This window comes from Rutidosis leptorrhynchoides, chromosome 9 (assembly GCF_046630445.1).
Source record: "Rutidosis leptorrhynchoides isolate AG116_Rl617_1_P2 chromosome 9, CSIRO_AGI_Rlap_v1, whole genome shotgun sequence".
Classification (NCBI taxonomy): Eukaryota; Viridiplantae; Streptophyta; class Magnoliopsida; order Asterales; family Asteraceae; genus Rutidosis; species Rutidosis leptorrhynchoides.
In genome coordinates this window covers 366968742-367040830 of record NC_092341.1, presented here as the reverse complement: position 1 = coordinate 367040830, position 72089 = coordinate 366968742, and the positions used below count along the sequence as shown (strand labels likewise).

At 34.5% G+C, this 72089-nt stretch overlaps 2 protein-coding genes and 1 long non-coding RNA gene across 3 annotated transcripts; all 3 read left to right on the top strand.

The window, feature by feature from the left end:
- Window positions 1-40888: 40888 nt before the first annotated feature.
- On the top strand, window positions 40889-41470 carry LOC139869288 (uncharacterized). Its single transcript, XM_071857600.1, has one exon. It carries the CDS (start codon window positions 40889-40891, stop codon window positions 41468-41470), a length of 582 nt encoding a protein of 193 aa, XP_071713701.1.
- Window positions 41471-45914: 4444 nt separating this feature from the next.
- On the top strand, window positions 45915-47172 carry LOC139865678 (uncharacterized). Its single transcript, XR_011765057.1, has 3 exons — window positions 45915-46039; window positions 46259-46421; window positions 46833-47172. It is a non-coding gene; the product is annotated as an uncharacterized lncRNA (long non-coding RNA).
- Window positions 47173-48335: 1163 nt separating this feature from the next.
- LOC139866648 (uncharacterized) lies at window positions 48336-52798 on the top strand. The gene is made up of 5 exons (XM_071854937.1): window positions 48336-48784; window positions 49252-49379; window positions 49461-49573; window positions 50576-50764; window positions 52512-52798. Exons 1-5 carry the CDS (start codon window positions 48414-48416, stop codon window positions 52539-52541), a joined length of 831 nt encoding a protein of 276 aa, XP_071711038.1. The 5' UTR covers window positions 48336-48413; the 3' UTR covers window positions 52542-52798.
- Window positions 52799-72089: the final 19291 nt, after the last annotated feature.

Genomic DNA, 72089 nt, shown 5'->3' with positions numbered 1-72089 from the left:
ATTAATTACCGCAACTCGCGGAGCCTTTCTGACAGGCGACAAAAAGCCCTAATTCAGCATTAATTACGGGTTATTATTAATTATAATTATTATTTAACCCTAATTATTATTATTATTATTATTAGTTTTATTTTTACTTTTACTTTTTATTTAATTTATGTATTTAGTATTAATTAGTTTACTTAAATTGTAAAATTAATAGTTTAATAAAATAAATAATATAAAAATAATATTTTTATAAAAATTGTAATTTTTACAACTTTTTGTATATTTTTATATTTTGTTCCTTTTTAATCGTTGTAGCATAACTTTTGTATTTTTAGCTCATATTTAATTTTAAACTTAGTTTTTGCTATAGTTATTTTTACTCCTAGATTTTTAGGCTTTGCCGTAGAATTCCTTAAGTGCTTTTTCTTTAGACTAAGATTTAGGTGCTTTAGAATTTTGCGACGCCTTTTTAAGTTTTAGTTTCTTTTTAAGTTATTTCCATTTGGGATTTAGTTTTTCCTGTAAGCTTTAATATTTTTAGACTTTTACTATGTACCAATTGTCATTCCAATTAGTAATTTCAATTTGCGATTATAATTTTAAGTTAGTTGTAGTAATAAGGTTAGGTTAGTTAAGTATTTTTAAGTTTTTATAAGTTTCTTTTATTTTTCCGTCACCTTTTATTTTTCAACCATTTTTTCTTTTTCGACCTTTTGCGACGAACTCTTTTTCTCTCTTATTTCTCGCTATTCTAGTTTTAGGACATAGATTTTTATTCTACTTCTTATCTAAATTTCTTAAAATTACGAAAATTTATTTTAAGTGGTTAAATTAATAGACATCAAAATTTTCTGGTTCGTAGTAATAGTTGGATTTGTACGTGGACCGGGTTATTGGAGCCAAACAGTCCTCAATTATATTGAGACCAAACGAATCCTGCCCCTCTGCTGCATCTTTTGGCTATTCGAAACGTGGGCAAAATCAGAAAAGTCTATTGATTGGATAACTTATTATAATTTTTCTTTCCTTTTTAAAACTAATAGGATATTCAGTGAATGCACCGAGCAAGACGTTCACCACCTTTTGTACGTTCACCACCTGTAACTAGATCAAGACATTTAGCAAATATAACCGCCGTTGATTTTTCTTTAGAATCGTCATCCAGTCGACCAAGAACTTCAGTTCAAATTTCCAATAATCCATTTTTTGAACCCTACCTCACAATTGAGAATCCGGAGAATATTCAGGAACGGTTCGTAGATCCTGAACCACTAAACTTTCCTCCGAAGCCACCAATCATTCAAACAGAGATTGTTGAGGAACGAACCATTAAATCAGAATCATCTAGTGATACCGATTCAACAAATTCAATTATGGAGAATCTGGAACCTCTAAGTATGGAAGACCGAATGAGAGCTAAACGCACTGGCCAAGGTCACGCAATTACTCATCCAGACATTAATGCGCCAGATTATGAAATCAAAGGACAAATTCTACACATGGTGACTAATCAATGCCAATTTAGTGGTGCGCCGAAGGAAGATCCAAATGAACATCTACGTACCTTTAATAGGATCTGCACACTATTTAAAATCCGAGAAGTGGAGGATGAACAGATATATCTCATGTTATTTCCCTGGACTTTAAAGGGAGAAGCCAAAGATTGGTTGGAATTGTTACCTGAAGGGGCGATTGATACATGGGATGTTTTAGTTGACAAATTTCTTAAACAATTCTTTCCTGCATCTAAAGCCGTAAGACTTCAAGCAAAAATTGTTACGTTTACACAGAAACCAAATGAAACTCTATATGAGGCGTGGACAAGATATGGAAAGTTGTTAAGAGGATGTCCGCAACATGGTTTAGACACCTGTCAAATAGTACAAATATTCTACCAAGGATGCGACATCACTACAAGGAAAGACATAGATATAGCAGCTGGTGGTTCTATTATGAAGAAAACCGAAACTGATGCTTACAAAATTATTGATAACACTGCTTCCCACTCACATGAGTGGCACCAAGAAAAAGACATCATTAGATCATCTAAAGCAGCTAGAGCCGATTCTAGCCATGACTTAGATTCCATTTCCGCAAAGATAGATGCTGTGGAGAGACGAATGGAAAAGATGACTAAAGATATTCACTCAATACGAATTAGTTGTGAGCAGTGTGGAGGACCACATTTGACAAAAGATTGTCTCAGTATTGAATTAACAATGGAACAAAGAGAGAATATTTCATACATAAACCAAAGGCCTGGAAATAATTATCAGAATAATTATCAACCGCCAAGACCGATTTACAATCAAAACCAGAATTATAACCGAAATATTCCATACAACAACCAACAAGGTCCTAGCAATCAACAAGTATCCAATAATACTTACAATCAGCAAAGACCTAATTTTCAAAACAAACCACCACAACAAACCGATGATAAAAAGCCGAATTTAGAAGATATGATGACGAAGCTAGTTGAAACTCAAACGCAGTTTTTCACATCTCAAAAACAAACCAATGAACAAAATGCTCAAGCATTTAGAAATCAACAAGCTTCTATTCAAAATCTGGAACAAGAAGTAAGTAACCTAGCAAGATTAATAGGTGAAAGAAAACCGGGAAGTCTACCTAGCGATACAAATGCTAACCCCCGGAATGAAACAGCTAAAGCTATTACCACAAGAAGTGGTACAACACTTAAACCACCTGAAATACCTGTAACTTCTGATGAAACTATTCCTACTCCACAAGAACCACTGTGACGCCCCGTACTAAATCATCATGTACGGACCATCAACAACAGGATCATTACAAGGTTAAGTACTATATGCGTTTTCAAAACAGAGTTTACATTCATAAATAAAAGTGACGTCATAACATACGTCAATTGTTTTACAAATCAAAAGTATGCTTCGCTAAGTAGAAGCATTAAGTAAGTGTACGTGACCATAATGGTCGTTACATAACATAAGTTCATAAGTAAAAAGTTTGAATGCAACATAAGTAGTCATGCGATAACAACTCTAGGCAGCGGGTTCTACAGCACGACTAGTAAGATAGCGGAAGCGACTTCAAGCACCTGAGAAAATACATGCTTAAAAAGGTCAACACAAAGGTTGGTGAGCTATAGTTTAAGTATAACAGTAATGTAAGTAGGCCACGAGATTTCAGTGCTACAACGAGCGTTTCAAAAGTATGTAAAAGTATATGCTTAACCGTGGGCACCCGGTAACTAACTTAACGTTTAATGTACCCCCTTAAAGTGCACTTGGCAAGTGCGTATAACCTCGAAGTATTAAACACTCGTTAAATGCTAGCGCTACTAGCCCGAGTGGGGATGTCAAACCCTATGGATCCATATCTAAGATTCGCGTTCACGGTTCAAAAACCAATGATTAAACGTTACCGAGCTAAAGGGAATGTTTCTGCCGTTATATAACCCACACATATATAAAGTTTAAGTACTCGTGCCTAGTATGTAAAACATAAAATCCGCATGTATTCTCAGTTCCCAAAATAAGTTAAAGTAAAAAGGGAATGCTATAACTCACAATGATTAGTAGTAATGGTAAGGTAGTAGTCGGAAAGTGGTGTGCAAGTAACGGTCCAAACGTCCTCAACCTAAGTCAAATAGCACTAAGTCAATAAGTCGTCTCAAAAGGTTTACAAGTACGTAATTAAGGTCATAAGGGTCATCATCAATCATCATTAAACAAAAGGTAACAAGTAAGACTCGTTTATGAAAGTCGTTTAAAACAAAGGCTGACTTCGGTCAGTCACCACGGCCTCTACCCTTACTGAATTAAGGTGAGACCAGTGGTCATGGCTCCGTCTATGAGTCCCTTAAGTGTGGTAAAATTTACAGAAGCAAACTCGTCTTGGTTTGACCGTGGCGACGGTCTAAGTGCGAGTAGGTCAGAAATTTCTGCACAACGTTAAAGGACATGGTAACGATCGGAGGGCCATAAATCCTAAACCGTAACTCGGATTAAGACGAGTCCTATATGAAAAGTTATCTACTCGAAAAGTTCTATCTAAAAATCAAGGTTAGAACAGCCCAGGTCTACTGGTCTGTTCCAGAAGCATCCGGTCAGTAGGTTTTGGACAGAACAGTGGGTTTTGGAGAGTTCCGGTTGTCTCGGTGCTTGATGTTCATCACGGTTCTCATCCTTGATGCGTATAGCTTCAAGTGTACAACTCGTTGATGTGTTAACATCATTTTGACCAAGGTTTGTCCATCATAACTCAAGTGCAAGTGTTGTAAGTGTTTGATGAACCAAGGTTACATGTAAGTTTATGAACAAGTTCATGAACACTAAGAAAGATCACAACCAAGTGTTGGATCCATGATACTTGCACCAAAGTGTAAGCTCTTGTTGGTTTCATGTCCTTGTTCAAATGTGTAGTAAGCAACTAACAATAAGAAATAAAGAAAATGAATGATAAGCCTAAACCAACCATGAAGGTGGTATTCTAGTAACATACAACAAACAAGAACACAAGTAACAATTATAAAGATTATAAACTTTAAATCTTTTGAAACAAAATATGTAGAACATAACTAGATAGATTATGTTCTTGGATGTTCTTGATAAATACAAGATATAAGATGAAGAATTCAAACTAGTAAGTTTGTTCTTGAAAGCTAGAAAGTAAGTAATAAATAACTAGTAATCAACACATGTAAACAAAGATTAAAAACAACAAAGCATGATGATGATTATGGTGCCTCATGGGTTCGGTTTTGTTAAGCAAGGAAGAGGAGAAAAAGTCTTCAAACTTACTTGCAAGAACAAAGAACTTTGAGAGAGAAAAAGAGAAAGATAATTGTAAGTAAAGTGTGTGTGTTTTGAGAGAAGACTTCAAATGAGTTGTAATGAGGAAATGAAGTCAAAAACCACCTTATGGAGACCCCAAGGCCGACGGCCTGCAGCTCCCAAGGGGGTGGGTGTGTTGCTTGTTGGTCACTAGGTGGAAAAGCTTGCAAAAGTTGGGTAAAAGGGTGGTGTTCATGGGGATAATGAGCCAACTATATTCCAATTCTATGTAACCAACTAGTTTAAGTTCAAGTATCATACTTACACTTGTAAGAGTGGGCTAAAGGTCCACTAATAATAGTAGGGTGGGCTTGGAAGCCCAAGTCATGAGTCCATTTCATTAATTAAAGCCCAAGTTCAATAAATCTCTAGTTAAACCAAATAAAGCCCAAGTAATTAATCTATCACCTTAGTTAATTAAAATGATTAATAAAATTAATCATGAATGTAAATAATACCTTAAAATATTATTCGTGCAAGTTCCGGGTGTCACAAAGACGTTTCAGGCATTTAAAGTTCAAGTACGGGCAATCAAAGCAACATGTAAATGTAATAACATACATTCGTCTAATCAAGCGTATTAATAATAATAATTATTAATAAATAACGTTGGAAAAACCAGGGTCGCTACATTACCCACCTGTTAAAGAAAATTTCGTCCCGAAATTTAAGCTGAAGTAGATGGAGGAGTCGGGAAAAGATGAGGATATTTCCGCATCATTTGATCCTCTCGTTCCCAAGTAAACTCAGGTCCTCGTTTGGCATTCCATCGTACTCGTACAATCGGAATCTTGTTGCGTTTCAAGGTTTTGATCTCACGATCCATAATCTCAACCGGTTCCTCCACAAAGTGGAGTTTGTCATCAATAGTAAGTTCTTCCAATGGTATGATGAGTTCGGGTGCAGCAAGACACTTCTTCAAGTTTGACACATGGAAGGTAGGATGAACTGAGCTCAATTGTGCTGGTAGATCCAAACGGTATGCAACTGGTCCAACACGTTCCAAGATCTCGAAAGGACCAATGTATCGTGGGTTCAACTTTCCACATTTTCCAAATCGGATCACACCTTTCCAAGGTGCAACCTTCAACATTACACGATCACCAACATTAAATTCAAAGTCTTTCCGTTTAAGATCGGCATAGCTCTTTTGGCGATCACGGGCAGTCTTAAGTCTAGCTTGGATCTGAGCAATCTTCTCCGTGGTTTCGTGAACTACCTCGGGTCCGGTGATTTGCTTTTCGCCTACTTCGGCCCAACAAATAGGAGATCGGCACTTACGACCATACAATGCTTCAAAAGGTGCAGCATTAATGCTTGAGTGATAACTGTTGTTGTACGAGAATTCGGCGAGTGGCAAATGCCTTTCCCAGGCCTTTCCAAAATCAATGACACATGCACGCAGCATGTCCTCCAAGGTCTGAATCGTTCGTTCACTTTGCCCGTCAGTCTGAGGATGATAAGCAGTACTCATGTCAAGACGAGTTCCCATGGCTTCTTGCAAAGAACGCCAAAATCTGGAAGCAAAACGGGGATCGCGATTGGAGATGATTGATAAAGGTACACCATGACGAGATACAACCTCTTTGATGTACAGCTGAGCAAGTCTTTCCATTGTATCAGTTTCCTTCATCGCTAGGAAGTGTGCAGATTTGGTGAGGCGGTCAACAATAACCCAAATAGTATCGCATCCGCCCACCGTCTTCGGCAGCTTAGTAATGAAATCCATTGTGATCCTTTCCCACTTCCATTGTGGGATTTCCGGCTGTTGAAGTAACCCAGAAGGTCTCTGATGTTCGGCTTTGACCTTCGAGCAAGTCAAACACTTACCAACATAAGTCGCAACGTCCTTCTTAAGATTCGGCCACCAATACTGTTCTTTAAGGTCGTGGTACATCTTACCTGCACCGGGGTGAATCGAATATCTTGATTTGTGTGCTTCATCAAGTATCAGGCTTCGTAGATCTCCATAGTAAGGTACCCAAATTCTTCCGGCATAACATCGGAGTCCAGACTCTCTAACCTCGAATCGAGAGACAAGTATGTTCAAATGCTCGTGAGATATGTTCTCCTCCTTGAGAGCCTCAACTTGGGCTACTCTGATCTGGTTGTTGAGGTTCGAGTGGATGGTGATGTTCAGAGCCCTAACACGGAGAGGTGCCGTCCTCTCCTTTCGGCTTAAAGCGTCAGCTACAACATTGGCCTTGCCAGGGTGATAACGGAGTTCACAATCGTAGTCGTTGAGCGTCTCGATCCATCGACGCTGTCTCATATTCAATTGCTTCTGATCGAAGATGTGCTGGAGACTCTTGTGATCGGTGAAGATAGTGCTCTTAGTTCCATACAAATAATGTCTCCACAATTTGAGTGCAAAGACAACGGCTCCAAGTTCAAGATCATGTGTAGTGTAGTTCCGCTCGTGAATCTTCAATTGGCGGGAGGCATAGGCAATAACCTTTGATCGTTGCATCAATACACAACCAAAACCACTCTTCGATGCATCGCAATAAACAACAAAGTCGTCACTGCCTTCAGGAAGTGATAGGATAGGTGCGGAGGTTAACTTCTTCTTCAAAGTTTGGAATGCTGATTCGTGTGTGGGTTCCCAAATGAACTTCTTGCCCTTGTGAGTCAGTGCGGTCAAAGGACGCGCAATCAGAGAAAATCCTTCGATAAACCTTCGATAATAACCGGCGAGACCTAGAAATTGGCGAATATGCGTTGGAGTAGTGGGGGTCTCCCACTTGCTGATGGCTTCAATCTTGGCGGGATCAACTTTGATACCCTGGTCGCTCACAACATGACCCAAAAACTGTACTTCCTTCAACCAAAATTCGCACTTGGAGAATTTGGCGTAAAGTTGCTCTTGTCTTAAGAGTTCAAGCACTAGCCGAAGGTGTTGCTCATGTTCTTCTTCGCTCTTAGAGTAGATGAGGATATCATCTATGAAGACGATAACAAACTTATCCAAGTAAGGCTTGCAGACACGATTCATGAGATCCATGAACACGGCAGGTGCATTTGTCAAACCGAATGGCATCACGAGGAACTCATAATGACCATAACGGGTCCTGAATGCAGTTTTCATCACGTCACTTTCCTTCACCCTCAGCTGGTGATATCCGGATCGCAAATCGATCTTTGAATAAACGCTCGATCCTTGTAGTTGATCAAAAAGATCATCAATTCGTGGAAGAGGATATCGATTCTTGATAGTCAATTTGTTGAGTTCACGGTAGTCGATACACATACGGAAGGATCCATCCTTCTTCTTTACAAACAACACAGGTGCGCCCCAAGGCGAGAAGCTTGGTTGGATAAACCCTCGATCTAATAGCTCTTGTAGTTGACTCTGTAATTCTTGCATCTCGGAAGGTGCGAGTCTATAAGGTGCGCGAGCTACAGGTGCAGCTCCTGGCACTAAGTCAATCTGAAACTCTACTGCTCTCTGCGGTGGTAATCCAGGCAATTCCTCTGGGAAGACATCAGAAAATTCGTTCACAATTCGAACGTCGTTCACGTTCTTCACCTCAGTTTCTACCGCTTTCACATGTGCTAGGACAGCAAAGCGTCCCTTCTTCATAATCTTTTGTGCTTTCACGCAACTAATGAGGTTCAACTTCGAGGTACATCTCTCTCCATAGATAACCAGTGGTTCGCCATCTCCTTGTGGTATGCGAAGTGCTTTATCTCCACAGATAACATCGGCCTTTATCTTGCTCAACCAATCCATACCGACGATCGCGTCAAAACTTCCCAGTTTGATAGGTATCAAATCAATTTCGAAATCTGCACCAGCTATGTTGATAATAGCTCCACGACTAATATGGTCAACCTTTTCAAGTTTTCCATTGGCGACCTCGACAAGCATACTTTCCTTCAAAGGAACTAACGACCAATCTAACTTATCACAAAAATGTCTACACACATAGCTCCTATCGGCACCAGTATCAAATAGGACAGAAGCTAAAAGATTGTTGATCTTGAATATACCTGTCACCAAGTCGGGGTTGTCGCGAGCGTCCCTTGCATTAACATTGAAGGCTCTAGCACGTGGTGGTCCGCCATCCTTACGCTTGTTAGGACACTTGTTTCTGAAATGGCCCGTCTTTCCGCATTCATAACACTTCTTAGGCCCATTGTTGTTGTGGTTTGGCTTCACATTCAAAGTGGTAACCTTGCAATCCTTGCCAACATGTCCAGATCGTTGGCACTTCTCACAGATAACATTGCAATACCCAGTGTGGTGCTTGTAGCACCTATTGCATTGTGGTAAGGTTCCTTTGTAGTTCGGATTGGTGCGGTTGTTGTTGTTGGGGTTGGTGTTGTTGTTGTGTATGTTGTTGTTTTGCCTGAACCCTTCATGTCGTTTTGCCGGGTTTTGATCATAGTTCCTACCCCTGTTGTTGTTGTGGTTGTTGTCCCATTTCCTCTTTTCACCACTAACAGTTTCAAACTTAGCCTTCTCCGGCTCGTCAAGGATGATTTGATTCAAGAGAGTATGCACCATGCGCATTGCTTCGGGAACACTTGGTGGCTTGGATGAGGTAACATTACCCTTGATGGACTTAGGAAGTCCCGAGAAGTATTTCTCCAAACGCTTAAATTCGGGGGTGACCATTGTAGTGACCCGAACTTTTCCATGTTTATATATATTAATTGAGATTGATATTTACATGATTAAATGTTTCCAACATGTTAAGCAATCAAACTTGTTAAGACTTGATTAATTGAAATATGTTTCATATAGACAATTGACCACCCAAGTTGATCGGTGATTCACGAACGTTAAAACTTGTAAAAACTATATGATGACATATATATGGATATATATATATATAGTTAACATGATACTATGATAAGAAAACATATCATAAAGTATATTAACAATGAACTACATATGTAAAAACAAGACTACTAACTTAATGATTTTTAAACGAGACATATATGTAACGATTATCGTTGTAAAGACATTTAATGTATATATATCATATTAAGAGATATTCATACATGATAATATCATGATAATATAATAATTTAAAATCTCATTTGATATTATAAACATTGGGTTAACAACATTTAACAAGATCGTTAACCTAAAGGTTTCAAAACAACACTTACATGTAACGACTAACGATGACTTAACGACTCAGTTAAAATGTATATACATGTAGTGTTTTAATATGTATTTATACACTTTTGAAAGACTTCAATACACTTATCAAAATACTTCTACTTAACAAAAATGCTTACAATTACATCCTCATTCAGTTTCATTAACAATTCTACTCGTATGCACCCGTATTCGTACTCGTACAATACACAGCTTTTAGATGTATGTACTATTGGTATATACACTCCAATGATCAGCTCTTAGCAGCCCATGTGAGTCACCTAACACATGTGGGAACCATCATTTGGAAACTAGCATGAAATATCTCATAAAATTACAAAAATATGAGTAATCATTCATGACTTATTTACATGAAAACAAAATTACATATCCTTTATATCTAATCCATACACCAACGACCAAAAACACCTACAAACACTTTCATTCTTCAATTTTCTTCATCTAATTGATCTCTCTCAAGTTCTATCTTCAAGTTCTAAGTGTTCTTCATAAATTCCAAAAGTTCTAGTTTCATAAAATCAAGAATACTTTCAAGTTTGCTAGCTCACTTCCAATCTTGTAAGGTGATCATCCAACCTCAAGAAATCTTTGTTTCTTACAGTAGGTTATCATTCTAATACAAGGTAATAATCATATTCAAACTTTGGTTCAATTTCTATAACTATAACAATCTTATTTCAAGTGATGATCTTACTTGAACTTGTTTTCGTGTCATGATTTTGCTTCAAGAACTTTGAGCCATCCAAGGATCCATTGAAGCTAGATCCATTTTTCTCTTTTCCAGTAGGTTCATCCAAGGAACTTAAGGTAGTAATGATGTTCATAACATCATTCGATTCATACATATAAAGCTATCTTATTCGAAGGTTTAAACTTGTAATCACTAGAACATAGTTTAGTTAATTCTAAACTTGTTCGCAAACAAAAGTTAATCCTTCTAACTTGACTTTTAAAATCAACTAAACACATGTTCTATATCTATATGATATGCTAACTTAATGATTTAAAACCTGGAAACACGAAAAACACCGTAAAATCGGATTTACGCCGTCGTAGTAACACCGCGGGCTGTTTTGGGTTAGTTAATTAAAAACTATGATAAACTTTGATTTAAAAGTTGTTATTCTGAGAAAATGATTTTTATTATGAACATGAAACTATATCCAAAAATTATGGTTAAACTCAAAGTGGAAGTATGTTTTCTAAAATGGTCATCTAGACGTCGTTCTTTCGACTGAAATGACTACCTTTACAAAAACGACTTGTAACTTATTTTTCCGACTAGAAACCTATACTTTTTTTGTTTAGATTCATAAAATAGAGTTCAATATGAAACCATAGCAATTTGATTCACTCAAAACGGATCTAAAATGAAGAAGTTATGGGTAAAACAAGATTGGATAATTTTTTCTCATTTTAGCTACGTGAAAATTGGTAACAAATCTATTCCAACCATAACTTAATCAACTTGTATTATATATTATGTAATCTTGAGATACCATAGACACGTATACAATGTTTCGACCTATCATGTCGACACATCTATATATATTTCGGAACAACCATAGACACTCTATATGTGAATGTTGGAGTTAGCTATACAGGGTTGAGGTTGATTCCAAAATATATATAGTTTGAGTTGTGATCAATACTGAGATACGTATACACTGGGTCGTGGATTGATTCAAGATAATATTTATCGATTTATTTCTGTACATCTAACTGTGGACAACTAGTTGTAGGTTACTAACGAGGACAGCTGACTTAATAAACTTAAAACATCAAAATATATTAAAAGTGTTGTAAATATATTTTGAACATACTTTGATATATATGTATATATTGTTATAGGTTCGTGAATCAACCAGTGGCCAAGTCTTACTTCCCGACGAAGTAAAAATCTGTGAAAGTGAGTTATAGTCCCACTTTTAAAATCTAATATTTTTGGGATGAGAATACATGCAGGTTTTATAAATGATTTACAAAATAGACACAAGTACGTGAAACTACATTCTATGGTTGAATTATCGAAATCGAATATGCCCCTTTTTATTAAGTCTGGTAATCTAAGAATTAGGGAACAGACACCCTAATTGACGCGAATCCTAAAGATAGATCTATTGGGCCTAACAAACCCCATCCAAAGTACCGGATGCTTTAGTACTTCGAAATTTATATCATATCCGAAGGGTGTCCCGGAAATGATGGGGATATTCTTATATATGCATCTTGTTATTGTCGGTTACCAGGTGTTCACCATATGAATGATTTTTATCTCTATGTATGGGATGTGTATTGAAATATGAAATCTTGTGGTCTATTGTTTCGATTTGATATATATAGGTTAAACCTATAACTCACCAACATTTTTGTTGACGTTTAAAGCATGTTTATTCTCAGGTGAATATTAAGAGCTTCCGCTGTTGCATACTAAAATAAGGACAAGATTTGGAGTCCATGTTTGTATGATATTGTGTAAAAACTGCATTCAAGAAACTGATTTCGATGTAACATATTTGTATTGTAAACCATTATGTAATGGTCGTGTGTAAACAGGATATTTTAGATTATCATTATTTGATAATCTACGTAAAGCTTTCTAAACCTTTATTTATGAAATAAAGGTTATGGTTTGTTTTAAAAATGAATGCAGTCTTTGAAAAACGTCTCATATAGAGGTCAAAACCTCGCAACGAAATCAATTAATATGGAACGTTTTTAATCAATAAGAACGGGACATTTCAGTTGGTATCCGAGCGTTGGTCTTAGAGAACCAGAAAATTTGCATTAGTGTGTCTTATCGAGTTTGTTAGGATGCATTAGTGAGTCTGGACTTCGACCGTGTTTTCTTTAAAAATGATTGCTTAACATTTTTGTTGGAAACTATATATTTTTAACATATGAATATTATGTGATATATTAATCTCTTAACGTGTTTGATATTATGTGATAGATGTCTACCTCTAGAACAAGTCCCATTGACTCACCTAATAATAATGAAGAGTCAAATGTAAATTGGAATGATTTGTGGACTGATTCACAAGTTCCCGAAGAGGAACCGGAAGAAGAGTCGGAACCGGAAGAAGAATCGGAACCGGAAGAAGAATCGGAACCGGATGAAGAAATAGAACCGGTGGGGGAAATAATAAAACGGTTAAGTAAAAGAAAATCCTCAACCAACCGACCAAAGTTAATTATGGTCAATGGTGTTTCCGCCAAGGAAGCAAAATATTGGGAGGATTACCAATTCTCCGATGAATCGGATTCCGACGAGAATTCCGATGATGTTATAGAAATTACCCCAACTGAATTTAAAAAGGCAAAAGAAAATAATAAGGGAAAGGGCATAAAAATAGAGAAATCTAATTCCAACCCCGATGAACTTTATATGTATCATCAACCCCCGAAGTCCTTAAGTTGTAACAATGACCCGGGAACCTCTAAACCACCAGGTTTTTCTAAACCAATGTGGACAACGACGGCTCATATTAGGGGAACATCATATATCCCTAGAAACTTGGCAAAACGAACCAAAACCGAAGAAGAAGAAACGAGCGAGTCGGAATAAGATAGTTGTATTCGTGTGGTGTAATATATGTAATATAGTGTTCTTATGCTTTATGATATATGTAAAAATTGCTTGTATTAATAAGTATTTTTTTTTTTTTATGAAACTAACTCTTGTCTATTTTACAGTTTAAAAACACAAAATGGATAGACAACCCAATATTTTAAGAGACCTACCCGGAGACATGATTGATGAAATCTTGTCTAGAGTCGGCCAGAATTCTTCGGCACAACTATTTAAGGCGAGATCAGTTTGTAAGACATTCGAAGAACGTTCCAAGAATGTCTTGGTTTATAAGAGACTTTCGTTTGAAAGATGGGGGATATCACATTGGGAAACCCATAAGTTACGATGTGTTTACTTTGACGCATATATTGCGGGGAACCCAAATGCTATTTTACGCAACGGGTTAAGAAATTATTTTGACTCAATATATCCGAATATTGGACTTCGTGATTTAGAAAAAGCGGCTAACATGCAACATAAAGAAGCATGTTATGCTTACGGATTAGTAATGTTCGCTTCTCACCAAAGTGAGAACAAGAACATCGGGCTACAACTATTAAACAAAACGTTTCCACAAGTGACGGAGTCGGTAATTGGGGTAAGAAATGAGGTTTTTAGATTATTACGGGACTGTTGGACATTACGTAACCCTCGTCCCTTTGATGACATTACAACACGCTGTCTTATCAACGGCCATAACGGTTATGTTGCACAAGACCAAGGATGGGAAGTAGTCCTAGTAAAACCAGAATGCATGACTTGTTTCTGGACGTATGAATTACGTGTCTTTATTGCCTTTGCCGAACGACTTGTGTACTAGCTAGAATTGTCTTCACAACTATCTTGTATCAAAGTTATTGTGTGCTATATTTCATGCTTTATGTAAAATAAGCGGTATTGTAAGTTTGTAAAATATTGTATAAAAGTTTGAACGCGAAATATTATTATAATCAGTTTTTCATATAGAATTGTAGTAGTTGAATTGTATATTAGCTACTAAGTATGAACTTAACGGGTAGGTGCTACCCGAATTTAAACTTATAAAACGCTAATATGAAGAAAAAGCTTTTATAAATGAGTTCATATTATGCTACGAAATACTATTAACTACTCTTAATATTCTGTATGATTAACTTGTTCCATTTAACTATTTTGAAGGAAATGGCACCGACTACTCGACACACCGTGAATATGAATGAAGAGGAATTCCGTACTTTTCTAGCTTCAAACATAGCCGCAGTACAGGCTGCGCTACATACCAACAATAACCTTGGATCTAGCAGTACAGGAAATCGTGTAGGATGCACCTACAAAGAATTCACTGCCTGCAAACCTTTGGAATTTGATGGAACCGAAGGACCGATCGGATTGAAACGGTGGACCGAGAAGGTTGAATCGGTGTTTGCCATAAGTAAGTGTACTGAAGAGGACAAAGTGAAGTACGCTACGCATACCTTCACAGGTTCTGCGTTAACATGGTGGAATACCTATCTAGAGCAAGTGGGACAAGATGATGCGTATGCACTACCGTGGTCAGCATTCAAGCACTTGATGAACGAGAAGTACCGTCCCAGAACCGAGGTCAATAAGCTCAAGACAGAACTTAGAGGGTTACGAACCCAAGGATTTGATATTACCACGTACGAAAGACGATTCACAGAATTGTGCCTATTGTGTCCGGGAGCATTCGAAGATGAGGAAGAGAAGATCGACGCGTTTGTGAAAGGATTACCGGAAATAATCCAAGAAGATATAAGTTCACACGAGCCCGCCTCCATACAACAGGCATGTAGAATGGCTCACAAACTAGTGAACCAGATTGAAGAAAGAATTAAAGAACAGACTGCTGAAGAGGCTAATGTGAAGCAAGTCAAAAGAAAGTGGGAGGAAAATGGTGATAAGAATCACCAATACAACAACAACAGCAATTACAACAATAATCGCAACAATTATCCCAACAATCGCAACATCAATCGCAACTACAACAAACGGCCCAACAACAACAACAACAACAACAACAACAACAACAACAGCAACTACAACAATCATCCCAACAACAATAATAACCGCAACAACAACAACAATCAGAAGCAGCTATGCCAAAGGTGTGAAAAGAATCACTCGGGGTTCTGCACCAAATTTTGCAACAAGTGTAAAAGAAATGGTCATAGCGCGGCGAAGTGTGAGGTATACGGACCAGGGGTTAATAGAACGAAAGGAACAAATGGTGTCGGAACGAGTAATGGCGGAGCAAGTTATGCCAATGTAGTTTGTTATAAATGTGGAAAACCAGGCCACATTATTAGAAATTGCCCGAACCAGGAGAACACGAATGGACAAGGCCGTGGAAGAGTTTTCAATATTAATGCGGTAGAGGCACAGGAAGACCCGGAGCTTGTTACGGGTACGTTTCTTATTGACAATAAATCTGCTTACGTTTTATTTGATTCGGGTGCGGATAGAAGCTATATGAGTAGAGATTTTTGTGCTAAATTAAGTTGTCCATTGACGCCTTTGGATAGTAAATTTTTACTCGAATTAGCAAATGGTAAATTAATTTCAGCAGATAATATATGTCGAAATCGAGAAATTAAACTGGTTAGCGAAACATTTAAGATTGATTTGATACCAGTAGAGTTAGGGAGTTTTGATGTGATAATCGGTATGGACTGGTTGAAAGAAGTGAAAGCAGAGATCGTTTGTTACAAAAATGCAATTCGCATTATACGAGAAAAAGGAAAACCCTTAATGGTGTACGGAGAAAAGGGCAACACGAAGCTACATCTTATTAGTAATTTGAAGGCACAAAAACTAATAAGAAAAGGTTGCTATGCTGTTCTAGCACACGTCGAGAAAGTACAAACTGAAGAAAAGAGCATCAATGATGTTCCCATTGCAAAAGAATTTCCCGATGTATTTCCGAAAGAATTACCGGGATTACCCCCACATCGATCCGTTGAATTTCAAATAGATCTTGTACCAGGAGCTGCACCAATAGCTCGTGCTCCTTACAGACTCGCACCCAGCGAGATGAAAGAACTGCAAAGCCAATTACAAGAACTTTTAGAGCGTGGTTTCATTCGACCAAGCACATCACCGTGGGGAGCTCCTGTTTTGTTTGTCAAGAAGAAAGATGGTACATTCAGGTTGTGTATCGACTACCGAGAGTTGAACAAACTTACCATCAAGAACCGCTACCCACTACCGAGAATCGACGACTTATTTGATCAACTACAAGGCTCGTCTGTTTATTCAAAGATTGACTTACGTTCCGGGTATCATCAAATGCGGGTGAAAGAAGATGATATTCCAAAGACTGCTTTCAGAACACGTTACGGTCATTACGAGTTTATGGTCATGCCATTTGGTTTAACTAATGCACCAGCTGTGTTCATGGACCTTATGAACCGAGTGTGTGGACCATACCTTGACAAGTTTGTCATTGTTTTCATTGATGACATACTTATTTACTCAAAGAATGACCAAGAACACGGTGAACATTTGAGAAAGGTGTTAGAAGTATTGAGGAAGGAAGAATTGTACGCTAAGTTTTCAAAGTGTGCATTTTGGTTGGAAGAAGTTCAATTCCTCGGTCACATAGTGAACAAAGAAGGTATTAAGGTGGATCCGGCAAAGATAGAAACTGTTGAAAAGTGGGAAACCCCGAAAACTCCGAAACACATACGCCAGTTTTTAGGACTAGCTGGTTACTACAGAAGGTTCATTCAAGACTTTTCCAGAATAGCAAAACCCTTGACTGCATTAACGCATAAAGGGAAGAAATTTGAATGGAATGATGAACAAGAGAAAGCGTTTCAGTTATTGAAGAAAAAGCTAACTACGGCACCTATATTGTCATTGCCTGAAGGGAATGATGATTTTGTGATTTATTGTGATGCATCAAAGCAAGGTCTCGGTTGTGTATTAATGCAACGAACGAAGGTGATTGCTTATGCGTCTAGACAATTGAAGATTCACGAACAAAATTATACGACGCATGATTTGGAATTAGGCGCGGTTGTTTTTGCATTAAAGACTTGGAGGCACTACTTATATGGGGTCAAAAGTATTATATATACCGACCACAAAAGTCTTCAACACATATTTAATCAGAAACAACTGAATATGAGGCAGCGTAGGTGGATTGAATAATTGAATGATTACGACTTTGAGATTCGTTACCACCCGGGGAAGGCAAATGTGGTAGCCGATGCCTTGAGCAGGAAGGACAGAGAACCCATTCGAGTAAAATCTATGAATATAATGATTCATAATAACATTACTACTCAAATAAAGGAGGCGCAACAAGGAGTTTTAAAAGAGGGAAATTTAAAGGATGAAATACCCAAAGGATCGGAGAAGCATCTTAATATTCGGGAAGACGGAACCCGGTATAGGGCTGAAAGGATTTGGGTACCAAAATTTGGAGATATGAGAGAAATGGTACTTAGAGAAGTTCATAAAACCAGATACTCAATACATCCTGGAACGGGGAAGATGTACAAGGATCTCAAGAAACATTTTTGGTGGCCGGGTATGAAAGCCGATGTTGCTAAATACGTAGGAGAATGTTTGACGTGTTCTAAGGTCAAAGCTGAGCATCAGAAACCATCAGGTCTACTTCAACAACCCGAAATCCCGGAATGGAAATGGGAAAACATTACCATGGATTTCATCACTAAATTGCCAAGGACTGCAAGTGGTTTTGATACTATTTGGGTAATAGTTGATCGTCTCACCAAATCAGCACACTTCCTACCAATAAGAGAAGATGACAAGATGGAGAAGTTAGCACGACTGTATTTGAAGGAAGTCATCTCCAGACATGGAATACCAATCTCTATTATCTCTGATAGGGATGGCAGATTTATTTCAAGATTCTGGCAGACATTACAGCAAGCATTAGGAACTCGTCTAGACATGAGTACTGCCTATCATCCACAAACTGATGGACAGAGCGAAAGGACGATACAAACGCTTGAAGACATGCTACGAGCATGTGTTATTGATTTCGGAAACAGTTGGGATCGACATCTACCATTAGCAGAATTTTCCTACAACAACAGCTACCATTCAAGCATTGAGATGGCGCCGTTTGAAGCACTTTATGGTAGAAAGTGCAGGTCTCCAATTTGTTGGAGTGAAGTGGGGGATAGACAGATTACGGGTCCGGAGATTATACAAGAAACTACCGAGAAGATCATCCAAATTCAACAACGGTTGAAAACCGCCCAAAGTCGACAAAAGAGCTACGCTGACATTAAAAGAAAAGATATAGAATTTGAAATTGGAGAGATGGTCATGCTTAAAGTTGCACCTTGGAAAGGCGTTGTTCGATTTGGTAAACGAGGGAAATTAAATCCAAGGTATATTGGACCATGCATGATTATTGATCGTGTCGGACCAGTAACTTACCGACTAGAGTTACCTCAACAACTCGCGGCTGTACATAACACTTTCCACGTCTCGAATTTAAAGAAATGTTTTGCTAAAGAAGATCTCACTATTCCGTTAGATGAAATCCAAATCAACGAAAAACTTCAATTCATCGAAGAACCCGTCGAAATAATGGATCGTGAGGTTAAAAGACTTAAGCAAAACAAGATTCCAATTGTTAAGGTTCGATGGAATGCTCGTAGAGGACCCGAGTTCACCTGGGAGCGTGAAGATCAGATGAAGAAGAAATACCCGCATCTATTTCCAGAAGATTCGTCAACACCTTCAACAGCTTAAAATTTCGGGACGAAATTTATTTAACGGGTAGGTACTGTAGTGACCCGAACTTTTCCATGTTTATATATATTAATTGAGATTGATATTTACATGATTAAATGTTTCCAACATGTTAAGCAATCAAACTTGTTAAGACTTGATTAATTGAAATATGTTTCATATAGACAATTGACCACCCAAGTTGATCGGTGATTCACGAACGTTAAAACTTGTAAAAACTATATGATGACATATATATGGATATATATATATATATATAGTTAACATGATACTATGATAAGAAAACATATCATAAAGTATATTAACAATGAACTACATATGTAAAAACAAGACTACTAACTTAATGATTTTTAAACGAGACATATATGTAACGATTATCGTTGTAAAGACATTTAATGTATATATATCATATTAAGAGATATTCATACATGATAATATCATGATAATATAATAATTTAAAATCTCATTTGATATTATAAACATTGGGTTAACAACATTTAACAAGATCGTTAACCTAAAGGTTTCAAAACAACACTTACATGTAACGACTAACGATGACTTAACGACTCAGTTAAAATGTATATACATGTAGTGTTTTAATATGTATTTATACACTTTTGAAAGACTTCAATACACTTATCAAAATACTTCTACTTAACAAAAATGCTTACAATTACATCCTCGTTCAGTTTCATTAACAATTCTACTCGTATGCACCCGTATTCGTACTCGTACAATACACAGCTTTTAGATGTATGTACTATTGGTATATACACTCCAATGATCAGCTCTTAGCAGCCCATGTGAGTCACCTAACACATGTGGGAACCATCATTTGGAAACTAGCATGAAATATCTCATAAAATTACAAAAATATGAGTAATCATTCATGACTTATTTACATGAAAACAAAATTACATATCCTTTATATCTAATCCATACACCAACGACCAAAAACACCTACAAACACTTTCATTCTTCAATTTTCTTCATCTAATTGATCTCTCTCAAGTTCTATCTTCAAGTTCTAAGTGTTCTTCATAAATTCCAAAAGTTCTAGTTTCATAAAATCAAGAATACTTTCAAGTTTGCTAGCTCACTTCCAATCTTGTAAGGTGATCATCCAACCTCAAGAAATCTTTGTTTCTTACAGTAGGTTATCATTCTAATACAAGGTAATAATCATATTCAAACTTTGGTTCAATTTCTATAACTATAACAATCTTATTTCAAGTGATGATCTTACTTGAACTTGTTTTCGTGTCATGATTTTGCTTCAAGAACTTTGAGCCATCCAAGGATCCATTGAAGCTAGATCCATTTTTCTCTTTTCCAGTAGGTTCATCCAAGGAACTTAAGGTAGTAATGATGTTCATAACATCATTCGATTCATACATATAAAGCTATCTTATTCGAAGGTTTAAACTTGTAATCACTAGAACATAGTTTAGTTAATTCTAAACTTGTTCGCAAACAAAAGTTAATCCTTCTAACTTGACTTTTAAAATCAACTAAACACATGTTCTATATCTATATGATATGCTAACTTAATGATTTAAAACCTGGAAACACGAAAAACACCGTAAAATCGGATTTACGCCGTCGTAGTAACACCGCGGGCTGTTTTGGGTTAGTTAATTAAAAACTATGATAAACTTTGATTTAAAAGTTGTTATTCTGAGAAAATGATTTTTATTATGAACATGAAACTATATCCAAAAATTATGGTTAAACTCAAAGTGGAAGTATGTTTTCTAAAATGGTCATCTAGACGTCGTTCTTTCGACTGAAATGACTACCTTTACAAAAACGACTTGTAACTTATTTTTCCGACTAGAAACCTATACTTTTTTTGTTTAGATTCATAAAATAGAGTTCAATATGAAACCATAGCAATTTGATTCACTCAAAACGGATCTAAAATGAAGAAGTTATGGGTAAAACAAGATTGGATAATTTTTTCTCATTTTAGCTACGTGAAAATTGGTAACAAATCTATTCCAACCATAACTTAATCAACTTGTATTATATATTATGTAATCTTGAGATACCATAGACACGTATACAATGTTTCGACCTATCATGTCGACACATCTATATATATTTCGGAACAACCATAGACACTCTATATGTGAATGTTGGAGTTAGCTATACAGGGTTGAGGTTGATTCCAAAATATATATAGTTTGAGTTGTGATCAATACTGAGATACGTATACACTGGGTCGTGGATTGATTCAAGATAATATTTATCGATTTATTTCTGTACATCTAACTGTGGACAACTAGTTGTAGGTTACTAACGAGGACAGCTGACTTAATAAACTTAAAACATCAAAATATATTAAAAGTGTTGTAAATATATTTTGAACATACTTTGATATATATGTATATATTGTTATAGGTTCGTGAATCAACCAGTGGCCAAGTCTTACTTCCCGACGAAGTAAAAATCTGTGAAAGTGAGTTATAGTCCCACTTTTAAAATCTAATATTTTTGGGATGAGAATACATGCAGGTTTTATAAATGATTTACAAAATAGACACAAGTACGTGAAACTACATTCTATGGTTGAATTATCGAAATCGAATATGCCCCTTTTTATTAAGTCTGGTAATCTAAGAATTAGGGAACAGACACCCTAATTGACGCGAATCCTAAAGATAGATCTATTGGGCCTAACAAACCCCATCCAAAGTACCGGATGCTTTAGTACTTCGAAATTTATATCATATCCGAAGGGTGTCCCGGAAATGATGGGGATATTCTTATATATGCATCTTGTTATTGTCGGTTACCAGGTGTTCACCATATGAATGATTTTTATCTCTATGTATGGGATGTGTATTGAAATATGAAATCTTGTGGTCTATTGTTTCGATTTGATATATATAGGTTAAACCTATAACTCACCAACATTTTTGTTGACGTTTAAAGCATGTTTATTCTCAGGTGAATATTAAGAGCTTCCGCTGTTGCATACTAAAATAAGGACAAGATTTGGAGTCCATGTTTGTATGATATTGTGTAAAAACTGCATTCAAGAAACTGATTTCGATGTAACATATTTGTATTGTAAACCATTATGTAATGGTCGTGTGTAAACAGGATATTTTAGATTATCATTATTTGATAATCTACGTAAAGCTTTCTAAACCTTTATTTATGAAATAAAGGTTATGGTTTGTTTTAAAAATGAATGCAGTCTTTGAAAAACGTCTCATATAGAGGTCAAAACCTCGCAACGAAATCAATTAATATGGAACGTTTTTAATCAATAAGAACGGGACATTTCAACCATGGTTGGACACATAAGAGCCAATTCCAAAAACCTACGGTTGTAGCTGTTAAGGTCGTTCCCTACGGTTTTCAATTGCATAAATTCGATTTCCATCTTTTGAATCTCGGTTCTCGGACAGTATTCCTCGATCATAGCACATTTAAATTCTTCCCAAGGCGTAGCATATGCCTCATCAATTCCTTTCGCTTGGGCCATGGTATTCCACCATGTGAGCGCGCCATCAGACAGCGTGCAAGATGCAAATTTCGTTTTGTTAGCCTCAGAACAATTGCTAACCCTGAATACCGATTCCAACTTTTCGAACCATCTGGTGAGACCGACGGGTCCCTCAGTGCCACTGAAGTAGTGTGGCTTGCAGTTTTGAAATTCCTTGTAAGTACACCCATCTCGAACGACAGGTGGATTGACAGGCGGTGGTGGTGGAACTTGGGGTTGTCTTTCAGCTAGTGCAGCAGCGACTCGCTCGTTAATCATTTCCTCAATTTGTGCCGCGGTGGGGATAGATCTCCCGTTGGCCATGATGTTCTATACAAACATTTTGACTCAAGTCAAAATCCATTATGCAAATAATAATAGTACATTATATAACAACCAACATGAAAACAGCACAACACATGTTGATTAAATAACGCTAGCAGATATAAGTACCACAAAACCATGAAATGATAACGTAAATAGAACACTTGCGCAAGAAGTAAGCAACACAAATTCCATTCATTAATGATAATAGGTTCATACATTACAATAAGTTCGTACATTACATAAGTGAAATATGAAATTACAAAAGAAATTACAATACAGAATCTAGTACAAAGTCCTACGGCGATGGTGGGTACAAGATGTCCAAAACATGAGCCAACTGCTCCTCGAGCTCAGTAACTCGAGTCTGGAGAATCTCAATCTCCCGCCTCATTTCCTCATTAGAGGAAGGTGATGGGGCAGGTGGTGCTGGCGGTGCAGGTGGAGCCGGTGGTGCTGAAGTGGATGGTCCGGCTCTGGGTGGAGACGGTAATATCTGTGGATCGGCGGGGTACGGCACCAGCCGTTTACGTGCAGTGATCCTACGACGCCGACCATAAGCGTCAGTGACAGTACGACCAGGAATTATGCCAGCGAAGCGATACCGCTTCTTCAGCGGGGTAGAAGGTGCCTGAATCGGTCGGTCAGCGGGATCCTCCTCATCACTGGAGTCGTCAGATAAGGTGTCGTCTGAAGAAGCATCGGTGGAAGAACCGTCATCTGAATCATGCGGTGGTGGCGCGGGTGGCTCAACATATCCGAAAGCGGCCAACATCTGTCGGTGTTGGCCTGGCGTAATCACGGCTAAGCGGCCGTCGGCAGTGCGTCGGCAAGGTGTGCGCCAGTGATTACGGAAGGGTCCTTCCCCGAACTCCGCGGGGATCTCCATGCCACCAATGCGAGCCAGTTGCCTCAGGGGTCTGGAAGAAGACGCCGGGATAGGCACACTAAAGCTAGCTCCAGAACTAGAGGCGCCGGGGTCGCCAGTGGGTGTCGGGGCCGGAATGTCGGCAGCAGCAGCAGCAGCAACAGGTGCAGCAGTGGGTGGAACAACGGGGCCTGAGCTGCTCGGGATGTCAGTAGGTGGAACGTCCGACATCTGAACAAGGAAAAATAAATTTTCCATGTCAGTATGTCATAAAGCAAGCAAATAATAGGCCAACAGTTTAAATCATGTATAACAATAAGTAGCATGGCAATATCAGTAATCGTACGGAACTAGCATGCAATCGAAAGCAAGTAATAGCATGCAGTAGTGAAATCACGTAGTAGTATACGGCATATAGCAGTAACAGTAAGCAACAGCATGCAGTAAGTTCAGCGGAAACAAGTAAACTAACAAGTTGTAGATTAGCCCTATTAGTGAATCCTACTCGGGTCGGTCTTAGACTCACTAATGCATCCTAATTCCCTACAACCAATGCTCTGATACCAAATGTGACGCCCCGTACTAAATCATCATGTACGGACCATCAACAACAGGATCATTACAAGGTTAAGTACTATATGCATTTTCAAAACAGAGTTTACATTCATAAATAAAAGTGACGTCATAACATACGTCAATTGTTTTACAAATCAAAAGTATGCTTCGCTAAGTAGAAGCATTAAGTAAGTGTACGTGACCATAATGGTCATTACATAACATAAGTTCATAAGTAAAAAGTTTGAATGCAACATAAGTAGTCATGCGATAACAACTCTAGGCAGCGGGTTCTACAGCACGACTAGTAAGATAGCGGAAGCGACTTCAAGCACCTGAGAAAATACATGCTTAAAAAGGTCAACACAAAGGTTGGTGAGCTATAGTTTAAGTATAACAGTAATGTAAGTAGGCCACGAGATTTCAGTGCTACAACGAGCGTTTCAAAAGTATGTAAAAGTATATGCTTAACCGTGGGCACCCGGTAACTAACTTAACGTTTAATGTACCCCCTTAAAGTGCACTTGGCAAGTGCGTATAACCTCGAAGTATTAAACACTCGTTAAATGCTAGCGCTACTAGCCCGAGTGGGGATGTCAAACCCTATGGATCCATATCTAAGATTCGCGTTCACGGTTCAAAAACCAATGATTAAACGTTACCGAGCTAAAGGGAATGTTTCTGCCGTTATATAACCCACACATATATAAAGTTTAAGTACTCGTGCCTAGTATGTAAAACATAAAATCCGCATGTATTCTCAGTTCCCAAAATAAGTTAAAGTAAAAAGAGAATGCTATAACTCACAATGATTAGTAGTAATGGTAAGGTAGTAGTCGGAAAGTGGTGTGCAAGTAACGGTCCAAACGTCCTCAACCTAAGTCAAATAGCACTAAGTCAATAAGTCGTCTCAAAAGGTTTACAAGTACGTAATTAAGGTCATAAGGGTCATCATCAATCATCATTAAACAAAAGGTAACAAGTAAGACTCGTTTATGAAAGTCGTTTAAAACAAAGGCTGACTTCGGTCAGTCACCACGGCCTCTACCCTTACTGAATTAAGGTGAGACCAGTGGTCATGGCTCCGTCTATGAGTCCCTTAAGTGTGGTAAAATTTACAGAAGCAAACTCGTCTTGGTTTGACCGTGGCGACGGTCTAAGTGCGAGTAGGTCAGAAATTTCTGCACAACGTTAAAGGACATGGTAACGATCGGAGGGCCATAAATCCTAAACCGTAACTCGGATTAAGACGAGTCCTATATGAAAAGTTATCTACTCGAAAAGTTCTATCTAAAAATCAAGGTTAGAACAGCCCAGGTCTACTGGTCTGTTCCAGAAGCATCCGGTCAGTAGGTTTTGGACAGAACAGTGGGTTTTGGAGAGTTCCGGTTGTCTCGGTGCTTGATGTTCATCACGGTTCTCATCCTTGATGCGTATAGCTTCAAGTGTACAACTCGTTGATGTGTTAACATCATTTTGACCAAGGTTTGTCCATCATAACTCAAGTGCAAGTGTTGTAAGTGTTTGATGAACCAAGGTTACATGTAAGTTTATGAACAAGTTCATGAACACTAAGAAAGATCACAACCAAGTGTTGGATCCATGATACTTGCACCAAAGTGTAAGCTCTTGTTGGTTTCATGTCCTTGTTCAAATGTGTAGTAAGCAACTAACAATAAGAAATAAAGAAAATGAATGATAAGCCTAAACCAACCATGAAGGTGGTATTCTAGTAACATACAACAAACAAGAACACAAGTAACAATTATAAAGATTATAAACTTTAAATCTTTTGAAACAAAATATGTAGAACATAACTAGATAGATTATGTTCTTGGATGTTCTTGATAAATACAAGATATAAGATGAAGAATTCAAACTAGTAAGTTTGTTCTTGAAAGCTAGAAAGTAAGTAATAAATAACTAGTAATCAACACATGTAAACAAAGATTAAAAACAACAAAGCATGATGATGATTATGGTGCCTCATGGGTTCGGTTTTGTTAAGCAAGGAAGAGGAGAAAAAGTCTTCAAACTTACTTGCAAGAACAAAGAACTTTGAGAGAGAAAAAGAGAAAGATAATTGTAAGTAAAGTGTGTGTGTTTTGAGAGAAGACTTCAAATGAGTTGTAATGAGGAAATGAAGTCAAAAACCACCTTATGGAGACCCCAAGGCCGACGGCCTGCAGCTCCCAAGGGGGTGGGTGTGTTGCTTGTTGGTCACTAGGTGGAAAAGCTTGCAAAAGTTGGGTAAAAGGGTGGTGTTCATGGGGATAATGAGCCAACTATATTCCAATTCTATGTAACCAACTAGTTTAAGTTCAAGTATCATACTTACACTTGTAAGAGTGGGCTAAAGGTCCACTAATAATAGTAGGGTGGGCTTGGAAGCCCAAGTCATGAGTCCATTTCATTAATTAAAGCCCAAGTTCAATAAATCTCTAGTTAAACCAAATAAAGCCCAAGTAATTAATCTATCACCTTAGTTAATTAAAATGATTAATAAAATTAATCATGAATGTAAATAATACCTTAAAATATTATTCGTGCAAGTTCCGGGTGTCACAAAGACGTTTCAGGCATTTAAAGTTCAAGTACGGGCAATCAAAGCAACATGTAAATGTAATAACATACATTCGTCTAATCAAGCGTATTAATAATAATAATTATTAATAAATAACGTTGGAAAAACCAGGGTCGCTACAACCACAACCTGATCAAGATAAGGAAAAAGAACCGGTAGTTGAAAAGGTTAATGAAAATAACACAGTTAAGGATAAACCTTATGTTAAACCATACCAACCACCACTTCCTTATCCGAGTAAAATGAAGAAAGAGAAACTTGAAGCCGAGCAATCCAAATTCTTGGATATGTTTAAACAGATAAATGTAAATCTTCCTTTCATTGATGTGATTTCAGGAATGCCTAGATATGCTAAATTCTTGAAAGATCTAATCTCAAATAGAAAGAAAATGGAAGAACTCTCGGCTGTTACTATGAATGCTAATTGTTCAGCAGTGCTGTTGAATAAGATACCAGAAAAACTATCTGATCCAGGAAGTTTCACAATTCCATGTTTTCTGGGTAGTCTTAGTTCAATAGAAGCATTGGCAGACTTAGGTGCTAGTATAAATCTAATACCGTATTCACTATACGCTAAACTAGACCTTGGAGAATTGAAACCAACCAGAATAAGCATACAACTAGCCGATAGATCAATAAAATATCCTAGAGGGATAATGGAGAACATGCTAGTTAAAGTTGGTACTTTAGTATTTCCAGTAGATTTTGTTGTTTTGGACATGGAAGAAGATTCTCAAGTTCCTCTCATATTAGGAAGACCATTTTTAAACACGGCTAAAGCAATGATAGACGTGTTCGGTAAGAAACTGACCCTAAGTATAGAGGATGAGAGTGTTACCTTTTCAGTTGATAGAGCAATGCAACAACCACAATCTGCAGATGATACATGTTATTATATTCAAACTATAGATGCACATGCAGAATTATTAGAAGAATTTCCAGAATTACAAGGAACAGGAGAATGTTCTTTAGGAGAAGGTAATGAACCAATTGATGAAGCTGAAATGTTAGCTACACTTATAGCTAATGGATATGAACCAACAACAGAAGAAATTCAAATGCTAAAAGAAGAAGACAGATATCGATATAAATCATCGATAGAAGAACCTCCGAAATTAGAGTTAAAGCCACTTCCAAACCATTTGGAATACGCTTATTTACATGGTGAATCTGAATTACCTGTAATAATATCGTCTTCTCTTGCTGAAAATGAAAAATCACAACTCATTTCTGTGTTGAAAGCTCATAAACCAGCCATTGCATGGAAGATTCATGATATTAAAGGAATAAGTCCTTCGTATTGCACACATAAAATCCTTATGGAAGAAGGTCATAAAACGTATGTGCAACGCCAACGAAGACTAAATCCTAATATGCAAGATGTAGTTAAGAAAGAGATTATTAAACTGCTAGATGCAGGTTTGATATATCCAATTTCTGATAGTCCATGGATAAGCCCAGTTCAATGCGTACCTAAGAAGGGTGGCATGACTGTCATTACAAATGAGAAAAATGAGCTTATTCCTACTAGGACTGTAACAGGATGGTGTGTATGTATTGATTATAGAAAATTAAATGACGCCACCAGAAAAGATCACTTTCCCTTACCTTTCATAGATCAAATGTTGGAAAGATTAGCCGGAAATAGTTACTATTGTTTTCTAGATGGATTTTCCGGATATTTTCAAATTCCAATAGCACCCGAGGACCAAGAGAAAACCACATTCACGTGCCCTTATGGTACTTTTGCTTACAAACGCATGCCATTTGGACTTTGTAACGCCCCTGCAACCTTTCAAAGGTGTATGATGGCGATTTTTCACGACATGATAGAAGAATGCATGGAAGTATTCATGGATGACTTTTCAGTCTTCGGTAATACATTTAAATCATGTCTAGTTAATCTGGAACGAATGCTAATTAGATGCAAAAAATCAAATCTAGTACTTAATTGGGAGAAATGCCATTTCATGGTTAAAGAAGGCATCGTTCTTGGACATAAAATTTCAAAAGAAGGAATTGAAGTGGATAGAGCTAAAGTAGATGTAATTGCTAAACTTCCACATCCCACCAATGTTAGAGGAGTTAGGAGTTTTCTAGGGCATGCCGGTTTTTACCGACGTTTCATAAAAGATTTTTCTAAAATTGCCACTCCTATGAATAAACTCCTAGAAAAGGATGCGCCATTCATCTTTTCAGATGAATGTATCAAATCTTTTAATATTCTTAAAGAAAAACTCACTAATGCACCGATCATGATAACACCAAATTGGAATCTACCATTTGAACTAATGTGCGATGCAAGTGATTTTGCAATGGGAGCCGTTTTAGGACAAAGGATTGAAAAACGATTTCAACCTATATATTATGCTAGTAAGACATTACAAGGAGCACAAACGAACTATACAACTACTGAAAAAGAACTCCTTGCTATTGTCTTTGCTTTTGACAAATTTCGATCATATCTCGTTCTAGCAAAAACAGTGGTCTATACCGACCATTCTGCTCTTAGATACCTATTTTCAAAACAAGATGCTAAACCAAGATTAATCCGTTGGATCTTACTCTTACAAGAGTTTGATATTGAAATCCGAGATAAAAGAGGAGCAGAAAATCTCGTCGCTGATCATCTTTCTCGTCTTGAAAATTCCGAATTAGAAGTTCTGAATGAATCGGCCATACAAGACAACTTTCCTGATGAATATCTATTGAAGATAGATTATAAAGAAATCCCATGGTTTGCAGACTATGCAAACTACTTAGTTTGTGGATTCCTTGAAAAAGGATTATCGTACCAAAGACGAAAGAAATTCTTCAGTGATATAAAACACTATTTCTGGGAAGATCCACATCTGTTTAAAAGTTGTCCCGATGGAATAATACGCCGATGTGTATTTGGAGATGAAGCTAGTAAAATTTTAAACCATTGTCACACAGGACCAACAGGAGGGCATTATGGGCCTCAACTAACAGCAAGAAAAGTTTATGAAGCTGGATTCTATTGGCCTACAATTTACAAAGACGCACACCTTCTTTGCAAATCTTGTGATGCATGTCAAAGGGCCGGAAAAATAAGTCAACGTGATGAAATGGCACAAAATGTCATCCAAGTATGTGAAGTATTTGACATTTGGGGTATTGACTTTATGGGTCCATTTCCAAAATCTCATAATAATCTATATATACTCGTAGCCATTGATTATGTATCTAAATGGGCGGAAGCACAAGCTCTCCCAACTAACGATGCACGAGTTGTAGTCAACTTTTTAAAACGTCTTTTTGCAAGGTTTGGAACACCGAAAGCTTTAATAAGTGATCGGGGTACTCATTTCTGTAATAATCAACTTGAGAAAGTTCTTAAAAGATATGGAGTAACTCATAAAATCTCCACCGCATATCATCCACAAACAAGTGGACAAGTTGAAAATACCAACCGAGCTTTAAAACGTATTCTAGAGAAAACCGTAGGATCAAATCCGAAGGAATGGTCCATTAAATTGGAGGATGCACTCTGGGCTTTTAGAACAGCCTACAAAACTCCAATTGGAACCACACCTTTTAGACTCGTTTATGGAAAAGCATGTCATCTTCCAGTAGAAATTGAACACAAAGCATTTTGGGCTTTGAAGACATGTAATCTTGATTTACATGAAGCCGGACGTCTACGATTAAGTCAACTAAATGAATTAGAAGAATTAAGACATGAAGCATACAAAAATTCGTTAATCTATAAAGAAAGAACGAAGAAATGGCATGATAAAAGAATCAGAAGTTCAAAAGAATTTAAAGAAGGAGACAGAGTTCTTCTTTTCAATTCACGATTCAAGCTATTTCCTGGAAAATTGAAATCAAGATGGTCTGGACCATTCATAGTCAAAAGAGTTTTCCCATACGGAACGATAGAATTGATAAATTCAAATGGGATTGAATTTAAAGTTAATGGTCACAGAATTAAACATTACATACATGGTCCGATGGAAGTCGACAACGAAGTTAATCACAATTTCGACACCACAGCTAACTAAGTGTGGGGAGAATCAAGTCTTTAAAGGATAATATGTATTTCTGTTAGAGTTAGATTGTCTGTTTTCGTGTAGTTCTCGAAAATGGAACCCGAATGGTCTTTCCCTAGCAGACCCTAAAGAACTAGTCTTCTCCCCCCATTCTGAATTTTTATTTTTTTTTTTAGGTTTTTACAAAATGAAGACTGCCTGTGAACTAAACCATGGTCTAATGCTACACGCTTTGATCACTAAACGTAATAATGACATACTCCCGAGTGAAATAGTATCAGTAATCAGAGAAAGAATGGACGGAGTTAGAAAAGAATCCAGATGCGAAGATAATAAGTTACAATTTGGTAAAGGAAAATCAAAATCCGCAGCGAAAAGAAGAGCACGACACCTAGAACGATGTCACAAATGCGGAAAATGGTCACATGGAGGTAAATGTTCAAATAATCAAACCTATTCAAATACCGAATTTGTTACTTTATGCAGAGACGGACCGTTCATATGTTTAGAAGAAAAGACACTGAATGCTCGAGGTTACGCCTATGTAGCCATGGAAAACCAATTAAACCGACTATCTTATGAATGGGATAGATCATATAACTAAGAAATCTATTTCACAGGTATGTCTGTACAGTTTTTATTTTTATTTTTATTTTTAACCTTTTGATAATAAACGCTAATTTGTTCGCTAAAAAGTATTAAATTGGTATTGAATAAAATTAGGTTTGGCGACCGAAATTATTGATATCATTCAAAAATTTATTACATCACTGCGAAATTTAACGTTTATTCTTAAGGTATAAATATCTTTAAACAATCAACCCAAAATATTTCAAAAATTCGTCATGAGTTAAATTAGGTCTTGGAACCGAAATTACTTTACCGAAAAGAGGGGCGCATATTTTTGATAATATTTGATTGATTAAAGTGGGATAAAAAGACAAAAAGATTTTTAATTTTATTTTTACCATATTTTTAAAATTAATATTTAAATCTTAAATTAATATTGTAAACTTTGTAAAAACAATATATTTAAAATTGTAAATATTTGAAAAATTAATATAAGTTTAATATGAATTTATAAATTTTTAAATTAAGTTTGGTGTAAATTTTTAATTTTTAAAATATTAATTTTTAATTTTATGCATTTCAAATTTTAAGTTTGGTGTAATTTTTAATAATAATTTTGAATTTTATATTTAAGTTGTGTGAATTTAAAAACAAAAATTTACTTTATCTCATTAAGTTAAGAATATGATTTTTAAATTCGTCGTAAGTTGAAGACTAGGTCTTTGAACCGAAATTGCTTTACCCAAGGAAGGGACGAGAACTTTTATTATCACTATTTTTAATCTTATTGATTTAAAGTATGCCAAAAACATTAAAAAACCCAAAAATCTTAGCTTTTAAAACAATCGCTACAAAAAGACAAATTTTAAAATTTTGTCGAAGGACGGACTAGGACATCGATCCGAAACGACCTCGTCCTAAATAACAAGGGAAACAAAATTTTAAAATTAATTTCTTAATTGTTTTCAAAAGTTAATGATTTAAAAAAAAAAAAAAAAAAAAAAAAACTCCGCGAGTCGCGGAGTTTGAAGTGTATTTTGCCGCGACTCGCGGAGGGACTAAAAATCAGAAAAAAATATAACCGAACAACAGATCAGTCCCAACCCCAAAACAATAAAAACACAGCGAAAACTGCTGCTAAAAACCCCGAAAAACCACCCAAAAACACCCCAAAAATACCAATTTTTAACCGTTAATCACCAAATTTTTTGCTAAAATCATGTTGAGAAGGATGCTATCTAAGAATTACTCAAGAAAAACGGTAAATTTCTACACCTAAACACCATTTAATCCGAAATTTGATCTTCTTGAGCTATTTTTTCCCCAATTTGATTTTGATGCTTTTTAGTGTAATTAAGCTTAAATTGTTTATGTATTATGCTTGTATAACCTAGATTGATGCTGTTTAACATGATTAGAAGCCTTAAACTTCAAATTTTGAGTAATCTAGAGTTTGTGTTCTTGAGCAAATTTGGGGCTTTTTGATATAAACAGGTTATGGCCGATTTTTGTCATGAATTGTTGCTAAATTGAGTAGTGTAACATGTCTAGGTAGTTAAATGATCCAAACTTTGAGCCTAAACATGATTTTGAGAATTAAAGTGGACTTTTTCAAGTCTTAAATTCATGAACTTGATTTTTGAAAGATAATGCCATTTGAGACTTGTTTAATTGCTAGTAATGATTATTTTGACATGTTATTTGAGTTGAATGCTTATGAACTTGGCGAACATTTTCGTATATGCTTATTTGAAAAAGTGTAGATTTGATGAAAATATGAAAATGAGCTCAAGTTTGATATAAATTGATAATGTCATTGTAATTATTTTGATTGATGATTTTGCTGACACTAATGCATATTTGGATGCACAAAAATTGTGTTTGATGTGTTTTGCAGAATGAAAGGGGTGAATCTTCATCCCAAGCCCGCAATGCTCCTGCTGAGAATTTGGAACAACAGGAGGTGGATAACTACTACAAGCAGGATGTACCTCATCCAGTCATGACCTTTTCTGATATGCACTTGGAAGAGTTGCACCCGAACCTGAGATTTGACAGACTTTGGATAGATTATCCAAAATATCAAAGGGGTTTGCATACTCTTCATTCCAAGGTTGTTGAGATACCGAGGGTCATAGAATGGGGACCCTTAGAAGCTGTAGAATTGGCCGGGCCAATTAGGGAATTACTTGTACAGAGGTATGGTGATTCTTCTTTTAATGACTGGGTATGTTTATTCACCATACGTAGACCTGTATATAAAGTATGGTGTGAAGAATTGTTATGTAGTATAGAGTTGAATGATCGGGTAGCTAGTTTAACCGATAGTTCTTTTATTAGATTTTTGTTAGGCGGTTCGATGCGCCACATGTCTTTACTGGACATGGCTCAGGCTTTACGTATATATACGCCTGAGGAATTAGCGTCTGCCGATTGTAGAGGATTGATACTAAACGGTAGAAAGATAGATGAAAATTTTGATACACACGGTGTGTGGAGTCAAATGACAAGCCATCACCGTTTCAAAGGGGGAAATTACTCTTATTTGGATATAGATAGAGCCGAATTAAGAGTGATACATAGGTTTTTAGCTAATTCGATTACACAAAGGGGTAAAAACAAGGAAAAAGTAAATGAACAGGATTTGTTTTACCATATGTGTATTCGAGACCCACAAAGCGCTGTAAGTATACCATATTGTGTGGGTTATTATTTATCAGCTATGGTTCGGGGGATACGACCACATAGCATAATAGGAGGTGGAATTTTTATTACTTTGATTGGTGAATATCTCGGTGTGGATATAAGTCGGGGGGGATTATTAGTAGAAGAACCAGAACCCCGCGATACTATAGGTTTAAATGTATACCATGGTGCGAAAGTTTTGAAGAGGCGAAATAACGCCGCAGTACGATACCATGGTAGACATCCACAGGTGGAGAGAAACCAGCAGCAAGGTAATGTAGGAGGGGGGAATGAGATGCAAGAAATGCATAGGTTTATAGCTTCTCAGGAATACGAAAATGCTAGACAGAGAGCATTTGAAGATTGGCAAGTTCATCAGAACCAGATCATAGCTCATTGCCAACATATAGGTAGAAACTATATTCCTACACCGAAACCCGTCTTCCCTCCTTGGTCTATAGAGATGCAGCCACCATATCCTACGTATGACCCTGCCGAAGCATTCTATAGCACTTATGGTTATGCCTGGAACCCCTATTGGTACCAATATCATCCTTAGTTTACTTATTATTTTTTTTTTTTTTTTGTAATTTGTAATTATTGATACGTTTAATACTTTTGTTAATATTGTAATCATTTTTATAATTATCTAACTTTTATTCTTAGATTTTAATAATTTTTGAATGTGGGGTAATATACCAAACTTCAAAAATATGTATATATGTTTGCAGTTTATCTTATGTACACAACAGGGTAAAACAACGCATTTTCAAAGACTGGCATTAAGTTCAGCAAAAACAACTAATTTTGACGACAAGATGCAAAATATATGTGAAATAACAACAAGACGGAATGAACAAATGATGTGCACCATTTATCATTCAGCAAACAAACGCCAATATATTTGGAAACTTTGGTAAAATTTAATCATTTTCACACTAATCACCCTCAATAATTTAAATTGTTACTGATTTCTTGCAAATGAGGGCATTGCAAGATCTTAAGTGTGGGAAGGGGTTAAATTCTTTCGGATTTTAAAATTTTTATCTTAAACTTAAATTCTTTCGGATTTTAAAATTTTTATCTTAAACACTTGGTTACCATTAAAAAAACTAGTAAAGCAGTAGTTGTATTAGAATCTAGTGCTCTCTGATAATAAAGAACAGCCCTAGTCTTATATACTAACTACCCAATTCTAGTAAAAAAATTTTAAAAAAAAAAAAAAAAAATTTCAATTAAATGAACTCAAAATCATGTTATACATATTTATGAACGATAAAACTAGGTTTTAACACCGAAATTATTGTTACCTCGGAAAGGACATAAATTGAGAAACAAACTAAAATGTTAAAATTCATTTAAAATGGAATAGAGGACGATAAAAAGGAAAATAAAAAGCCAAGTGTGGGAAAATTTACCAAGTTATTTTAAACATATGTCACATATATCTGTAACAAATAACTGAAAATACTTTTGCAATGGACTAAACTAAACTGTTTTACCCGATGAAAGAAAAGAAGAGATGGATCTACATGATGAATCAATTCCATCATTAAAAGGAAGTAAAGTCTTCCGAAAAAGAAACGCGCTTCTTGATTTAGGTCATGAAGTTGTCGTCCAGACCAGCTGTAGGTTGACGAAAAATCTAGAAAAGTCATCACTAAAATCAGCAGGAAATCCACGGACCTCAGCATTAAACAGGGTCGCCAAGTGGTCAGATTTATCCTAACCATGAGAAGGATTTATCTCGTACAATGGGGGGGCACCATGCAAATTAGCTGGATAAGACTAATGAATCAGATCCCCAGAAAGGATAATCTCCTTAAAGATTAAAAATCAGCTTTTAAGACTGATATTACTCAATCCTAGAGATTGACCTTAAAGATTGAGAATTCAAACTCATGGAATTCAATGATATCTAAACTCGAGCTTAAACGAGAAAATATTTTGATCAAAATTACAAACCGATTTGTTTTCTGAAAATCCTATTTTCAATGCGTTCATTACCATTGAACGTAAAATCCTAGGAATTCACCTGGAATTCATTAGGTCACCTGAACCAAATCGGGTGTCAACCGTAAGAACGGTGGTTGCATAGTGGTCAAAGACAGGACCTTGTGCCAGACCGAAAAAATTATAAGGGTGAGCTTTACTATTGCTCCTACCAAGGATAGTAATTGCGTCTGACACATTATAGACCATAATTAAAAGCATGTCAGGGGACATTGCCTTAACAGTTGCTTGTTCAACGCTTTCCTTTACAACCGGACGGTAGTTTACCGAAAGGTAATATACGGGACAAGTAAACTGGACGTGTTGCTTTCCAAATACAAGGTTAGCAAGTGGGTGACACAAAACCGCAAGTTTTGAGCTAAAATTTTCAAATCTGAAACCCACCAAACCCACAAAAATATTTTGCAAACACCGGTAAAGGGTTATTCCGGAAAACTTATCTAGGGTAAAAACTAGATTTCAAAAGATCAAATGTTTTCATAAAGATCCAATTTCCTTAATGGATCTAAATTTTTATAGTCATTTGGGACTGTAAACCATATCGTTACTACCATTGTTTATACCGCCGTATAGAAATCACTGATGTACAAAGTGTGAAGAATAAAGAAGTGATTCTAGTATTTCAAGACGATATTGCTTGAGGACAAGCAACGCTCAAGTGTGGGAATATTTGATAATGCTAAAAACGAACATATATTTCATAGCATTATTCCTCAAGAAAGACAAGCTTTTAGTTGCAATTGTTCTATTTACAAGAGATATTCGTTTAAATAATAAAAGGTGAAGACAAAAGACAGATTCGACGAATTGAAGACGCAAACGACCAAAAAGCTCAAAAGTACAAAAGACAATCAAAAAGGTTCCAATTATTGATAAGAACCGTCTCGAAATTACAAGAGTACAAGATTCAAAACGCAAAGTACAAAATATAAAATTGTACGCAAGGACGTTCGAAAATCCGGAACCGGGACCAGAGTCAACTCTTAACGCTCGACGCAACGGACTAAAAATTACAAGTTAACTATGTATATAAATATAATATAATATATAATTAATTATATTAATTATATATATATTATATATATAATAAAAATCGTCGGCAGAGAAAGACTCCAAGATGTGAGCTGGAATTTCAAACTCCGCGACTTGCGGAGTTTGAAGGCAAAATTCACCGCGAGTCGCGGAGCCCCAAAATTGAAAACTGCCTATAAAGCCAACCGAATTCTGATCAAAATCATCATATTTTTCTTCTCTTATCATACGTAAAATTTATATATATATATATAATTTATATTTTAATTTTAATTATAATTCTAATAATAAGGGTATGTTAGCGAATGTTGTAAGGGTGTAAGTCGAAATTCTGTCCGTGTAACGCTACGCTATTTTTAATCATTGTAAGTTATGTTCAACCTTTTTACATTAATGTCTCGTAGCTAAGTTATTATTATGCTTATTTAAAACGAAGTAATCATGATGTTGGGCTAATTACTAAAATTGGGTAATTGGGCTTTGTACCATAATTGGGGTTTGGACAAAAGAACGACACTTGTGGAAATTAGACTATGGGCTATTAATGGGCTTTATATTTGTTTAACTAAATGATAGTTTGTTAATGTTAATATAAAGATTTACAATTGGGCGTCCCTATAAATTACCATATACACTCGATCGGACACGATGGGCGGGGTATTTATATGTACGAATAATCGTTCATTTAACCGGACATGGGAATGGATTAATAGCCACTAGAATAATTAAAACAGGGGTGAAATTACATTCAAGGGTAATTGGTGTAATTGTTAACAAAGTAGTAAAACCTTGGTTTACACACAGTCGATAACCTGGTGTATTCATTAAACAAAGTATTAAAACCTTGTTACAATTCGAATCCCCAATTAGTTGGAATATTTAACTTCGGGTATAAGAATAATTTGATGAGGACACTCGCACTTTATATTTATGACTGATGGACTGTTATGGACAAAAACCAGACGGACATATTAAATAATCCAGGACAAAGGACAATTAACCCATGGGCATAAAACTAAAATCAACACGTCAAACATCATGATTACGGAAGTTTAAATAAGCATAATTCTTTTATTTCATATTTAATTTCCTTTATTTTATATTTAATTGCACTTCTAATTATCGCACTTTTATTTATTGTTATTTAATCGCACTTTTAATTATCGTACTTTTTAATTATCGTAAGTTTATTTTATCGCACTTTTATTATTCGCAATTTCATTATCGTTATTTACTTTACGCTTTAATTTAAGTCTTGTATTTATTTTATATTTTACATTAGGTTTTAACTGCGACTAAAGTCTTAAAATCGACAAACCGGTCATTAAACGGTAAAAACCCCCCTTTATAATAATAATATTACTTATATATATATTTGTATTTTTAATAAAAGTAAACTAATATAGCGTTGAGCTTTGTTTAAAGATTTCCCTGTGGAACGAACCGGACTTACTAAAAACTACACTACTGTACGATTAGGTACACTGCCTATAAGTGTTGTAGCAAGGTTTAAGTATATCCATTCTATAAATAAATAAATATCTTGTGTAAAATTGTATCGTATTTAATAGTATTTCCTGCTAAAATTAATAACTATTTTATATACACCTCGCATAACATCACTAGACTTTCAAGGATTTAACACTCCGGTTATTTCTCATGACGATGCAACAGCCTTGGAACTTCCTTTTAGTGAAGAGGAAGTGTGGTTAGCCGTTAAAGAGTGCGGTGTGTCGAAAGCACCGGGTCCCGATGGGTTTAATTTTTACTTTTATCATAAATTTTGGGATGTAATTAAGGAGGATTTGTTGAAAGCGATTCAATGGTTTTGGAGTAGTGGTGATATCACAGTTGGTTGTAATGCTTCGTTCATAGCTCTTATTCCAAAGATAAACGACCCAATCAACTTGCGTGACTTTAGGCCATAAGCCTCATTGGGAGCTATTATAAAATTGTGTCAAAATTGCTTGCTAATAGGATCCGAATCGTGATTGACAAACTTATAGGTAAGGAGCAAAGTGCTTTTATTCGAGGAAGATCGATCCTCGATAGTATCTTGATAGCTAACGAGTTGGTGGGGGATGTCAAGTATAATAAATCAAAATGCTTCATATTCAAAGCGGACTTCGAGAAAGCGTTTGATAGTGTACGTTGGAACTTCCTTTTTGATGTCATGAAAAAAATGGGGTTTGGAGCTAAGTGGTTAAAATGGATTGACTCTTGCTTTAAATCCGCATCCATCTCGGTCCTCGTTAATGGTTCACCTACAAAGGAGTTTCGACTTAAAAGGGGGATTCGTCAAGGGGATCCACTTTCATCTTACCTCTTTATTATAGCTAGTGAAGGGCTTAACATCCTTGCCAATATTGCGGTCAACAAGAAGATTATAAGGGGTGTTGAAATCGGCCAAGACAAAATCAATATTTCACACCTTCAATTTGCGGACGATACAATATTTTTCGGGGATTGGAGTAAAAGAAATATTATTAATGTCCATAAAACCCTTGAATGCTATGAGAAAGTGTCGGGACTTAAAATAAATCTTCGAAAAAGTCACTTATATGGCATCGGGGTAGCTCGGGTCGAGGTTGATCATATGGCTCAAAAATTGGGGTGCAATCCGGGATCCTTTCCTTTCACTTATCTTGGCATGCCGATCGGTGAAAAGCTAAATAAGAAAGAAATGTGGAACCCCGTTATCGAGAAATTTAGTAAGCGTTTGTCGGATTGGAAAGCAAGGACGATGTCATTCGGTGGTAGGTTGACACTTCTGAAGGCGGTCCTTACTAGTCTCCCTCTTTATTTCTTCTCGTTGTTCCGCGCTCCTTCTTGCATCATCAATCTCCTCGAAGGTATGAGACGTAAGTTTTTTAGGGGTGGGTCGGGATTTGATAATAAACTATCGTGGGTTAAATGGGATACAATTCTTTTACCTTACAAAGAGGACGGGTTAAATATTGGGAGTCTCAAAGCAAAAAATTGGGCACTACTTATCAAATGGTGGTGGCGATTTTATACAGAATGCGACTCATTATGGGTTAAAACCATTAAAAGCATATACGGGAGGGACGGGGGGTTGGGTACTAATTGTGAAAATGGCATTGTGAAACAGAACACCGCGTGGAGGAACATCATCAAAATTGGAGAAGATTTGCGTAAGATTGATATTGATGTCAAAACACTATTCGCAAGAGAGATAGGTGACGGCAGAGACATAAGTTTTTGGCTCGATCGACGGGCATCTCCTGTACCGTTCAAGGAGTCATTTCAGCGCCTGTTTCGTTTGGAAGCACAACCCGCGACTGAAGTCAGCAGCAGAGTATCACTTTGCAACAACGAATAGAGTTTTACGTGGGACTGGACACGCGTTTTTACAGGAAGGTTACACGGGGAACTTACTAACATGATAAACACCATTAAAAGTGCCTCGTTCTCAGGTTTCGGAGCAAGCAAGTGGAAATTCTCGGGTGATAGAAGTGGTTTATTTGTCACAAAATCGATGGCTAAAACGATAGACGACAAGTTAATCACAAGGGAATCCAATCCATCGGCTACAATCAGAAATAATCTCATTCCGTTAAAGATTGGTATCTTCATCTGGAGGGTCTTAAGAAAAAGAATAGCAACAAAAGAAGAACTCGACCGGAGAGGGATCGACTTGGACACGTTATTATGCCCAATATGTAATGATGTGGTCGAGTCGGTTGATCACGCCATTTATTCATGCAAATCCGCCAAAGAAATTTGGTCCGGCATCCTTAAATGGTGGAATCTTCCCCTCCCCTTGAGTTCCACGCTAGAGGAGATGATTAAATGTTCGTGCATAGCAACAAAGAATTCGAGAAAAAAGAAAGTTTGGCAAGCAATTGTGTGGGTTACGTGTTATTTGATTTGGAAAAGTAGAAATCTAAAGGTTTTTAAAAAGGACGGATGGGCTACATCGAAGATCATAAGTGAGATACAAGTGAAATCATTTGAGTGGATTAAAAACCGTTCGAGAAACTCCTCTATGTCTTGGCATCATTGGCTTACTAGTCCGACATCGTCATGTGCACTTGGAGCTAGTTTTGATCCGGGGTGAAATGTAATGGGTTTAGTATCGTGTAGTTATTCCTCGGGTTTCTTGTTTTTGTAACTTCAGTGTCCAATGTGGGTAGCTACTTCGGCTACCTCACTCTCTGTGTACATTCTTTTCTATATATATATATATATATATATATATATATATATATATATATATATATATATATATATATATATATATATATATATATATAATTTGCCTTTCAAAAAAAAAATATTATTAGTCTAAGTATAATTAAGGCTATAATAGTAAATTTGGTGTTGATAGATCAAAAAGTGGTGTGTGAGGATCATCTCCCATAAAATGATCACATAAATTAATTTTTTATTATACATGATATAGATAGAATATAGATGTGGATATAGATATAGATATACATCTTACATATTTTTATAATTTTGTTGTTTCATTATTTTAATTTAATGTAAACATTTTTAATGATTTCTTTATATTATCGTTAGTATCGATGGGTTGTTCACGACCAAGCATCTGACAGCCCTAATCGATGATAAGAGGCTCCCAAATCCAACAAACGTTCAAGTGCTAAAGCGTAATAAATCAATTCCTCAAAAAGTGTGGATTTTTGCATGGAAAGCAAACCAAAAAAGATTGTCGGTTCGAGCGGAACTGGACAAACGGGGTCTAGATTTACATACAATTCTTTGTCCCATTTGTTCGAATGATATCGAAACGGTGGATCATTATCTTTTCAATTGCAACAAAGTAAATATCGTTTGGGAACTTTTTCTAAAATGGTGGAACATTTCGAGTGATAAACTTCAAGAGTTGGAACTCATTAAAGAAGACTCATGTATTTCCAATTCTACATCGCAAGGAAAATTAGTGTGGGGCGGGGCAAAATGGACATGCTTGTATTGCATTTGGAAGGCTAGAAACAACGTCGTTTTCAAAAGGAAAGTTTGGAATCTCTCAAACATTTTATCGGAGGTACAATGCTTAAGCTTCGAATGGATCTCTCGGCGGTTAAAGAAGGCGAATCTTGAATGGCAACAATGGCTAATTAATTCGAATTTCTTTGTGGCGACAACAAATAGCCGTACGGGAGTTAGTTGATCAGTGATTCGTATTAATTTCTTACAATTGTAAATATTAGTTAATGTAAATATTTTAGGTCGTGGCTACTCATTATTGTATAGCTCGTAGGCTCTCAAACTTTGTACTCGTTGGCGTATTTCAATATATACATACTTGCCTTGAAAGAAAAAAAAATCGTTAGTGTTTGAAATTTTAGTTAGATAAACGGCTGTATTAGATAAAGTTTAATTTTGGTAACTACTCCGTTCGTAATTAATTAATTTTGTAGTATTATAAAAATACGCAAAACTGTGAGTGGATAGGTGCATGCAGAAAATGCCTTGATTGAATATAAGCTACACCTGTATTTTAATCAAATTCCAAGAAGCTAATGTAATTGTTACGGAGTAATTAATTACTAGAAATTTGGGCCTTGCATCGAACCCGCTACCCTCTACTAATTCGTTCTACTAAATGCCACTTTTTCTATGTAAGAGTGTGTTTAATATAATTGAATGATTTAACGGTGAATGATTTAAAATTTGAATTGTCCAGAGTCTCTGAATATAGTTTGATCTAAATGCAAATAAGCTGTTTGATAATAATTTAGAATGAACGATATGAACTGACTAAAACTATCTTATTAACGTGTGACATGAATAAAAAATTCAATATAATTGTTAGTTAGGTGATCGAGATATGATTTGAGGAGAATATTATAAATAATTTAGGCTCTTAATGGTTAAGAGAGTATTTCATGTCTGAATGGTTCAGAGCTGAATTCTGAACCATTCAGCACCATATGTCATTCAGAGGTCAGAAATAAACGCACTGAATGCTGAATGGTTCAGCATTCAGTGCTGAACCATTCAATTAAGAAACAAACAAACGCACCCTAAGTCGAGTATTTATCTGTTCACTTTTAAGTGATGTAGTATTTGGTGATGTAACAAGGTCAAGAAGTTTTGTTGTTTAAAAGTGTGTGTCAAATTTGAGAGTTAAATTTGTGATGAGTTGATGTGGTAAAATTTTATTTGTAATTGTGTATAAAATTTAATAATTAATACTCCAATATATAAAAAATGTGGCGAAATCTGATTTTTCTAAAAAAAAAAACTTTGACACCACTTTACTGATCCGTCAAATTTCCGACTGACGTCTGGCGCGTCAAACTTTGACGCCGCGTTAGGGGCGTCAAGAGCTTCAAAGATGTCGCCAAGTGAGGTGACGGAGGAAAATTAACGTCGCGTTGAAATCAGCTTAAGTCCACGAAATTTTTTCTATAATATATTTATGTCCTAGGAATTTAGTTTGAAAACTCACACAACTCTCAATATAAGATCATTTGTAACACTGGTGTAATTGAATCTGTTGTGAATTGTTTTTTCTATTTTTGTTTTCTTAATTAGCCGGCGTGAATCTTTAATATAAAGTTATGGTTGTGTGGAATTTGTGTAGGTTGAAAGTGAAATGCTGAATTTAGCTATTGAATTCTGCTCCCCCCCCCCCCCCCCCCCCCCGACCTTTTCTCTATCGAATTTAGCTAAAGTTCTCCCGAAATGAGGGTACCGCAACTTGTTACGAGCTATAATTGAATAATATACACTTATATATATATATATATATATATATATATATATATATATATATATATATATATATATATATATATATATATATATATATATATAGACAAAATTACTGAAATCATCCATGTGGTTTGATACCAGTTTCTGAAATCATCCCTGTGGTTTTTTCTTGATGTGTTTCATCACTGTGGTTTCCAAACGTTTCTGAAATCATCCCTAGCTCAAACGTCCGTCTAATTAATCCGTTAGATCACACCATGTGCTTATCACATGAGGGCAAAAACGTCCTTTTAGCTATGCACCCAAGGGTATTTTAGTTAATTTAGTTTTTTTTTTCTTTTTCTTTATTTCTTTATTTCTTTATTCAAACAAGAGTACTACCATTGTAGTATAGAGTACAAATTAGAAAATAAACCCTTCAAAGCTTTGAATCAACAAATTGATGAATTCATTTACCGTGATACACCATGAACAAATTTTGAACAAATCGAAGCTTCATCAATCAAGAACAGCTCGGATGATCTTTGCGTGTGAATTTACACACACTACACGTTCACTATGTGTGAGTGATATTCTTGATAAGGAGTTTTTTTTATTTTTCTTTCCAGATGCTTCGATTTTTATTTTTAAGAATTGGGTTTTTTCTTGTTACGGAAATTTTGTAACTATTTTCTATGTGATTTTCTTCATTTTTTAGAAAGATAAAATTTTTACTTGAATTATTGATGGGTTTTTGTTTCATAAAGAGGGTTTTCTTAATTTCATAGAAAAATGGGTTCTTGCTATTTCGGTAGTGGTTTTGAAAACGAAGATGCTAGCGGTGGCCACCAATCACCACTGCTGAATGAAATCGGAAGCAGATCAGGAACACCCAAATTTGAGTATCGATTGTTGCTGCTCTCGTCGGAGAAAACGAACATTCGCCGGAGATGGTGACGATTGGGAAGTTTGCTGTTGACGGTTCGGTAATTCAATATCAAACTTTATGATGCTATTCTTCTTCCGTTTCTACTTGATTTGTAAGTATCACTACTTGATTTGTAAGTATCATGTGGTACTCTTTTGTATATGTAAATGTATATTACTCATAATTGCATAATTTTTTTTAATTCTTGTTTGAGTTGCGGAGTAAAATTTTAATTTATGCTATTTGATTTGAATCTGTTTAACTGGATAATAATTTGTTTGAATTTGATTTGGATTGAAACATGGTAGAAAGAACAATTTATGTGGGTGTTAAAAAAAAACTAGGTTTAGGAATATGGTAGGGAAGAAGATGAAGTTTCTCAAATGAAAAGATAAAGTGACGCTTTTACCCTCACGTGATAAGCACATGGTGTGATCTAACGGATTAATTAGACGGATGTTTGAGCTAGGGATGATTTCAGAAACGTGTAGAAACCTCAGTGATGAAACACATCAAATAAAAACCACAGGAATGGTTTCAGAAACTGGTATCAAACCTCAGGGATGATTTCAGTAATTTTGTCATATATATATATATATATATATATATATATATATATATATATATATATATATATATATATATATATATATATATATATATATATATATAAGAGGTTAACTTAGCCTATTTGTCATTAGAAGAGTATTTTTCAATGATTATGATTAAAATAAAATAAATAAATTGATTGATTAAAAACCATCTACACGTTTTGGACTTGTAAAAACCGTTAAGCAGAAGTAAATTAACTAAATAAATAAACTTATTTAAAAAAAAAAAAAAAAAAAACAAGAACCTAAAACTAACTCTCCCGTCCTTTTTTCACAATCAATATCTCTTCTCTTTTTTAACTAACCCCAATCAAACCCTAATAAGCCAAAAAGATCATCGATTTATCAGGGAAACGGTGATTTTATCTTCATTATTAAACAACGAAAGCACGTACAACAACTTCGAGCCCTACAAAACTTCCAGGTTTGTTTCGACTATTGTTCAATTCATTAATTTTAAAGCAAGTGTTTATTGTAATCTTCGTTGGATATCGATTAAAAACAAGACTCGTCACTGATTATAAGCTTTATTGCTTTATTGCTTTTTTTTTTTGGGTTCAAAAGATTCATTTCTTTTGAAGATGGAAATATTTTAATTAGTATTGCATCAGAGAATCTTCAATATTTATTGCAATATTTGTAGATTATTTTTTCCAAAATAAAAATAGGAAAAATTGGGGTGTTGGTTCCTTTGATTACATTTACCATACATTTGATTGTCAATGGAAAAAAAACGAGTGGATCAAGTCGACTAGCAGGTTCCTCAGTTTGTCGAATCAGCAAATCTGACTTTATACATCGACAAAGTATGTTTTTTATCACTAATTCATATTCATATACATATTCATATCCAATTAAATTGGAAGTCTAAATTACATCTGGATTGATTCGAACTTCCCATAATTTAAGTCTGTTTCAATCCCTATTATATCTCCATAATTTTAGCTCGATTTTATTACGAAATAATTTTTAAATAATATACTTGCTGTTTTGTATGGAATTTGGTTAACAACTGATTTAAGCAATTTGCTTAGTTATAGGAATCAATGGTTATCGATATTAATGTGCCAAGATTTCTTCAATCTTGTTACACATTTTTAAGAGAAGAGAGATGGTATAATAAAATTCAGTATTATAGTGGATTTTCTTAAGCAAGAACATGTAGTACTATTACTACGAGTTGTATTTCTTGACATGTATTTTTTTAACATTTTCAGGTCATGTACATGCTTACACTCATTCTCTAGGCTATTCGAAATAATTTAGGCGAATCGTAAACGCTTACACTCATTCTCTGAGCTATTCGAAATAATTTACGCGAATCGTAAACGCTTACACTATTCTCTGGGCTATTTGAAATTATTTAGGCGAATCGTAAAACAAAATAGATTTTGAATTTATTGTCGCATATAATATGTACTTCGTATTCGTATATTAATCACCAAGGCAATAGATAATTCTTGAAAATCACTACTCAAATGGGTAACGCTTGCATGTTGTGATGTCAATGGACAAATAACTTGAATAATAACAAACCGTCTCTTATGTGTATCATTTGTAGTTACATTCATATCCTATGTGACTTTTGTTAATTTAACAGTTCTCATTCTCATCTAATATACGAGTTGTTTGATTAATTTTTCACCACCAATTCTCGATTTGATTTGTGTTGCACAATTCAAATTTAACAACATTGTCATTTATCTATGAATGATTGAAGCTTTTTTTTCCTTTTTTTCTTTAACAACCGTGCAACGCACGGGCTCAAAACCTAGTATATATATATATATATATATATATATATATATATATATATATATATATATATATATATATATATATATATATATATATATATATATATTAATGATAATTCAATATGAAAAGAATTGAATTGAATTTTAATTTACCTGAGGGCAAGATTTTGATCGTTACCTCAAGGCCAAAACGACATTCCAAAAACAAATTACAAACCCACTCCCCAAACTTACCCTCTTAGTACAATTCCTACCCCCAACAAAGGGGGTAAAATGTAAACACAAAAAATAATTAAAAAACTAAAAAAAAACTTCACTCAAATTTTTAACGGGCCGTATCTTTCCACTCGTTTCGAGTTACATTTTTCCGACTCACCGTTCAACTTGAAATAATTTTACGAACACAACGCAACTAGCTATGCGCGAAGTAGATTACTTTTTAAAAGCGTTAATTATTTCAGGCAACTTTTTATACATATACATACACGTATAACAAACAACCCAAACTAATCACCTCATATAGTCATATTGATGGTTCCGTTCCCTTTGCTACGCAATTTTTCTGACGTAAAAAACGCGCAGTACATTAGGCATACTAGGTACTAACCACCTGCTTCCAAACATACCGTAGCAACGAGTTTTAAATTCTATAAATGCATAACGTTACGTTAAATAAGAATATGCAACCCGAAAGTCCTCGCCACATCGCGCGGGCCGGTGTTTTTCTAGTTCATTATTATAGGAAGGCAACAATTGGACCCTATCTACAGCTAATTCAATTAAGCAATTGTTACCAACGTCTGCTTGTTCATTAATAGGCCGTTACAAGGGCCCAAGAAATACATAAACAAATGTTTGCTTATACAAATACCTATAATTGGGTCTCACACAAACCAATTTATTGGGCCTTAAATCAATATTTACCCAGCCCAATAAGATCTATAAAATATTTCAAACATGATAAAATTACAAACGTAGGGTCAAAATTAACTCACAAAAAATTCCGGCAAACTTGCCCCTGCATTGGGGAAACCGGAGACAATGTATCTGAATCTAAACCTAACGCAACCGCCCACCGGCGCCGGAGCTTCGACAACAACGACAGCGTTATCAACACAAACACTTTATCCACCTAAATTCATACAACCAAACCCACCTCTTTTTACCAATCGTCGCCCTAAATTCTTATCATCATCATCATCATCATCATCTTCTACTACATCCTTATCTAATCTCAGAAATGTAATCGTCAGTGCTGATGTCACCAATAAATCAAATAAACAAACATCCGCTGGGTTTTCGGAATCCGATGAACAACCATCAATTTCCGTCGTTAGTCAAGAAAATGTTCCCCTTGAAGGAGTCATTCAATTTGAAAAACCTGATACTAATTCTAGATTTAGAAAATGGGGGTAATTCACTGTTTTATATATATGTATTTATTTTTGTGGTTTGAATTATTAATTGTATTGTTGCACAAAGATTTCACCTGAATTTATTGTTTGGATGCTGCAGATAAGCAATTAGAAAGAAAACTAATACTGTACTAAATTTGAAATAACTCATAATAAAAGCCATGAAAATCTTTTTGATTTTTAAATTTTCAAATAAGCCCATAGAATAAGCAATCCCAACCAACCCCATCAGAGTGGTTGGGGCCATGAGTTCCTTGTAAGAGGTCTCAGGTTTGAATCCCGTCTGGGACGAATATTTAGTGAAGGGTTGGAAATAGACAGGGAGTAATCCTGCTGGGCATTAGATTATGAGGTTGGATTACTCGCTCTCCCGGGTAGCCTAACAGAGAAAACCTTCCTACTTTTTTTTTTTTATACCTTTTTTTTGGCTTAAACATTCATATTTTCTTTTGATGAAAATATAGTCAGGTGGCGTTACTTTCTGGTGGAGATGTATTGGCCATACTTTTGTTCTCTGCAATAGGAAGGTTTAGTCATGGATTTGCTGTTTTTGATACTGAAACTTTTCGAACTGCTGACCCTTTTATTGCTGGTATGGTTACCTTTTTTATGTTTCTGTATATATTTATATGCTATTAAAAATGGTGGTAAAATGGGTTTTGGGTTTTATCAGGGTGGGTTTTAAGTGCATATTTTCTTGGTGGATACGGAGATGATGGTAGAGGGGTGAATGGAAAGACCAACGCCATCACTGCTGCTGTTAAATCTTGGGCTTTGGGCATTCCTGTAAGTTGATTTATTTGCTTTTTTTTTTGTGTGTTTCCGATTATAAGAAAGTTGTATGCTTTGTATGTCTGAATTTGGGACAAGTATATTACTTATTAGAGAATTGTAAACGAATAGTTAGTTGGAGAATTGGAAGCTTAGAGATGTAGTTATCGCATGTATGATTGTTTGAAGAAATAGAAATTAAATTAAATGATGATATAACGGAACGTGAGATGTAACAGAAATCGGGGATCGTAAATCTTAAGAGTAGCTATTTCGTAATGGGACCATGTATATAGAGAAGAAATATGTATAATACAGCAACTAAAAAGCAGAATCATTAACATGATAACATCTTCTAACTCTTACAATCGCAGGAGGAGTTTTTCGTATTGATTAGTTAGGTGTATGTAGCAAGTGAAATATTAACTAGATTATTTGAAATAAGGTGATTTCCATGTTGGATCGCGAATGGTAATTAGTTGATGAAATATATATCTTGAAAATGGTGTTTTCGATTTCGTTTCTTGCTGCATTTGTAATGATTAAATTCTAGTTCATGTGGAAAAATCGTACCAAGTGTTGTAGGAGGAAAAGTGTGGTTCGATTAAGTTGTTAACTTTAGAAAAGCACATATGCTAGTTGGAAAAGAGGTCCTTTTTGAAATGTGACTAGATTTTCGAGAACGATCATCACGTACTGACCCCATAATCTTATTTTCTCAAACCACAATATTTTATATTAAGAATTTATATAAACATCAAGTATTACAAGTAGTACATGGGGATGAAGTACTACACTAAACTCTATTTGTTAAAATGGATGAGCCTGATAGCTGGAATATGTTGCGACTCACCTATGAGTCTAACATAATTTATGACACTTTTTTTTCTTTTCTTTTCTGTTTCAATACCACAACTAATCTTCTATTAATGCTGTTTTGTTATGTTAAAGCCGAGTGTATAGTATCTACAATAATGCAAGTTATTTATATTTATTATTATCATTTTTTTTTTCCAGTTGGGAATACTTATAAGGGCCACAAGCATAGGTCACATCCCTGCAACCAGTTTTATTGCCGTAACGATGGGTAGTACTGCTGTATTACTTATAGGGTGGAGAGCACTCGTATCTAACATTTTAACGGATAATGATAAGAGCAAGAAGAACGACATGTACAAGCGTGGCAGCCCATTTGAGCTGTTTGAGGTTCGTTCTTAGCTTTTGCTTCTAAATTTACCATCATATTCAGTTTTATTATTTTAATACATTGTTTTGCTGCTGATAATTACAATAAAATCATAGATGTAAATATATGACTATCTAAATCTTATCATCCTCATATGGGATTGGACATTCTTGTTGCTGTTGTTGAGTTTTGTGGCAAAACGGGTTACACATTACAAGATTTTCTCTATGATTAACCACAAGGTGTTGGTGCAATGGTGGTGACCTGTTCAGGGTTTCGACTCCCATGTGCTGCAAAACTATTTCTCTTATGTTACCCGCTCATTTCATGGGGCTTGGAGGTTTCGGATGTTTATGCGTTTGAGTCTCACCTGGGGGGGGGGGGGGGGGGGTTGTATGCATTCGTTGTGGGGGTTCCCTCTTGACCCCAAGTTCTTTTACCCCATTCATAAAGTCTTTTCTGCCGGACGACTCGTAGGGATCCGGTATCATAAGTCATATTGTTTCTACTTTTCGGGAAAACCGGTCTTTTCTGAGAATGGGAATCTCCAGATCCGGGAAAAAAGGAAAGGAGGTTCTAACCGGTCGCTTATACTAGTGACAGTCTATCATTTTGTCTCAGTATATCAATATTAGTGATACCATAACAGACTGTTAGACCGGCTGACAAAGGAAAAGGAAATCACTGCCTGACGAAGGGGGGACGGATGAAGCTACAGCCCAAGACAACCATGCCATAGGTTCGATCGAAGTTTCTCGTGGGGTAACCTTTACTTCCTACACTTAGAATAAACCGCGGCTTTTTTCTATCATTGAACTGTGGCGTACCCCCAAGACGACCTATCTAAGATTAGGGGGAGATCCTCATATAATCTTTCTTTTAAAAAGTCAACTAGACGGGGCAACACCTATGATGCAAGGAATAATAGACTTACATCACGATATCTTTTTCTCCTTAACCTCATTTTTTAGTTCTTCGGCCTTCGCAAACAAACAGTCCGGCCAACCCAACCCAAGTAATCCCTCCAGAATGTCTCCATATTTTTTTATGAACGTCTCTCCTATTAGATTTTGGTTTATCAATGGATTTAGCTTTGTTCACCACTGCGTTCTTTTAGAACCGCTCCGTGGGCTTCCATGAAAGCTAAGAGGTGGAATAGCACTAGCTAACACGTAAACGAGTGAATTTTGAGTAAGCTTAACCTGAGTCTCGGTTAAGAACGGCGATGACGTATGTTTCGCACGGCGCACGATTCCATGTATAGTTTCATTCGAGATCGTGATGGAGGACATAGCTTATGATCATCGGCTTTGATCCTTGTCAACCTTGAAGAAGGGAGCATCGGCCGCCTATGACGGAGGACTTTTTTACTCTTCACTGAAATCATGATTTTTCCGAAAGTTTTCCCGGAGAGTCGAGCCACCAATGACTACCTATTCTCGCCCGGTGCCTGAACCTTGCTCGTTCACGTTTGGGGCGGCTTGATTGTAATGTTTTGCCCAAGGATATGATCGGGTGGTTGGGTTCCGACATCGCGTTCTCGACCCCCGCCAGTGACTCCTAACAGCCGTTAAAGAAATCATAATAAAATTTTAGATCTGAATATATGACTTCTAAATCTTATCTCTCTCATATGGGATTGGGCATTGTTGTCGCCATTGTTGAGTTTTGTGGCAAAATGGGTTACACATTGTAAGATTTTTTCAACGATTAGAATAAAGGTGTTGAAGGATTCCTAATGTAGGAACATTGGTTTTTTATTTACAGTTGCTCACTTCATTAGTACGAAGATGGTGAGGTGCTCCAGAATCTGCTTTTATTGTGTTCACACCAAATGTTTCAAGTAAAATTTATGTTGCAAGTATTGAAATTCCAAAGCAACAATGTTACAAACTACTATCAATTCAACTATAAATTAAAATCCTTTTTATCACCCCTTACCTTGCCTAATTTTCTATTTACATTTTGGATATGAATTTGGGAGTCGATACAATCCATTTGTATTTTGTACGAGCATTAACGCATTTGTATTCATGTCACCATCCTTGTGTAGTGGATTGATTCACATTTTTAATTACATGCGATGAAGATCTTCGTCACATTTGGTTCAAATAGCTTTTCTGGATCTTCACACTTTACAAATTGATCTACAAACAGCTAGAATTACACAATATTCGGCTCAGACAATCAAAGGGCCTTTGTTTTAAAGGTATTATTAGTCAGTATACCGTGCTTTCAAATTAAATCGACTGAACACACATTGCGTAAATAATAGGCGTTCGATGGGTCGCAGGGGCAAATTACAAATAGCTTGCATTGGTCATGGCCCTAATCTCGTCAACCATTGATCAGGTTTGGTTCTTTGTAAAAGCGTTGTTTCAAATTCTACCAAAATAACACTTGTTTCAATTTCTCATGAGTCATTTCGGTCCTATTAGGAAGATCTTTATCTATATCAATGTGTCCCATCAAATCCATCCATTGTGGTATTGAACCCACAACTAAAAATAGTAAAAATTATAACTCTTTGGCAAGGCCAATCAGTAGTGTACTGATGATTTATCTTGGCTTAACATACTCATGAGACTTTGAGTTAACATAATTTTTTTTGGAGTTAATACATTCCCCGTCAATGTAGAAGTCATAAAGGTTATCTATGTTCGAGTTACCTCTATTCAAACATAGAAACAAAAAAAATTCAATCTCTCATTAGTGGGGTATGACTGGTTAGATGTATACAATCTTTCCCTTATTCCTAGAATAAAGAGAAGTCATTTTTTCACCCAGAGTGAAACACACCAAGAGTAGAGAAAGTCCATCCCCCGATATTTTATAGATAGAGAGATTGTTTCTGAATGGACCTTCGACCAATAACTAGGTTAAAAAAAGTGAAATAAAAAATAAAGTGTGAGACGTCATAAAAATGGTTAGAATCAAATTTCTATGGATTTTAAACTTGTCTGAAGTTCAATTAATAGAGCTATAAGTTGACGCTTGCTTTTGACTCGCTTAATAGAGTCATAAAGATTTCAACATAGAAAATGGCTCCAATTTTTTTTTTTAATTTATAACACTACAATAACAACAAAACACAATACTAAATAAGTGGTGTATGAGGTAGGTGAAATGTAGACAATCCTGCTCCTATCCGAGAATAAAGACAAATCATTTCTCTACTCAGAGTGAAAACACTCAAAAGTAAAGAAAGTCATCCCTCTCTTTATTCGGCGAATAAAGAGATTGCTTCCAAGTGGACCTCCGGCCATTAAGTAGGAAAAAGTTTTTTGAAAAAATATAATAAAATTGAACGCCATGAAAATGGTAAAATCAAATTTCCATTGGGTTTTAGATCAATACTTGAAATTTAATTTAAGCTCTAAGAGTCGATCAAGTCGTCAATAAATCGACGCTTGCTGTCGACTCAATAACTAGAGCCGATTTTAAAAATATATAGTCCTAAATATTTATCAATAGGAAAAAAGTTAATATGTGATTAAATTTTCTGATAACTGAATGTTCATGATTTGATTATGAAAAAATTATAAATGAATGTACTATTATATGGGACTTCTAAAATTTTGAGTACTTTAAAGTTCGGGACCCTGTTCGGTTACACAATTCGTACATGTGGCCGAGACGCCTGCTTTTGGGCTGGGTTTTTGCAAGTTTAGTTTCTTAACCCGGATTTTCATTTCGCTGTTAGTCCCTCGACTCTCATAAAATGATTAAACATATCCTTACAATTATGTGATTTTGTTGTTGTTTGAGGGATGTAATCAAAATCAAAATTCGAGTTAAGGGACTAGACCGTAACTCATCAAAGTTCTAAGGTAGTTGATATATTCATCATCTAAATTATTTCTTCCATCGTAAACTTTGTATTGATAGATTGTACTTTACAACTAAACAATACATGTACTTGGATAATACTACCTCCGTCCCACCACAAGTGTTCACATTTCCTTTTTGGGATGTCCCATTTCAAGTGTTCATTTTGTGTTTCAACCATTGAGAAGAGGTTATTCTGGAGAGAGAAAATTTCTGATTGGTGGAGAATGAAGTTAGTGGGATTTTCTAAAACTGTGTGCAAAAAGTAAGTGGACACTTGTAATGAGACGGAGGGAGTACTACATATCATTAGTTCTAACCCAAAGATCTAGGAAGGGAAACGGATAAGATTCCATATGGACGAGAAATGTAGTTTACTTCCTGGTCTAAAGAGACAAGAGGGGGTGAACAGTAGAATAGGAACTGCCGAACAGGAATAGGGGTCAAAAAGTCACAGCTATACAAACTTACAGCAATGTTTAATTACCTACCTATACATGTATATGTATATCTAAACACTGTGAGGTAGTAGTATCAAGTATGAACCGTCGAAATTTAGCTGCTTGAAAATGTTTACCTGTCAGCAGTTACCAGTCGGCTGCCGCACTGTTTTCTTACTGTTACCCTCGTCCCCATTTTACTCTTTCAAAATTTATACTCCCATACAAGTTGTCAAGTACTCCGTATTTTGATATAAGCCGATATATTTTTTATCTTTTAAAATGATAAATAATCACATTTGTGCAATAAGCCCAATAAGTTCTTTTACAATATATGGATGTCTCTGGTATATTACTATTAGATTGTATATATTTATGTATTTGGATTAGGCCCAATTGTATAGACGGGCTTAGCCCGTTAGGATTGGAAATAATCTATACAATATTTATAGGAAACAATGTGAGAAACCCTAATGCTAAAAATACTAACAGGCCGAGCCCGTCTATACAATTGGGCCTAATCCAAATACATAAATATATGCAATCTAATAATGAGCTGGAACTTATGACTGGTGGTAGAGTTTATGGTTGTAGCTTATTGTAAAAGCTGATAGTTAAAATTTATTTTTTAATAATTGTTTGGTGAAAAGTAGTTGAAATTGAAACTTATTGTTGTAAATTGGTTAAAATCAACTAAATATGACAAATAATTATATAAGGGTAACATATGTAATTTCTAATTTTGTAAGCTATGAACTTATTTTCTAAGCTAGTTTAACTAGTTTCTTTTTCATCCGCTTCTTTTTTTTTCATAAGTTCTGAAAATTATGTCACCTAAACGTTGCTAATAGCTTAAGATTATGAAATAAATAAATAAATTTAAGCTTTCATAAGCTCCAATAAACTATGTGGTCAAACATATTTTAAGTATTTCATACACAAAGATGTTGAATGTGAATATATTATTTCCCTTTTTAAAAATTTACGTGGAATGTTGATATATTTAATGCACAATGCACACTAAATATAAAATTGTGTTTTGTTAAAAATTATTCATACACTATTAATCATGTTTCATTTTGTGCTACACTACAAAATTTCACTCTGTTGTATACTAGTACTATACTAGTACGGAGTATATGATATGATATATGATTTTTTTTAAAAGCAGAAAAGATACTTTATTATTAACTAAACGTTATGTACAAGTAAGGCTAAAACCCGTAAAAATCGAAATACATATCAAAACGAGACTTGAAACGAAATACAAAAACGAGAGGAGATCCGAGATGAATGGTACGACGGCAGAAGAGGTTACATGCACCCAAGAGCGGTCCAAACATAGGGCAGACTTGATGACAAGCAGGGCATGAATCCAGCTACAGTGTTAATCTAGTAGCGACAAAGCAACCGAACAAAACCCATTTCGCCTTGAATTTGGCCGAGAGCATATGGAAGAAACGCAACTACATATATGCCGCGGGAACACAACACATTAGCCAATCTCGGATTTCCTGAAAGCATTCGAATCGAACAATAAAGGGCACGAGGTCCATTGGTTCCAATCAAATATTGCCTTTTTATACCTATTTAAGAACCATTCGAAAGATTTAAGTTGAATTTCTTTGAAAATCCAATCACATGATGATTTCTTGTTGGAGAAGGTGATGTTATTTCGGTTCTTCAAAATCAAATATCCGGTGACCCATTCAGTTGCTTGCTAAAGGTTCCTACCAAAAGAAGAATCGAACGAATGCTCGCTTTCATTGTTATGATATATGATAGTATATGATTAGTAGTGTATGACTAAGTTTGACAATCTATACTTGACCGTGTCCTTGGATCGGTTTCAAGGTTTCCTCCCGGGAAGCGATGGGGGCGGGGTTATTATCGTTGCATCGGCATAGTCAAAACGGGAGATGATCGCAACGGGTGGTTTAGTCCCCCTCGGGTGATCCCAATCGCTGTAAAAAAAAAGGATATTTATGTTTGGCGAAAATATATGGAACTGTAAACTTTAACTATAATTAGTAGCCAAAATTTATATATTTTAATAGATGATGTGATTTATAGAGAAAGTAAAAATAATCTTAAACTTCAAAATTTCTAGAATTTAGACTATGGCCATCGCAAGGTGTCGCCGATGATATCGCCTGACGCCACTAACGCGTCGTCACCGTTGACAATCAGGCGACGTTAGTCATGATGGTGACGAAAGGGACGAGCGGCGTTTGATTATATATTATTCAATCAAAATTTTACACGGATACATTTATATTATTAATTTATCTTTTTTTCACCTAACTTCAAATCATATTATAAAACATTAAAATTGTTAGGCCATTTTTGACATTCACCATTAAGGAAGGTCACACTATGACCTTTACTACATCACAATCAGGAAGTCAAAAAGTGACTTCACATTACAGTCACCAAGGGTCGCGGTTAAGAGTAGTCTCAGTGTGCATTGTGCATAAAACACACGATTGTATACGAGGATTCGGATCCGGATGACCGTTATGATTCATAATTCTATGAATCATGGACTTTTAGATCCAACCCATATACAAATATTCTAACAACATAACAAGTGTTGTATCTATTTTTTTAAATTTATCGTAAGGAATAGTAATAGTGTAGTTTGAATGTACTTGTACTTTTATGATAAATGCACACTTACAAAATTTAGTGAAGCACCATTGACCATAAAAAAAAAACTTGTATTGACATGTGACAACTTTTTATTTGCCACTCCACCTTATGTGGGAAATATTTGAAAGCGAGGATAAGAAGAAACCATTAAAGTTGAAAGACGTATGTGGTTGTGTTTTCCTGAAGATCACTGGTGTTGCTATTTATTGATATTTCAAAGACATAATCACGCTATTGGTTAGGTTTGTTCCCGATTTTAATGTCTTGAATCTCATATAATAATATAGTAATAGTAATTATTTTACATTTTTAAAATTATACTTTAAATAAATAAATAAATATTTTTATTTCTTATGGCGAATAACAAGATATAAATAAATAAAGAGGGAACATGAAAAGGGTTTAGTGGTTTATTTTATATTCTATTTGTCTTTAGTCATTATATATGGGCACATGAAAAAAGAGTATATCTGATGAATCTTATCTTAGTCTTACTCTATTTGTGAAAGTTTCCAGAGGGACCTCTTTTAGATTGTTCATCTTCTTTTACTTCTCCTTTTAGGACTTAAATTAAAAATTACTACGTATAACAAAATCTATAAAATGTACAATACTTTCTGAACAATGTACAAGTGATAATAGCATGGGCAGTTCGGTAAAACAAGTTAGCTGGGATAGCTATGGTGAGTATGACCATACCTGTAGAGGTGAGATTGTGACATATCACAGTCCCCTGTTCTTTTGCAGTTTTATCCAGCCAAAGTTTTAATTTTAATAATCTTTAATATACAATAGTCGTTTTTTTCGCATAAATAGTAAAATCATACGTAATACGGAGTATCATAATAATCATAATCATAATCATAATACGAAGTAATAATAATATATTGAAAGCAAAATGGGGATCCAAGTGTAGTAGAAACGACTCGTGGTATATGATGTTGGGACCCAGTAATATACAAGTAGTATATAAAGGATCTTTGTTTAGATCTACTTTTGGAATTTAGTTGTTTGTTTATGATCTGCCTCTCACGTGAACCTCCATTATTTCTTTCCTTCTATTTATTGCGTGTTTATATTGTTTGATGTTTAAATTGGTAAGGTTCTTCTGTTCGGATTATTTGAGAAAGGCGAGTTATCCGACTTAATATTCTACTATACGCAGCTCATCAGGAATACTGCATAGATGTTTCCAACCCTTCCATGTTCGTCTTTATATATATATATATATATATATATATAACTCACATAACTCACACATTAAACTCAATATGTTTTGTAGATTGATTCAATTTGTGTGCAGATTGAGCTCAATCTGTGAGTTCTATGAGTTCTCTTCCCCTCTTAGTTCTCTTAATTGTCTCTCGACCCCTTTTCAATATATATATATATATATATATATATATATATATATATATATATATATATATATATATATATATATATATATATATATATAGTTGTAGGATCAAGAGGGAAGTAACCAATCGGGGGGAAGCGGGGGAAGCAAAAACTTTTTTTTTTCGTTTTTTGAAAAAACTTTGTTCACGAACATTATAGATGAGATGAAAATATGAACATTTAGTAGAGACACTTTGTGATAAATGTTTTTATTTTGACGGAAAAACGCTCGAAGAAGTAATATATAACAATTATCGTGTTTTTCGAGCGTATGTTGAGGTTTTAGCTATTGGGATTTAGATACTAGGGTTTAGATATTAAGGTGTAGAAATTTAGGATTTAGAGTTTAGATTTAGGGTTTAGATTTAAGATTTAGATTGAGTTTTTAACACGAACGGTTTAGAGTTTAGGGTTTAGGGTTTAGTGTTTTGGGTTTATGAAATAAACCCAAAACACCAAACCCTGAACCCTAAACTCTAAATCGGGCTAAATTTTACTTCACAAAACATAAAGAAAAAAAAACGTTCATATTCTTCACGAACAATATTATCTTGAATGTTATTTTTGTCGATCGTTTTCCCGCCTAAATAATAACATTCATCACGAAGTGTCTCTTCTAAATATTCATATTTTCGTGTGATCTTGATGCCGGAAAAAAAATTCAAAAAAACGAAGAAAAAAAAATTTGCTTCCCCCTGATTGGTTACTTCCCCATTGATCTGCATATATATATATATATATATATATATATATATATATATATATATATATATATATATATATATTATATTGAAAATGGGAAATGAGTGGATTGACTCATGATTACCATATAATCAAAAGAATTTCTTAACTTATACTTATTTCCCTCCAAAATATATCTCCAATTAATGGGATTTACAAGCTGTTATTTTGAAGACAAAATCATCCCCAATAGAAAATCTGTCTCCACCAAATTATGACTATGAATTTTATACACTAACATGCACACATCAACATCAACATCAACATACGAAATAATACTACTATTAAAATGAACTAATTTATGATACTCTAATATATTAGTAACTAGTTTTCAAACCATCGCTTCATGCCACGGGTTCGGTTTTCAATGTATTTTATTACATTTAGTTTGTAAAATTATTTAGTGGCTCACGATAATGTCGTTGAAGCGCAACTCGAGTCGAACTAAAAGGTATAACCCGTGAAAGATTTAAATGTTATTTTAAATTAATAATATATGTGCATCTCCGCGTTTCGCTATGGAATTGTCGACTTTTAAAATTTAACGCAAAATCAACGTGTATGAAAAGTACTCCCAAATATTTAGCATTTTTTTAAAAGCGTCTGTTTTGCGTATAGTTAGTGACACTGTGTTCCTAAAATTATTTCGAGTTTAACGATGGTGTCGGAAAAATTTAACTCGTTTCGAGCGAGAGGATATGACCCGTTGAACATTTGGGTGGAGTTTATATAAGATTTTTTTTATAAAAATGGTCATTTGACACTTTACCCCCACTGTTTGGGGTCGATTTGATTTTTGGAAAAAAGTGGGGGGTGTTTGTAAGTGAAATGAAGTTTTAGGGGGGGGGGGGGGGGGGGGGGGTTGGGGAATAAGAAAAAAAATGAGAAGACGAAAACGCTCATAGTTACTATTCATTGATTTTGTCTAATAGAGGTTATAAAAAAATGAGAAGACGAAAACACTCCTAGTTACTATTCATTGATTTTGTCTAATAGAGGTTATAGTAAAGTAATATTAATAGTAATAGTAATTGTAATATGACACCAAAATAATAGTCTTGCCTTTCCTTCTTCCTTGCTTTTGTGCTCTAATAGACGATGTTAAGAAGAATACGTGAGCTAAGTGGCTAACAATCTTAGTTTTTTTTGTCCTTGATACTTTAATACTTTGGTTATGGAATTAATATATATATATATATATATATATATATATATATATATATATATATATATATATATATATATATATTAGAGGGATCAAATGAGAACTTTTTTGGTGTGAGAACCCTGAGAACTCAAAAATACACTGAAATTCGAACAAAAAAGGAAAATTCGAGCAAAAAAAGTGGCGGACGAGCAAAAAACAATGAATTCGAGCAAAAAAAAGACGGGAAACAAAAAATTGATAGTCAAAAAAACAATGCGGGCGAACAATAATGTGTTCTACATTTTTGAAATTCGAACAAAAAAATGTAGAACACATGATAGTCGAACAAAAGTGTGTTTTACATTTTTGAAATTCAAACAAAAAAAACAGGCGGGCGAACAAAAAATTGATAGTCGAACAAAAAAAAAGGCGGGCGAACAAAAATGTGTTCTACATTTTTGAAATTCGAACAAAAGAATGTAGAACACATGATAGTCGAACAAAAATGTGTTATACATTTTTGAAATTCGAAAAAAAAAATTGCAACAGTATGATTTTTTTGTTCGTCCTTGTTTTATATTTTTGCTCGAATTTCCATTTTTTACTCGCCCGCGCACCTTTTTTGCTCGAATTTTAATGTATTTGGAGTTCCTAGAGTTCTTACACTTAAAACATCCTCACTATATATATATATATATATATATATATATATATATATATATATATATATATATATATATATATATATATATATATATATATATATATTAAGTGTGATCTACAATAATTCGATCTTGAGGGAGAATAGACAACGTTAAGTCATAAGTGAGTTTTCAGTCTTAATTTTAAAGTAACATTAAAATGATATTTAAAAAATCTAGTTTAGGGATATGTATAATGGCTTTACTTGTTTCAAAATAATGTTTTTTCGAATAACAAATGTATTCAAAAACCACAAACGCTCCTAACGAGAAGCTAGAAATGCAAGGAAAACAAGATTATAAGGGCTTCATGTGTGAGTCATCCCACCGCAAATTATAAGAACTTCTACTACGAATTAATTAAAAAAAAAATACAAATAGAATCGAACGATAACTCTTTCTTCATCGTCTTGTTCTCGAACATAACATTGTTATGGTATCTCCATAAGAGCCAAAAGGTTGTTGTCGTAATCACAAAAAACCTGCCTTTAATCACCATCGGTTGATACCCAAGTGTCGAACCACTCTATAAAGTTGGGCCATAACTCAAAATTTGAAATAAGAATACCTACCCAAACTCGAACCTTTGACCAAAGCGCCAATGCTATCGGGAAAGTTAACATGACATGGTCAATAGATTCAATGTGATACCGACATCACACAAAACAAAAATACGAGAATAAGGGAGAATGTTATCATCAATGGTTAGCCTCTAAACAAAAATATTTACTTTACGAGGAACAAGTTTGAGCCATCTCGTAACAATATCAGAATAAGGGAGAATGTTATCATCAATGAACGGTCGAGTTGTGCACACTTAAAATACACCATCACTTCCTATACTCTAGATCCAAACATCAAATGTATCCGTGATTTCCAGCTAAGTAGTTGAACCACATGTGGGCATAACACAACTAATTGAGATGTATTTCTTGGGCTTATATCATCTCGCAGTCGGGCCCAGAACGACGATCCATTGTTAAAAACCCGAGCCACGGTAAATTCCTTGTTTGCAGCCAAATAATATATTCTATTGAACTTGTTTTGAAGCATTCCATCACCCCCTCCAATTATCCTGCCAAAATTTAACAGAATAACCGCAACCGATTTTAATCCAAAGCGCATCAGCGGGAATAATATTACTAGCTTTCGACTTCGAAAAATACTAAATAATGGATGTCCGAATAATGTTACTGAGACGTCCATATGGCCCACTGATACCAACATCAGGTCTACATACAACCCGAATTACCATAGCCTACTTCGAATCTGTGGTGGCTTTCAAACGCCACAACCATTTAAACAATAACACATGGTTAAAAGCACGGCGGCTACCGATCCCTAAACTTTCGTGATCACAAGAAGTTAGTACTTGATCCCATCTAACCCAATGCATTTTCTTCGAATCCACGGTACTACCCTAAAAGAAACCCGCACGAATGTCATACCCCGTCCAAAATCTTCCGAACGAATACAATAACATATGGTACCATCACGATGAACTGACTTCTATATGCCATGAACGACTCCATGTAATATCTTTAAAATGAGCTAATATACAGCGGAAGATTTCTTTCAGACCTGAGAATAAACATGTTTGAAAAGTGTCAACCAAAAGGTTGGTGAGTTCATAGGTTTATCATAAACAATAAAATTCATCATTTTGATAGACCACAAGATTTAAATCCTGCATGGTACAAATGGACCCGAATCCTATACCCACCTGTAATGTACATGCGATATCTTTTAAATACAGTACACCTTTCTCGTGTACGAAATCATCTTTCATAAATCTTAGTAACCGTGCACATATCTCGTGCACTAAAATAACATACACATAACCTGTGTATAAAATCGTTCTCTCAATACATAACATTCATATCAATTGGTGGCAATTATCATATCCACATAATTCAATGGTGGCAATTATCATGTCCACATAATTCAACGGTGGCAATTATCATGTCCACATAATTCAACGGTGGCAATTATTATGTCCACATAATTCAACAATAATCCGCAGAACTTCTGTCTGCATAATAATTCATTCGAGGAATGTTTTGCTTGTGTCTATCTCGTCAAACATTTATAAAAGCATTTCATGTATTCGCAGTTCAAAATATATTTCAAAAGCATTTAATAAAGCAGTTGTAAAAACAGCGCATGTATTCTCAGTCCCAAAAATGTAAAGAGTAAAAGGGAATCAAATGAACTCACGTATTATATTTTGTAGTAAAAATACATATGACGACATTGAACAAGTGTAGGGTTGGCCTCGAATTCACGAACCTATATCATTCATATATATATATATTAAAACATATACCTTTTAATTTGTGTTTATATTCAAAATAATTAATATTTTTATAGTTAAATTAATATATATGTATATCTGTTTAGTGTTATATTAAAAATACCTAGATTGTTATAAATATGAATATTTCTAAAATGATTTATTGATACAGTTAATATACACTTATAATTCTACTAATAATATTTTTAAAACTTTCATTATTTGTTATATTCATAATATTTTTAATAATAACAATATTGATATTATTAATAATCATATTACTTTTTGTTTTAATGATAACTTTAAATAAATTGTAGTAATGATAATAGATTTTAATAATAATAGCACTGATAATGATAATCTTAATAATAATAATAATAATGAGTGATAAGTAAAACTACCTCAAAGAAGTCGTCCTAAAAAAATTGCCCAAGTCCGGGTTTGAACCCGCGACGTCCCGCTAACCCGATAATATCCTTAACTGCTGCACCATTGTTTCATTTCTAATCAAATTAGGATTTTAATTTCTTTTAAACCATTATATTTCTGTTTCCTTTTTCTGCTTCTTCATTAATCACTTTTATCATTCATCATCCATCATCTTTATCACCATGAACAACAATCTCATTGTCAAAGTCAATACCCTAATCATCTTAATCACCAACCTCTTCGTTATCATTTAACATTATCTATATCATAACGTCACTGATAATTATCATTATCTCGTTCTCATCATCATTAAACCGTATCATCTTCACTATCATGATATTATTATATCTTCATCATTCTAATCCTACTATCATAGTATTATCATCATCCTTATTGTCACCTTCATCCTTAATACCTAAATATAATCGTTATCTCAAATTCATATATAAACCTACATATGAACTCGTTAGTCCTAGTGTTCATGGCTAGGACAAGGTATGGCCTCGATCACTAGCTAGGCCCAACAGAGTTTTTACAAATCCAATTAGGAAGCCTCTTTTGTAATTAACGGCCCAAAGATAAAGTTTGATCATGGTAGTCCAACAACCCTTAGCCCATATTGCAATTCCAATTATAAAGGCACAACAAAAATTCGTGGCTGTTTGTCTTTCTTTGTCAATTCCGAATAGAAACAATAATATTAATAATTGTTATATACTTTTGAAAAGGGAACTATCAAGTGGGTGAGGTGTGGGTACTTACTTCATATATGTCAGCCAAAAAGAAAAGGCACTTCACATATCATTTCAAATTATTATCATCAAATGGATTTAATTGGTGGTTTCGTTCCAGGTAGTGCTCAACGAAATATGAACATAGCAAACTGCGATGTAGTAGTGGAAACGAAAGAAAGAAGATAAAATAAAGAGGAGGTAGTTGTAGCGGTTTATGGTGTTGGTTTGATGAACCGCGAATAGTGAAAACAGGTTACATAGTGGCAGTAAAACACGTACAGCAGTTCATTGTGTTTGATCGTGATTGTGAAAAACAAGAACGATGGTGGTGGGAGGTTGAGGATGGTTCAAAGATAGTTAAAAGTTGTGAAGTGGTGGCGGATAGTAAAGGTGGCTGTGGGTGACGGGTATGAAGGTGGTGATGTCCAATTTTTAAGATGATGGAGTGGTTCTTGAAAGGTGGTCGATGATGGCCGGGAAGGTGGTGATTATCATGGCTTTTAGTTCATGGTTTACAACCGTACAAGAAGACAGTTGCATGATTATATAAACGGGGTTTGATCTTGTGATAGTGGTCGACATAAAGCATTAGCAAAAAGAAAAAAAAAATAGAAACGGTATGTAATTGGTGGGTGTTTGTTGATCGTTGATAGTGATGATTCAAGGTGACAACGATGGTTGTTTGATGTGGGTGTACGAAAAAAAATATGCAGAAGGTGGTGATAAAGACGGTCGTGTTTGTAATTGATACTTAAAACAATGAACTCGAGGTGGCGTTAGAGATGAAGTGGGTTGTAAGGTGTAGTAGGGTGATTGCCTATCAAAATAGAAGAAGGATAGAATTGATGTCTATTATTCTCTGTGTTTTCATGTATATACATATACTATATATAACAAGTTGTGTGAAGATAATAAAAAGGAACACTCTATTATAAAGCTTTGGATTCACGGATATAATTTCAACGAAAATATATATATAATAATTCTATAAGCATTGAAATGAAGTGTAACATAGTGGTGAAAGAAAGAGAACAAAGAAAAGAAACAAGAGATATGATAGATAGAGGGTTTAGTTTAACAAGTGGTTTGTTGAATAACGAAAATGAAAACAGCGAGTCTCAAATAATTCACAAATCAAATATTAAATATCTAAATCAATGGGCAGTATGTGGTAATTGAATTCATAATTGATATACATTATGATAGTGGGAAACATTGACAAAAGAAAAACAGTGTACTAATAATTAAAATATAATATAAATATATAAACATGTAATAATATTAGCCGTCGTCTTTTACGAACTTAAATTTCGTACCCCGTTGTTAATCAGTGGCGGAATAAAGTACTCAGATAAATTCCAAATTTTTATGATAATTATCTTTATTTATTTCAGTCATTATGGTATAAAATTCGAGCATTAACTATTAAATAAAAATTACATCAACTGTCCCTCTCAATTTTGGTTAAATATAAAAAGTGTTAAAATTAAATAACTAGATCCTACATTTTTAGTAAGCCTAAAATTTATAGAACTCATTTTCGAATCACCGTTTATTTTAAAATTACATAAGTTTAAATTTAACTTGCTTAATATCAATCGAAACATCAAACGAGTATTACAATCATTTAATATTTATTTTTAATATGCTTTATTTATATATAGAGATATATTTTAAGTAATAATTATTATAATATCATATTTTTATTTTATTAATCTTTAATAATAACAACATATAATACTTCAAATTATATTTCAAATTATTATATACATACACACATATCTGTTTACAATTAATTGTTCGTGAATCGTCGAGCACAGTCAAAGGGTAATTGATTACATGAATATAGATTTCAAAACTTACGAGACTCAACATTACAGATTTTGCTTATCGTGTCAGAAACATATAAAGATTAAAGTTTAAATTTAATCGGAAATTTCCGGGTCATCACAGTACCTACCCGTTAAAGAAATTTCGTCCCGAAATTTGATCGAGGTTGTCATAGCTAACTATAAAAATGTTTTCATGATGAATATGAGGTGATAATAGAGTCTTATCATCATTGAGTAATTTAGATAAAACGATTTGATTATGCGAAGAGTATAAGTGAAGCTATCGCAGAAAAGAAAAATGAGTGAATGTATATTCATTTTAACCGATGACGTAGTTATGAGTGATTTCCGGAATTCGTGGGATTTAAAGAAAATCTTCGTAATAAGATTTGGTTCTTCGGCAATTTAGGAAATCAGGATTTTCTTTGATTAAATGCAATAATATGTTCCGATTTCTCTGTCGGACATTTCACTATAAATCTACCCTCTTCGTTTCCTTATTCTCACATCTCCCATCTTCTATACTTTCTTCTTTAATTCATATTTCCAAAACATTCGCCAATATGCTCTATCTAGTTCAAATTCTTGACATATTCCTATCCTTCATATCTGTCATCCTTCTTTTTCATCTGCCTCCGGAAGAATCTATTCACTTCTACTATACTCTTGGTTTTATAGTGTTTTTAGTTCTCCCATGTCTTTATATTGCTATACGCATTGATATACACGGTTTGTAGTTTCGGGGTTGTTATCGGCTTTATATTCTCCATTATATTTCGGAGCTTCATGCTTTCGTTTTCTCTTCCCGTCCGCGAGTCAAGCGAATAATAGTCCGGAATTCGTAGGTATGGATTTTGAAATGAACATAGTTAATGTTCTAAGAAGGAAATCGTAATGGCACGATCTTGATTTGGTAAATTACCAGAATATCCGGAAAGATAGAACTATTGAGAAGATATGTTCTTAATATGTTTGGAGGTTGGTTAGAATGTAAGAGTCGTGTAAATGGCACATGATGACAGTATGTTCTGTGAATCATGACGTTCCATTAGAAACTCGGCATGAATTACTGTAATATAATCACGTTGATCAAGTTTCATTATATTATACTAACTCATGCATCAGTTTCCAACACTACTTCAAAAACATTCATATTTTAAATTCGAAGGTTCGCAGAATATAGAAACTTAAAACAGTTTCCTTTTATGATATAATACGGATAGCGCAGAGAGATAATTAATATCGAACGAGAATATTTATGAAGATATCTTCAGAAATATTGAAGATATTAATAAAGAAAGGTACGATGATATCTTAGGATTTCAGAATCAAATTGTGATGAAGAAATTTATTCACGATGATTTAGAGCGGTTAAGGAGTAAGGTATTCGCTAAAGATTTCATCAGAAACAGAATCATCTGGATTCTTTATGTACAAGTTTAGTCCTTGTAATTTGTTCAGAGTCTTCTTCATGGTTTGCTCAATCCGGTTTTCAGTTCTAACTTTTCTGAGCTTTGCCAATATACTATTCTTTATCTTTATACCTTCGACGGTTAAGGTCGTGTACAGTTTTTGCTGCTGTATTCAGCTTGTACATTTTTTGCTGCTGTATTCAGCTTTTTTTTTCTTCAGAATTTGGAGTATTGATTTGTAGACTGGGTGCTTTTCAAAATTTCAGAGTGGAAGATCATAATTCTATGAGATATGTGATGACCCGGGAATTTCCGACCAAATTTAAATCTGAATCTTATTTGATTTCGTTACGATAAACAAAATCTATAATGTTGAGTCTCAAAATTTTTGAACTACTTTCATGAATGCATTGACCTTCGACTAGTTCCGACGATTCACGAACAATTGTTTGTAAATAAATATGTATATATATATATTCATAAACGTATGTATATATAATAAATTGAAATCATAAACTATAATTTAAATATTAGAAATTAATATATAAAATAAGATACAAGGTAATTGGGTGCAATTTAATATGAACATATATAAAGATATATAAATTCTGTGTATAATTATTATTATATGTATAATGTAATATATATTATTTGGTACAAAAATTTAATGTCCAATATAAGTTATAGTGTAATGAATATTATATAGTTATAGTACATAATCAATAATATTTAATACATATATATTAAATTTAAATAAAGTTGCATTGTTATTACTCTTACTATTAATACTAGTGTTTTTAATATTATTTTAAAGATACGAATTTGTTATATATATATATATATATATATATAAATTATTATAGTATTGTTATTACTAGTATTATTACCATCATTAATAACATTAATATTATTATAATTAGTAATATTACTATTACCTTTAATAAGATTATTGTTATCATTTTATTTTTATGATAATTAAAATATTAATTATCACTTATTAATATTTTTTATTAATTTTATAAATTACTGATTAAAGACTAAGCAATATTATCTGAAAACATTTTTTTTATTAATATTAGCACATCATTATATTTAATATATTTAATAATTATTAATATATATAAAACATTAATTATATGTAATTACACATATATATATAATATAATTATAATACATATAGAAATAGAAATATGGAAACAGTGTACTACCATAAGGAATCACGGGTGTCATTTTTTTTTGTTTGCTTCTTCTTTTAATTTTTTTTATATATTGCTATCTGATTAAAATTTTTGGTCGACCAAGTCTTGCCATAAGACAATCAATCAGTTCAGTGTTTTACAAATTACTCAGTGTATCTTTAATCAATTATCAATTTTTTTTACATCGCTAGAACAACACAGGTATTTTTTTTTTCATTTTTCTGCTCGTACCTCTGTTACTTCACTTTATTTCCAAAACATGAATTTGATTTTTATTTCAAAAACTATAAATGCAGGATTGTTAGTAATCTCGTACTCGAACTCTCTGCAAATTCTTAAACCTCAATTCGTTTTATCAATCAAGAATTTCAGAGTCAAAGTTTTAAAATAAAAGTCAAACCTTATGAACTTGGATCAAATTCGAGTTACTTGTTATGTGTTAAGTAAAATTAAGGATTGAGAAAGTTTTTAGGAAAGAATTAAAACCTGTTTCATGTTAAACTTTTGATCTAAAATAGCCTCAATCTCGAATTCATTTTTTTTTTGTTCTAACCGTCGCTACAGCAGGCCACACATAATTTTTTTTTCTTTTTCATTTAATCAAGAACCCCTTTTCTGTTTATATTTTGGTTACAAGACCTAAACGTTATCATATATTGTTATCTTGATTCATTTGATCCCTAGTTGATTCCATGTTGGGTTTGAGAAGAAGAAGAAGCAATGAAACAGAAAAAGGTTAAATAAATTTATAGGGGTAATTAAATCAGAAATGTAAAGATGGAGGAACGGTTTAGGGGTGTTGGTGTAACCGAGGGGTCTCGGGTTCAAGACCCGGCTGAGACTTCTTTTTATCCCGAATTTTGAGGTAGTTTCCAAGTTTTAAGATGATTATTATTACTACTATTGTTATTGTTATTATTATTATTATTATCATTTGTATTGTTAACATGAGTGATATTCTTATTGTTATTATTACACTTGTCATAATGGTTATTATTATTAATATTACCAATAAGTATTAGAATTATTATTATTATTATCAAGTATTGTAAAAATTCAATCATTAATATTATGATTACTAATAAAAGTATGATAATACAAATTTTCCTTTATTAGGATTATAAATACAAGTACGAATATTATTATTATTATCACTAAAAATCGTATTATTATTATTATTATTATTATTATTATTATTATTATTATTATTATTATTATTATTATTATTATTATTATTATTATTAGGCTTATTATTATTAGTATTATTATAAAAATAATTCGAGTTATCATTATTTTCATTAATTTTAGTATTGATATTACTTTTGTAACTATTAGTAGTAATATTATTATTATTATTATTATTATTATTATTATTATTATTATTATTATTATTATTATTATTATTATTATTATTATTATTATTATTATTAAACCAGTAATATCACGACTACCATAAACAAGTAAAATTAATATGGTTACAAATACTATTATTAATAAAATTGTTGTTATCATTAATAGGGTTAATATTAATATATGTGTATTAGTAATGTTATTATCAATTTTTTTTTTACTAATATTAACTTAGTATAATAAAACTACTGTTTTAATAAACAAATGAAATACATACATAAATATATATTTATATTTATATTTATATTTAACACATATAACATAACAAAATTTAATATTTTTATATACAAAATGATCATATAAAACATATATATATTATTAACATAAAAATGATATAACTAATACAATTATATATATGTGTTCAATTACAACTATGAATATTAATAAATATACAAATGATATAGGTTCGTGAATCCGAGGCCAACCCTGCATTGTTCAATATCGTTATATGTATTTTTACTACAAATACATTAGGTGAGTTTCATTTACCTTTTTACCCCTTTATATTTTTGGGCTGAGAATACATGCGCAATTTTTATAAATGTTTTTACGAAATAGACACAAGTAATCAAAACTACATTATATGGTTGAATGATCGAAATCGAATATGCCCCTTTTTATTAAGTCTGGTAATCTAAGAATTAGGGAACAGACACCCTAATTGACGCGAACTCTAAAGATAGATCTATCGGGCTCAACAAGCCCCATCCAAAGTACCGGATGCTTTAGTACTTCGAAATTTATATCATGTCCGAAGGAGGATCCCGGAATGATGGGGATATTCTTATATGCATATTGTGAATGTCGGTTACCAGGTGTTCAATCCATATGAATGATATTTTTGTCTCTATGCATGGGACGTATGTTTATGAGAAATGTAAATATGAAATCTTGTGGTCTATTAAAATTATGAAATGATTATTTATGTTAAACTAATGAACTCACCAACCTTTTGGTTGACACTTGAAAGCATGTTTATTCTCAGGTATGAAAGAATTATTCCGCTGTGCATTTGCTCATTTTAAGGATATTACTTGGAGTCGGTCATCGTAATGGAACCAGATGTTGTTCATGACATATTTCAAAAGACGTTGCATTCGAGTCATTGAAGTTCATCAAGATTAAT

What these genes read in the sequence shown, in the direction of transcription:
- LOC139869288 (XM_071857600.1), top strand. Translation starts at nt 40,889, where the DNA reads ATGGCTAAAACGATAGACGACAAGTTAATCACAAGGGAATCCAATCCA.
- LOC139866648 (XM_071854937.1), top strand. Translation starts at nt 48,414, where the DNA reads ATGTATCTGAATCTAAACCTAACGCAACCGCCCACCGGCGCCGGAGCT. An exon ending in TCTAGATTTAGAAAATGGGG is followed by an intron (nt 48,785 to 49,251) that starts GTAATTCACTGT and finishes ATGAAAATATAG; the next exon opens with TCAGGTGGCGTTACTTTCTG. An exon ending in CTTGGGCTTTGGGCATTCCT is followed by an intron (nt 49,574 to 50,575) that starts GTAAGTTGATTT and finishes TTTTTTTTCCAG; the next exon opens with TTGGGAATACTTATAAGGGC.